The sequence below is a fragment of the Microtus oregoni genome, unplaced genomic scaffold (assembly GCF_018167655.1).
Source record: "Microtus oregoni isolate MIOR12 unplaced genomic scaffold, Mior012 000027F_ref0000203, whole genome shotgun sequence".
Taxonomy (NCBI): Eukaryota; Metazoa; Chordata; class Mammalia; order Rodentia; family Cricetidae; genus Microtus; species Microtus oregoni.
Genome location: NW_024543086.1, coordinates 4,457,058 through 4,529,146, shown reverse-complemented (window position 1 = coordinate 4,529,146; position 72,089 = coordinate 4,457,058). Strand labels below are relative to the sequence as shown.

General features: G+C 43.3%; 2 protein-coding genes and 1 pseudogene across 3 annotated transcripts in view; 2 read left to right on the top strand and 1 right to left on the bottom strand.

Annotated features, from left to right (window-relative positions):
- Il12b (interleukin 12B) overlaps positions 1–3,295 on the top strand; it is an 11,595-nt gene extending 8,300 nt beyond the window's left edge. Inside the window, exons 6-7 of the mRNA XM_041676602.1 lie at positions 1,305–1,439; positions 2,009–3,295. Coding sequence (XP_041532536.1) covers positions 1,305–1,439 — 135 coding nt within the window. The 3' untranslated portion in view covers positions 2,009–3,295. The remainder of the gene's footprint in view (positions 1–1,304; positions 1,440–2,008) is intronic.
- A 31,872-nt stretch (positions 3,296–35,167) lies between these two features.
- Ublcp1 (ubiquitin like domain containing CTD phosphatase 1) lies at positions 35,168–50,649 on the bottom strand. 2 transcript variants are annotated; one of them, XM_041676701.1, is made up of 11 exons: positions 50,503–50,649; positions 47,696–47,893; positions 46,863–46,954; positions 46,429–46,514; positions 46,235–46,350; positions 44,778–44,876; positions 42,849–42,886; positions 42,260–42,358; positions 39,591–39,707; positions 37,368–37,495; positions 35,168–35,366 (listed from the first exon to the last, which is right to left on the bottom strand). In XM_041676701.1, exons 2-11 carry the CDS (start codon positions 47,847–47,849, stop codon positions 35,339–35,341), a joined length of 957 nt encoding a protein of 318 aa, XP_041532635.1. In that variant the 5' UTR covers positions 47,850–47,893; positions 50,503–50,649; the 3' UTR covers positions 35,168–35,338. The 2 variants fall into 2 exon arrangements, with proteins under 2 accessions (XP_041532635.1, XP_041532636.1); XM_041676702.1 differs by having other exon boundaries at positions 46,235–46,320.
- A 7,112-nt stretch (positions 50,650–57,761) lies between these two features.
- Positions 57,762–61,247, top strand: LOC121463978 (annotated as a pseudogene).
- Positions 61,248–72,089: the final 10,842 nt, after the last annotated feature.

Genomic DNA, 72,089 nt, shown 5'->3' with positions numbered 1-72,089 from the left:
CACACAACCCACACAAAGGCCCAGAGGCGCCTCTTCACTGAGGACAGTGAAGTTCAGAAAGGCTATGACTTGTCCAATTTCACCCAGCTAGAACAGTGACAGAACCAGGACCCAGTGTCACTCTGCTGGAGGCAAAGGTTGTGACCCAAACCACCCACTTCCTCCAGGACAGTCAACTGCCAATCCTTAACTATAATTGTCAATGATAAAGAGAGCTGGGTTCCAGGAGCCTAAATGATTGTTTCAACCAAGTGAATGTAATAAATGCTAGAACATTGGTGCTGTGCCTCACACAATATGGATAATCCCTACTTGTGTAATATAAGGAGCAATCGTTTCACCAAACAAGGTGCCCACACTTATACAGACTAACATGGTCACTTTCCAGTCCTCTGGCCCTTAACACAGTGATCTCTCATAAGTTTTTGGAGACAGTTTTATAGAGCCTTTAAAGTCACAAATCAAAGGCTTTTTCCTACATAGCATTTAGAATGTGGTGACAATTCAGCTCAGAGATTCAATCACTCTCTAAAAGTGGGAGCAAAAAATGAGGTTATCTTGAAACAGATTGTAACTGTTAGCTAAATTTTGCTAAGTTTCAGCCCTGTATATATGTATTTAACACTCATATCTTAAATAGGTAATGTTGGGTGTTTTCTACTTGCTAAAAGCTTTCTGAGCACTTTTGCATAAATAGTGTATTTACCTGCTTCCATTCTTAGAGGCAGGCCCCATTCATAAATAAGGAGAGGTACAGAGAGCCAAAGACATGTTCCTGAAGCCCCAACGCTGTTTAGTAGCACTGCCAAGATTTGAAGTCACCAATGTAAGCTGACAGGCACGTGAGGGATGGGGGATGTCGTATTTCTGGATAGCCAGAATACAACTAAGGAAGGCTGGTCTCAGTCCCCCCCCCCCCCCCCCATGAGCCTCATACTGGAGTCTTTGCCTGTGAACAAACTACTATTCAGAGAGACAGAAAGGTGAAGCTTACTAAACAGAAAAGTGAGGCCCCGGGGAGACGGGTGAGTCAGTGAAGTGTTTCCTGCTGAAGCATGAAGACCTGGATTCTAACTCCCAGAAATTATGTAAAAGCTGGATGGAATGCCTATAACCCTGGCATGGCACACGTGCACACACTCGCATTTACACATACATGTATTTACAGCTTCTGCCAGCAGGTGGTGCAAGGATAGCGTCCTTAAGACTACACCGTGTTTGTTTAAGGAGGTTATGTTCTGCAGGAACATGCCAGCCTGCCTTAGATTGCCTAAAGCCCTTACACACTTTCCTCTTCTTTGTAGGAAAATAATTCCATGCTTGTAGATGAGACCTCTACCAAAGTTACATGCCCCAAAGGTACAGAGGTCTGCGTGAGAGCTCAGGATCGCTACTATAATTCATCGTGGAGCAAATGGACATCTGTGATCTACAGTTAGGTGAGCAGGTCCAAAAATCCCAGACTACACATTCAGCTCTCCCGGTGGAGGACAACAGTGGGGGCGTGGCTTGTGAGAGAGGAGGGGATAGAGTTCCTGGCACAGGGATATCAGGATAGCATTTGTTCATTCCCAGATATTAATTTGATGTGTTTGTTAGTTCAGGCACTGTCCTGGGCCCAGGGATATTACAATAAAGAAAACAGGCAAGGGTCTTTTTTATCTTTTTTTATCTTTGTACGGGGCGGGGGGGGGGGGGGGGGGGGGGAGGAAGGCCGGATGCCCGGGAAGCCAAGAATCAGAGTCAGGAGGACCTGGAAGTAGATAAAGTTGGAACATCGTCCTAGGGGCTCTGACGACCACTGAAGAGCTTTTAATAGCCTGATGCGATGCCCTTTTAAGAAAAATCTCTCGAGAGCCCCTGGCGAGCATGAGACTTCTGAGTCTCATAAGGAAGGACTGGTCCTTCTCGCATGGGAATCCCCAAACCCAATGGCTAGGGAGAAGGCGTGCTGAGCAATGGGAAATACGCTTCTGACTAACACAGACTTACCCACATTTCCTTACAGGGTCTAATCCCAGGATGCAACTTTGGAAGAAAAAAAGTGCAAGTGCAAGACGTTAGCAAAAAAAGTTTAAACTCATGATGGAAGAGACCCCTCCCAAAAGCTATTTTCTACTTAGTTGGCTTTTTCCAGTGTTTTAGCTTCATAATGACACCTTTGCTATATTTCTACATTTAAATGTCAAATGCCCACTGAGACAACGAGCTAATTTATTAACATAGCGAGCCTTATGTTATTTAAATATTTAAGTAATTTATGTATTTATGTATTTATTTCTGTATTTAACATTTGTATACAAAGATGTATTGAATATTTCATGTTCTCATGGCCTGATCCACAGGGACCAGGCCCTATTATGCAAAGTGTGAATTTATTATTTTGTTCAACACCTTTTCAACTAGTGCACAGGTACCCTGGCTTTTGAGACAATCAATAAGAGCATAATATTCTGACACAAGCAATGTTATGTATTTGTGACCAGTAAAGAAAGACACAGGGGACATTAGGAGACTATGAAGAAGCTATGAAGGAAATTCCGAAGAAATTAGTGCTGGTTCCAACATCAGTGAAGACTTCCTAGCAGTGGCATTGATAAGAAGCCAGGACCACCTGTGCTCCTATTAGACTCTGGGTACCTAAATTTAAAAGATTTTCTAAATCCAGGTTTGGGGCTATAGCTCAGATGGTAGAGTGTTTGCCTAGAATTCATGAAGCCCTGAGTTTGGTCCCCAGCCCTGTATAAACTAAGCATGGAGGTGCATACCTTAATCCTAGCACTAGGGAAATAGAGGAACTTCAGAAAAACCAGACGTTTAGCATCATCCCCATCTACATTACAAGTTCAAGGCCAGCCTAGACTGTATGATATACTACCTCAAGAAGAAGGGAAGGAGAGAGGGGGTAGGGAGAGTTAGCTGATTACCTCCTTGTCAGTCCCCACCTCCAACACTCATAAGACACAGAATAGAGACATCCTGGGTGTCTGGAAGAAAAGGGAATTGGCATTTGAGAGGGAACATAAGTATAGTTGTGTCTAGAGGACATAAAATCAGAAGTGCCTTAATAACCTTGTAAATGGACGCAAAGAAAACCATATAGAAGCACTGCCTCATCAGCCTGAGTACAGCTATGACCTGACAGGACCCCTCATGCCCCCGAAGGTACTGCAGCTACATAATGACCTAATACCATGCTTCTTGTAGTGATCGCCTTTGTCTATTTATTTATTCACTTATTTATTTATTTATTTATGCCTTGTGAAACCAAACGAATAAAAACTTTTCTTTGCAACCACGGTTTGCTTCTTTCTCAGCTGACTATGGCGTTCCATTTCCAAGCCTATTTGGGTACCCTCCACCTTCCCCCTTCTCCCCCCTCTCCTATCACCCCATCGTCTAAGAACTGCTTCTCCTTGAAGTGATTTCATCTCCAATTGTGCAGAATCGCTCTTTCCTTTTATAGTGTCTCCAACATCGGCATCTTGCTGAGCTCAGGGAAGGTCTCTGCAAGCTTCTCAGCAGGAACTCCACGAGGGCACAACACTGCACTGTGCCCTCTTTAGGGGTTTGCTGCTCCATCATCAATCCTGAAATGATACTCTGATTTCCCCCCTTGTCTTAGTTCGCTTTATATTGCTGTGATAAACCCCCACAATCAAAAGCAATTGGGGAGGAAAGGGTTCATTGTAGCTTAAAGCGTGTAGTCCACTGTGAAGGGAAGTCAGGGTAGGAACTCAAGATAGGAACTAAAGCAGGGGCCATGGAGGAGCACTGATTACTGGCTTGCTCTTTGTGGCTTGCTCAGTTTTTCTTTCTTAAACAAGTCAGGACTACCTGCCCTAGGATAGCACTGTTCATAGTAGCCTGGGCCCTTCCACGTCAGCAATCAATGAAGAAAATGACCCTCAGGCTTGCCTATAGGTCAATGTGATGGCGACATTTTCTGTTTTCTTTTTCTAATAATTTCTTTTTTTTTTCATTCTCCCTCTTCCTTTCCCCTTCCTCCTCTCCCTCCATCTCTTGTTCTCCTTTTTACATCCCAGCCACAGTTTCCCCTCCTTCCTCTCCTCCCAGTCCCACCCCCACCCCCATCCTCTGTCCCCACCCCCAATTCACTCCTCCTCTATTTCTGTTCAGGAAAGAACAGAAGTCCCATAAATATTAACAAAACAAAGACTATCAAGTTGCAGTAAGACTAAGTATCTCCCCACGTTGTAAGTCTGGGCAAGGCCTCCCAATATAAGGAGTAGAGTCCCCAAATTCAGTAAAAGTGTCAGAGACAGCTCTTGTTCCCACTGTTAGGAGTCCCACAAGAGGACCAAGCTTCTTGTAATGTCATAGACCCCCTCTGGCTCCTACAGTCATTTCTCCTGCTCTTCTGCAGGAGTCCCTGAACTCTGCCTAATGTTTGGCTATGGGTCTGCATCTGTTTCCATCAGTTGCTGAATGAAGCCTCTCTGATGACAATTGGGCTAGGTACCAATCTGGTTACAGGAGACAACCTGTTTAGACTATGTATCTACTATTGCTAAAAGTCTTAGCATCGCTCAATCTTGTGGATTTCTGGGAGAATCCATTGCACCAGGCTTTTACCTGACCCTGAAATACACCCCCCTTTCCAGTATTCTTTTTCATGACTCTCTTCACTGCCCCCCAACCTGATCACTCATGTTTCCATCCCCACCCACCCTCAGCCCATTCACAGAGTCTATTTCCCCTTCCCAGGGAGACCCTGGCGTACTCTCATGAGTCCTCCTGGTTACCTAGCCTCTCTGGGTCTGTGGATTATAGCATAGTTATCCTTTATTTTTGCAGCTAATGTCCACTTATAAATGAGTACATATGATGTTTGTCTTTCTTGGCCTGGGTTATCTCATTCAGAATGATTTTTTTCTAGTTCCATCCATTTACCTTCAAACTTTCTGGTGTTATTGTTTTTAACACCTGGGTAGTACTTCGTTGTGTAAATGTACCACATTTTCTTTATCCATTCTTCAGTTGAGGGGCATCTAGATTACTTCTAGGTACTGGCTTTTACAAATAAAGTTGCTATGAACATAGTCAAGCAAGAGTCCTTGTGGTATGATTGAGCACCCTTTGACTATATGTGCAGGAGTAGTCTTGAGGTAGATTGATTCCCAGTTTTCTGAGAAACTGCCACACTAACTTCCAAAGTGACTTTCTAAGTTTACACTCCCACCAGCCATGGAGGAGTGTTTCCCTTGCCACACATCCTCTCTGGCGTGAGCTGTCGCTTGTGATTTTGGTCTTAGCCATCCTGACAGGTGTAAAATGGACTCTCAGAGTTGTTTTGATCTGCATTTCTCTGATGACTAAGAATGTGGAGCATCTCCTTAAGAGTTTCTCAGTCAGGGACATTTTCCTAGCTGAGGGTCCCTCTTCTCAGATGACTCTAGCAAGTTGACAAAACCCTAACCAACACATCCTACACCATGAAATCAAACTCTGACTCTACATGAGATGAATGTCCTCCTCATTTCCCCCATTTTATCCACTCAGCTCCAGGACTCATTGAAGATCTGTATTGTGTCTGTATGTCCGGTAGTCCTTAGTCTTTGGGGTTTCCAATGAATCTCATGTTATATTTCTCCTCAGAGTGCCCATTTCTGGTATTACTTAAAAATAAGGCGGGACATATCTAATTCTGTGTATGATGTCCCAGGATCTCAACAGGCTGAACAGAAAAGAGAAGTCATCTTTGTATAAATCATGAGCAGACCCTATCAAACTCTTCTAGTGGCTCCTATGGGAAGAGTTCACAAGGGTGAACTCAGAGAGAATGGAGATCAACTCCCTGCTATCCTGAAAATACAACTGTACACAGCTGGGCTTCTTTGCAACAGTAGGGGGATTTGGGGTATTTACTTAGAGTCCTGGTAGTATTTTCTAGAAGGGTGGGAGGGAGTTTCTGTCTTTCTATTCAAGCCATTGAAGTACAACATCCTGCTATGAGCCCACACTTGACAGCAGGGAACGGCTTCTAACACTGGCTGATCTTCCTATGAGTTCTTTCATCTAGTGATACCGCAACATCTAGTAGGAACTAAATGAACAATAATAAGAAAAGAATAACCACATTTTAGAAGCACAGACACCTAGGGATGTTTCCCCAAACTTCCAGCAAGCTTAGGGCAGGCTTGGCTGTGCTATTCCAGCCCTCACTACACAGTTGCTCTTCTGACATGACTTCTTAATATTTGATTGACTTTAATGCATGCAATTATAGTAGGGAGAGCGGGTCCTTTGGTTTCATCTCACCCGGCTAGCTTACATCAGATATAACTACACAGAAATTGTATTAATTAAATTACTGCCTGGTCCATTATCTCTAGCCTATTACTGGCTAACTCTCACATCTTGATTCAACCCTTTTCTAATAATCTGTGTAACACCACGAGGTTGTGGCTTACTGGGAAAGATTCTAACCAGTGTCAGTCTCAGGCAGGAGCTTCATGGCATCTGCCACACTGCCCTTCTTCCCAGCATTCAGTTTGGTCTAGTCCACCTATTTAAGTTCTGCCCTATCAAAAAACCAAAGCAGTTTCTTTATTAAACCAATGAAAGCAGCACATAGACAGAAGGACCTCCTACGTCATGCAATGAAGAGTTTCTCAATTTGAAGTTGATTTTCCAGGACAGACCTTCATAAAAGTCAAGTACCTGGATGTAGTGATGGCACTGAGTGGCCTGGTCATGCAGTGCAAGTGCCAACCAACAGGCCCCGGTGATGCTCAAAGCCCTAAGACCTGCTATGACCATCCTGATGAGGTTAAGGTGTGGCTGGTGAAGATGCTTCCAATAGTAGACCGTCAAGGGCTGACAGGACATTAGCATCATGGTCTGATGGTAACCAGACCATGGGTACTTTGAGGTAAGTGTTCATTCTTGAGGTACAGAAAACACAGAAGCCCAGGAGAGTGGTCCTGGTGGAGCACAGGGCACAGGAGGACACCTCTGAGCCCCGGAAGCTGAAGGTCGGGAACTGGATGGAGAACCAGTGGTTACAGGGGCTGCATGTCATTGGTGGCAAGAAAGCAAGGGACAAGAGCAATGGCAAGCCCACCTGATGAGGAAGAGCAGATTTAGGCGCAATTGAAGGAATGGGCACTGTGCCCACAAGAGTGAAAACTTTCATGCTCAGGGGCACCATGGAGGCCTGTGTAGAATCATCAGGCTCCTGAAAGAGCCACGATAGGACCAGGACCAGAGAGGAGCAGGTAGTCAGCTCTCAATTCAATGCAGACGCTCTTAGGAACCCAGAGTCTAGTGCCAATAATTATTAACTGCACAGAGGTCAAATACGCAATGCTGTGTTGCTTCTAGACTGGGACCTCTCACAGCACTCCTTCCCATCCTCCGGCTCTTATATACTTCCCACTCTCTTTTTCAGGATGTTCGCTGAGCCTTGGGCAGCTTGATACAGATGCCCCATTAAGAGTTAAGCATCCAACAGGCGTTCATTCTCAGAACTTTGAATAGTTGTAAATCTCTGCATTAGCGACTGCCCACTGCAGACACTTCTGTGACTGGGATTGAGAACAACATTAATCAAAGAACATTGCCGCAAATATTTAAAAGGCAGTTTGGTAACATGTCCATTTAGCTAAATAATAGCGATAAATAGGGCCACAATTTTCCAAGCCATTGCCTTCTAACCAGGTTTATACCAGGCATAACTTCCTTTTATGGAGCAAGCCTCAAATTCAATCAAAGGGATCATTGGCTGTCACTCTGACGTCCATGCCACTGCTGCACCAGAGGGCACAACTTTCAAGGCAGGATGAGGATGGCATTACAGCATTCCAAGTGCTCCATTGGGGGGTACCATTCATGAATCTTCTCTCTCAGAGGCCTGCATGGCACCTTCCAGAACTGTCAGAACTAGCCAGCAGCAAGTTTTCAGGTCAGTTCCAGCTTCATTTTTCTATATCTTGTCATGAGAGCAGTCTGCTTTGATGAATAAAGTGTTATTGAAGACCTTCCATTCCCCAATGCAAGCTAATAAAAGAGTTTATTAAAGATCTGAGCAAAATATCTCGAAACTTGGAATCAAAAGGTCAGGCCTTAAGGCAGACCTGTTATGTGACCATATAACCTTGAGCAAGGCATTGGGCATGACCTGTTGACTGTCCAACCAACACTCGCCCCCAGAGTCCTTCTCTGCTGCTCCTCTTTGGCTGCGAAGCTGAGTAAACACTTTTCTAGGCGCTCCTCCTGCTCAGCATAACCAAGGAGGCCAGTTCACCGAGAAGTAAGAAAATTCCACAGAGAAATGCTGAGACAGACACCTCCATTTTCCTGATGAGAGATAGAGGCGTGAGTATCATTGTTTCTCTCCTTCCTTTCTTCCGCAGATGGAACCCGAGACACTTCAGAGGACGTTTAGCACTTGGAGTGAAAGCCATTGTGTAAAATCTGTTCGGTGGGATCCCAGATCCTCGTGACAATGTCAGGCAGTTAAACAGACTTCTAATATAGATCTGCCTTGAAATCCGGTTTAGTCATATCTGTTCCTGTGGTTACAGAAAAATGCCTCAGACCAGATAATGTATGAAGAATAGAGATCTACTCAGCTCATGGATTTGAAACTGGAGAATTTAAGGGCACGATGCCAGTACCCACTGGGGGTTGTACTCCATGTTCATGCTGGAGGTCATCGGAAGCTAAGATAAGACATAAACTTTATGAATTTTTTTTGGTGGGGGAGGAGGGACGGGAGCAAGGTCTCAAGTAGTTCAGGATATCCTCAGAATTACTTCTTATGTAGCCAAAGATGTCCTTGGAACTTCTGATTTTTCTGCTTTTACCTCCTAAGAACTGGAATTGCAAGCACATATTCAGTTTTTTAATTAACTAATTAGTTATTTTATATTCCAGACTCAGTTTGCCCCTCCCTCCTCTCATCCAAGTCCCTCCCCGATCTCCCCTGTCACCACCCCCAACCCACTCCTCCTCCCTTTCTATTCAGGAAAGAGCAAGTTTCCCATGAGCATCAGCAAAACATGGAGTCTCAAGTTGCAGTAAGACTAAGCACTTCCCCATGTGTTAAGGCTGGGCAAGGTGACCCAATATGAGGAGTAGGATCCCAAAAGCCAGAAAAAGAGTCAAAGACAGTTCCTGCTCCCACTGTTAGGAGTCCTACAAGAGAACAAAGCTACACAACTGTCACTTATATGCAGAGTGCTTAGGTCAGTCCCATGCAGACCCCCTGGCTGTCGGTTCAGTCTCTGTGAGCCCCTAAGAGGTCAGATTAGAAATAGTGGATACATAGCCCGAATTGGTCACCTTCCGTGACGAGGTAAGACTTCAAGTGGAGGGATTGGGATACCAACCCAGCCACATAACCTTAGACCTACAGTCTGCCTATGACATGGGCTGGAGTAGAGTGGCCAAGAAATTGGGGAGTGGCCAGCCAATGACTGAGCAAGCCCACCCCTGACACTGCCTAGCGCACCAGACCCACAGGCTGGATGACCCAGAGACCTAAGATAGAACCAAACACAACGGAAGAAATGTCAAAGTAATGATACCTAACGATCTTCTGCTCTACTTATAGATTAGTGCCAAGCCCCATTGTCATCAGGATGTCTTTGTCCAACAACTGATGGAAACAGATACACAAATCCACAGTCGAACATTAGGCAGAACTTGAGGGGGAGAAAGGATGATAGGAGCCAGAGGAGTCAAAGGCAGAACCAGAAAACCCACACATCCAGTGTTATGTGATGCTGATCTAACTGAGGGCCTGAACAGCCTGGGCAAGCACACTGCCACCTGAGCTACATCCTAACCCCACACATGAAATTTGGGGATACACATTCAAACCACATCCCATGAGAAAGCAAGAACATATTTGCTTCTTTTCTATTGTGTTGAAATACAGACAATGTATCTTTTACTGCATGAGTCATTTAGTATACAGTTCACTGCTTTAGGACGTTTTCAGGCTATACAGCTGTTACCACCGTCCACCTCCCAAACTGTTTTCTCTTCTGACAGCGAAAGCCTGTACCCACTAAAGCAGAAATCCCCTACCCTTGCTTTTGAAACAGAAAATGAATAAACCAAAGATGGAACAGCAATGGCATCCTCCCTTCCAGGTGTGGGGGTGCGTTCCGGTCCTAGTAATGCTCTGAAGATGGGGTCGGGAAGATTAGTTCAAGGATAGCCTTGACAAACAGTAAGTTTTGAGGGCGGCTGAGGCTATGTGAGACACCATCTCAAAAAATAATTACCCTAAATATCTAGACCCCCACTTATGGGAAGTTGCCAACCACGTCAGATGCTGGGTTCAGAACAGTATAGAAAGGAATCTAGAGCTCGACATCAAGAAGCCTGGCAAAGAACTGAAACAGTCCATTTCCAACAATGCCGTGTGGGACCCTTGTTGGAGACCCCTTGAACACTGTACTTGTCAGGGTTCTCTAGAGGAAAAGAACAAATTAATTGACCATATATGACAAAGGGGTTTGTAGTGATTTTATACTGTGGGCTGGACAGGTCAATAGTGACTATTGTCACACAGAAGAAATTGAGGACGTGGTATCTGTTCAGATCATGAAGCCGGATGTCTCAGTAATCCCATCCAAAGGCCTGGAGGATTCCTGGTGAGTCCATGTTGGAAAGTGGAGGAAGTTGAATTCCTTTATCAGCAATGGATAGAAGCAGCAGAAGCAGCACCAGCAATCAGCCAGCCGAGCAGGGACCAGAGTCAGGCAGGCGAAGGCAGCCCTGCTTTCACAAAGCCTCCTCATAACCGGGCCAATGCCAGAAAAGTGCCACTAACTCTGCGGGAAGGTTCTTCCTCTTCACTTAATCCTTCCAGGAAATACCTTTGCCATATACACCCACCAAGAGGCGTGTCTCTGAAGGTTGATACCAGATCCAGTCAAGTTGACAACCAAGATTAACTGTCACAAACATCAACACACAGGCCAACCTCTGAGACCCACAAGAATCAAACCATTAAGAGTCTGCTCCTGGTGAATCTCTGTGGGTTCGAAGCCAGCCTTGTCTACAGAAGAAAAAAAATCTACTCTTTCCTGCCCGCATTTAACAGAAGATGAAGGAGCTAAGGACCCACTGCATCTCATGAAAGTTGTCTCCTTAGGTTCCCTGATCACCATAAGGAGGAGAATGTCACTCTCCCATTAACTCAAATAAGTAAGAGCCAGGGCCCTGTTTTCCATGGGAGGCTGTCAGCAATGAACAGTGATGGGTGGACCATGAGGGTCCTGAGAAACAACCTCTGCTGCAACTTCACCACGTTTCCTGAGTTACTGCTCTGTCCCTGGGACCACATTGACTTCACAGCTACAGGATGCGCAAGCCATACATAACCTCACATTGGTCCCAGCCTTCTGAATTCCAAAAGGCTGGCACTTTAATATAGTAGGTCACCATGAAGTAAGGTCATCAGTTTAACATGATGGGCACAGTGTAAATAGAAGCTATGCACACTGACATCTTGATCTTGAATCAGTCACTTAACATCTCCAAGACCCAATCCATCTCATCATTATAATATCTACTGTCTTGCAGGGCAGTTGCAAGGATTAAAGGGCTATGGAAACAGAAAAGAGGATACTTCCTGTAGGCAGAGGCTGCTTGTTCGTTTCCCGGCTGCCCAGACCCAAAATAATCACACAAAATTAAATTACTTACAACAGAGCTTGGCCTATTAGCTTAGGATTCTTATTAACTAACTCTTACATCTTAAATTAACCCATTCCTATTATTATATATTTTACCACAAGGTTCGTGGTTTACTGGTAAGGTTCCAGAGTGTCTATCTCCTTTGGCAGCTAGCTACATGACATCTCTCTGGCTCCGCCTTCTTTCTCCCAGCATTCAGTTTAGTTTTCCCACCTAGCTCTATTCTGCCCTGCCACAGACCAAAGCAGCTTCTTTATTAACCAATGATAAGAAAACATATTCACATCATACAGAGGGGAATCCCACATCAACCTCTTGTACCCACCACAGGAATCATACTAACTTCCCCATAGCAAAGACAAGTTCACATGAGAAAAATAACACTAACTTTATTGAATTAAACCTTTTTAAAAATGAACACAGGCTTAAGGCTCCAGAGAAAACCATTGTATGCTTTGGTTCAATGAAAGGACTGACAGCAGATAGACATATGATCAGGTGGAAGGGTGTGATCTAATGGCGAGAAACCGGGGACCTGATCCCAGCAAAGCCTGTGTGTTCTTAATCATCTTGGTCCCTTTGTGTAGTGGCCCTTGCTGTCAGGGATGGAACAGGACATCTCTGGTATGAGTGTTTTAAAAAGGGAAGGAAGACGAGAGAGAGAGGGCAAGCTCGCTCTTCAAGTTTTGTAGCTTTCTTGGGGGCAAGAGGCTCTATAATTTGTCTAGAAAAAGCAATTCTATTTAATGCGAGCTGCTTTGAGAATAGAGGGATAGAGATGGGAGAAGAAGAGGTCAGCGGGAGATTTTGCTCTGGAGCTCTTTCCCAGTGTTCTTTGGGTTAAACTTCCCTGCATGCCAAAGCATCATGCTGGACCTCCCTATTCTAAGCCCCAGTGGTGCTTAGGAAGCTGATTTTCCTGCTCTTATGTGTAAACTACTTTTGCGTTGATATAATAAAACACCCGGCAGAAACAACTTACGGGGAGAGGGATGGATTGACTTCAAGTCAGGCTTAAGAAGGATATTGTGAAAGGGAAGGGACATCTTTGTGGCCACTGGAGAATGTTGGGAGATTTTCATACAGTCATGGTTCAGGAAGGAAAGAAAGAGGACAGAAACCAGAAGTATGAGTTTCCGAGGAGTAGCCCTACTGGCCCATTTCCAGCAGTCAGCCGCCACGTCCTAAAGGCTCCACGGTCTTCAAAATAGTGCCACAAACCGGGGGGCCAAGTGTTCAAAACATGAGCCCGTGGGTGTGCTTCTGATTTAAACCACAATAAACGTATACTGTTTATCACCGGAAATAATCCTGAGGCTGGACCTGCGCTTCGAGTAGGGGTGAGAGTGGAAGGCGAGCTGCTGATGTCTCCGAGAACTAGGTTGGCATTGAAGGATCATTCATCAGCTTCAGGGATTTGGGTGTGGATAATTTGGCATCAAATGTTTTTCTTACAAATAAATTTGCAAACCCTCCTCCACTTGGCGATACCAAGATGCAGCTGACTTCAGGGATCGTACAACTTGTTAAGAGAGTATTTAATTTATCACTAAGGTGAGTATATTAAAATACAACCCAGCTCAGATAAAGACACTTGTACCACAAATGTTTCCTTTACAGAGGTTTTCAGCTCCTGGGAGGAAGCTCTTTCTTTGTTCCTTTCTTTGTTTCTTTCTCCCAGGATATAGTACCTCAGCATAAACCTAACGGCCCACCCTGCCTGTTAATCAGACTCTAACCATGTCCTTCTCTTTCAGCATAGCCTTTCTTCCAGGGCAGTGTTTTGTGAGGAAAATGTTTTTAGACAAGACTTTCTCCAGAGGGCTGTATTATACTAAGGAAATTAATTCCCTCTCTCAAGCTCATAAAATGCAGAAATAAAATCAGCATTCGAGCTGAAGGCTGAGGGAAGTGGGTGCTTGCACTGAAACCCCTCCTTCTGTAGGAAGCATGCTGGAGGGCCTTATTTGCATTTCCCTTCATGCAGGCCTGGGTTCTGTAGAGCCTGGCACTCTGGTTGCCCACCCATGGAGTGGTCTAACCTCTGAACTGGTGGCCAAGGGCATGATGGACTGTGGAACTCCACAGTTGCTCTCTGAGCTCCTGCCAAGCCTCACAAGGAGAACAATGCTGTGGGAAAATAGCCAGGCAGGAAGTATGGGTGGGGCAGGAAGAAGAAAGGCAGAGAAGCAGTTGCAATCCAGAAGCAGAGAAAGCAAGATGAGAATGCCTTACCAAGAAAAGGTACCAAGCCACATGAATATACATAAGGATTACGGGTTAATTTAAGTTGTAAGAGGTAGTTAATAATAAGCCTGAACAATGGGTCAAACAGTTTGTAATTAACATAAGCCTCTGTGTGTTTATTTGGGACTGAACGGCTATGGGACTGGGTGGGATAGAAACTTTGATCTACAGCACAGACCACCTCTTACTTTGCTTTGCCCCAGCCCACCTGGCACCTTCCCTGGTTGCTGATAGGATGTGTTAACAGGAGAATGAACGAGGAGTAGGTACAAGAGAAGCAGGTGGGCTCCGGCGGCCTCAGGTTGAGGGAGCGGGAAGCATAGAGACTGTCTGCTCTAATTATTGATCTTCGAAGTTCAGGTGATGTAGGATTTCCCTCTGTACCATTGATTAATAAAGAAACTGCTTTGGACCTATAGCAAGGCAAAATTTAGGTAGGCAGGGAAAGTTAGGCTGTATGCTGGGAGGAAAAAGGGCAGAGTCAGAGGGAGAAAAGCCCTGGAGCCACTGGAGACAGACACTGGAAATTTTACCCAGTAAGCTACCTCATGACAATACACAGATTAATAGAAATGGGTTAAATTAATATGTAAGAGTTAGCAAATAAGAAGGTAGAGCTAATGGGCCTAGCAGTGATTTAAATAATATGATTTCTGTGTGATTATTTCAGGTCTAATCTAGCAGGGCAACCAGGAAGAACAAGCAGCCTCCTTCACCAATGGTCAAGCACAGTACAGGCAATCCTAAACCATCTCTTCTCCCATCCTCATGTACACAAGGGTTGGTTTAGACCATGAACTGTCCCCAAAGCTGTGTTCTGTCACCTACCAGGAACATGGCAGTGACCTGGCTCCCAAATCACAGAGCAATGGCCTGTTTCGAAAATACATGTACAAGTGTTCTGTGGGACCTTCTAAAACATTCTTCCCTCTTCCACCATGGCCTATCCCTTTTACTGAAATCTACCCACCCACTCAGTAACCCCATCCCCAATTCCTACCACTCCCATCCACAAACACACACATTGCCTTAGAGGTTAACAACCAAAAGTTGCCTGACTGGTTTGAACAGGGTGGGGGATGGGGGTGTCTCTTTGTTCAGATGGTGCTCTTAAATGAAGTGCCACCACACAGAGTGATTTGGCAGGAGGTGTCTAAAGGACTGCCGCACCTGCCCCCCCCCCCCAACCCTTTTCTCCACAGACAGCCCTGGACCTCACAATACCCCCACTTTACAGGGCACAGTTGAAAATGTTCTGGCTTTATAAAAAGAGGAAAATGGAAGCAGTCTGGTGCCTTGCCCAAGACCTTGAGCCTGATTAATGTCAGTGCTCAAACTTGAACTTGGATCTCCTGACTTCCATTTTGCCCGTTCCTTGGAATGAGTCATAACCCCCAGAAGATCGACATTAAAATGACAGCACATTAAAATTTACTATCTCCTACAGCACTCTAGCACGAATTAGCTTCTCAAAATAGTTGTCCGTCTCCTTGGATCATGGTGTTCAGAACCTGGAGAGCATCTTCTATTCCACACCACAAGAGGGTGGAAAAACACCAGCACCTTTGTGACTTTGTGTGATGGCTCTTCCTGGTTGTCTTCTTGGAATCGTCATGGAAACAAACCCCGGAGCATGTCTGTGAGCCAGCTTCTAGACTGCGCTTTACTGAGGCGGGCAGACCCACCCCATGTGGACTACACCATCTCCTGAACTGGGATTCCAGACCAAGTAAAGGGGTGAAAGGAAGTTGAGTACTAGCGCTCCGCTTGTCTTTCTCTGCTTCCTGACGGCGGATGTAACGTGACCAACACCCTCAGCCTGCTGCCACCCTGACTTCCTTTCTGTGATGGACCGCACTCTCCAACTGTGAACCAAAATAAACACTTCTTTGTCCTTAATTTTTTTTTTGGGGGGGGGCGGTGGTGTCAGATATTTTGACACTGTAACAAGGTGTGTAACCGGTGCAGCTTATCAGCATAGAAAGCCATGTTTGGGGCTTGTCCCGCACTGCCTGCTGCAAGTCGTCAGCAACTCTTCGCTAATTAGGTCAAAGTCGTGCCTGCTGCAGGTACACGGCCTCGTACCAGTTTCTGCGGTTGGGTAATAGAGAGCAGGCTAGATTAGAAAGCTCATCCTTACTCAATAAAGAGTGTTGGTCCTGGGAGAAACTGAAGGAGAAGGGGGAGTTACGTTCAGTTATTTACTCATTCTTTCATTTAGCAAATAGTTACTTTATCGCTATACTAGGTGCAAAGAGAACACGTGAGCAAAGTGGGCGGGTCAACGTTAAGATCTCCCAGCCTAGAGAGGAAAGAAGATGAGCTTACCAATAACCCAAGGACAGGGCTGCACGTGTTTGCCTAGGTGAGGATGAGAATTATAAACTGAGATATTTCGTGTTGCAAGTAAAAGGCACCCTATTAAAACTGCCTGGGGAATAAAGGGCATGGAGGATGAAAATGTTAGGAATTCTGGCCATAAACTGTGGCACAATAAATTAATCCAGCATTGAGTGACGTTATCTGCAACCTCAGGTCTTTCCCACCAGTCTTGATATTCTGTCCTTCCTCCCACCAGGTATCTGCTACCTCAGCAAACATCAGGCCCTCATCTCCTCATGTACCAAGACTGGAAGCGCAGCTCTCTTCTAAAAGAAAGGTTTTGTGTTTTCTTCAACTAGGAAAAATAATTTTTCCCAGAGTCCCCTGGGAAAATATGCCCACACTTTAACTGTAGCAGGAGCTTAGGGGAAAAAAATCTGGTTTTTTCACCCACGGAGAGCAGGAAGGAGCAAAGAGTAAGGAACAGCAGTATATTAAGGAACATTGCCTGCTACCAGAGCACAGGGAAGGACATGAAACCCAGGTTTGAAGGTAGGGACATGTGGCAGGGAAACATTGGCCCCTTTAATGTCCACACTAGCTCCATTTCTGTTGCTGTGATAAAATATCAAAAAAACAAAACAAAAAAAAAAAAAACAGCAACTTGGAAGAGAAAGGTTTGCTTTAACTCATAAGTCCAAGCTACAGTCCCCATGAAAATCCCAACACAATTCTTTACAGATCTTGAAGGAACAATACTCAGCTTCATATAGAAAAACAATACCAGGATAGCCAAAACAATCCTGGACAATAAAAGAACTACCAAAAGTATCTCCATCCCTGATCTCAAACTCTACTACAGAGTTAAAGTATCAGAAACAACATGTTATTGACATAAAAAACAGACACATTGACCAATGGAATCAAATGGAGGATCCTGGTGTAAAGACACATACCTATGGATATTTGATTTTTGACAAAGAAGGCAAAACTATACAATGGAGGAAAGAAAGCATCTTCAACAAATGGTGTTGGCATAACTGGATGTCAGCATGTACACGAATGCAAATAGATCCACATCTGTTACCATGCACAAAGTCCAAGTGGAACAAAGACCTCAACATAAATCCAGTTACACTGGCCGGGTGGTGGTGGCGCACACCTTTAATCCCAGCACTTGGGAGGCAGAGGCAGGCAGGCGGATCTCTGAGTTCGAGACCAGCCTGGTCTACAAGAGCTAGTTCCAGGACAGGCTCCAAAAAAAACCACAGAGAAACCCTGTCTCGAAAAAAACCAAAAAAAAAAAAAAAATCCAGTTACACTGAACATGATAGAAGAGAAAGTGACAAGTACTTTGGACGCATTGGCACAGGAGACTACTTCCTGAATAAAACACCAGTAGCACAGAAACTAAGATCAACAATTAATATATGGTCCTCCTGAAATTGAAAAGCTTCTATAAGACAAAGGACACAGCCAACAAGACAAAATGGCAGCCAACAGAATGGGAAAACATCTTCACCATCCCCACATCTGACAGAGGGCTGTTCACTAAAATATTTAAAGAACTCAAGGAACTAGACATCGAAAAACCAAATAACTCAATTAAAAAGGGGGATGCTGTCCTAAACAGAGAATTCTCAACAGAAAAATCTCAAACGGCAGAAAAACACTTAAAAAAATGTTGATCATCCTTCACCATCAGGGAAATGTAAATCAAAACAACTCAGATTCCACCTTATACCTGTCAGAATGGCTAAGATCAAAACCACAAATGACAGCCTGTGTTGGAGAGGATGTGGAGCAAGGGAAACACTTCTCCATTACTGGTGGGAGTGCAAAATTGTACAGCCACTTTGGAAATCAATATGGTGGTTTTTCAGAAAACTAGGGATCAATCTTCCACAAGACCCAGCTATACCACTCTTGGGAATATGTCCAAAGGATGCTCAATCATACCACAAGGACAACTGCTCAACTATGTTCATAATATCTTTGTTTGTAATATTCAGAACCTGGAAACAATCTAGATGCTCCCCATCTGAAGGATGGATAAAGAAAATGTGGTACATTTACACAATGGAATATTACTCTACTGTTAAAAATAAGGACCCCAGGAAATTTGAAGGCAAATGAATGGAACAAAAAAAAAAACTTATTTTAAGAGCTGTAACCCAGACCAAGAAGGACAAACATGGTATCCACGTATCTCACTCATACGTGGATATTAACTGTAAAGTAAAGGATAACCATGCTACAATCTATAGACCTAGAGAGGCTAGGCTAGGTAACAATGAAGGCCCAAGGGGGTGACACATGAATCTCCCTGGGAAAAGGAAACAGAGGAGAGCTCCTGGTTGAACTGGGGGTGGGTAAGCATGGGAACCTGAGGGATCGGGTTGGGAGTGGGGACGACTGGAGGGGGAGAGTGCCAAGAAAGCTAACTGGAAAAGGGGCCTCTATGGAGTCCGATAGAAGCCTGATGCAGGGGAAATACCCAGGAGTCTACAGTTTGACCTAGCTAAGACTCCTGACAACAGTGGATACATAGCCTGAACTGGCCATCCCCTGTATTCTGACTGGTGGCTACCCCTGTTGTCATCAAAGAACCTTCATCCAGTGACTGATGGAAGAAAATTTAGAGACCCATAATCAAACATTGGGAAGTCCTGCCGAGGTGTGGGGGGGGGGGGGATTGCAGGAGCCAGGTGGGTCAGGGACATTGCAGGAAAACCCACAGAAACAGCTATCTTGGCTCACGACAACTCACAGAATCTGAACCAACAGGGAGACTGCAGGGGACCGAGCTAGGCCCTCTGTATATATGTGATTGCTGTGTAGCTTGATCTATTCATGGAACTCCTAGCAATGGGAGCAGCGGCTGTTCCTGGTGCTTTGGCTGGCTCTTGGGACCCTGTTCCCAATGCTGGATTGCCTTGCTGATCCTGAATACAGGAGGAAGTGCTAGGTCTTTAGGCTGCTTGATGGGCCATGCTTTGTTGATGCCAATGGGAAGCCCATCCCCTTTCTGAGCCAATATGGAGGGGTGGTGGATGGAGGGGAGAGAAGAGTAGAGTCGGGGGAAGGAAGTGGGAAGAGAGGAGGGAGGAAAGGCTGTGGTCAGATGTAAAATAAAGTAATAATTAATTTTAAATAATGAGTACTACCTTGTATCTGTGGATGTATTTATAACTTAATCAATGGCAGGATTCTTAAGACTGTAATAATGGACCCTGGATTACATGTGAGATTTGGCCTGGGTGCAGGGACTGGGGATCACTAGAAGATACAAGACAATAACCTTGACTCCTTCGGGTGATCCAGTACATGCTTGCCATCCAAAAGGCCCCACCCTGAGTGAGAGAGCAGCTGAAAAACTGGGCCGGCCTTCTCTAAGTCAGGCTGGCTGAACTGATGCCAGGAAGGGCCGGGAGCGCCCGTTAAAGATAATTGAATGGGGGAATGACTGTAAAAGGCAAGCGAATGAAACCCGGCAGACGCGTCTCTCTTAGACCACGGCTATTAAAGAGGAAAGCCGTGCTCTCTGCTTTGTTAAAGGCATTCCAGGGGCCCAGAATGTCCTCCCTTGTGGCTTAGATGCTGAATTTGGGTTCTAGTTTCCACTTAGATTAGTTGATGCTTCCAAAGTGCATCCTCTCCCAAATGACTAATGAGTTGTCTTAGGAGGACTCACAAGTTTGACTTTCAATGTGTCCAACAACAACAACAAAAAAGATCAAGGTGGTCAAAACCGGATGGGCAATAATGAAACTTGATTTAGTAACTACATGTGCAGTTCACTGTTCACTGTCCTTGGAAATTATATGTGGCATATGTTAGGAAACTCACAGGCAACTGTGGGGGTTTGAATAAGATATATCCCCCGCAGTCTTGAGCGTTGAAATACTTGGTGCCCACTTAGTGACACTATTTGGGAGGGTTAGCTCATACAGCCTTATTGGAGGAAGTATGTCACGGGGGCTAGGTTTGAGAGTTCTTGTCTACTTATGTTTTGCTCTCTATTTTCATGCTTCTGATCAACACGTGACCCCTCAGCTGCCGGCTCCAGCTACTTTTGCTTGTCCCCATGCTGTCTCTACTATCATGAATCTTGCACTGTGGAACCAGAAGCCAAAATAAACGTTTTCTCCTCTTGGTCCTGGTGTTTTGTCACAACAGAACAGCAACCGTCTCAAATCCAGTGAGAAGCCTTTGGAATGAGAATCCAGGTGAAATAACCCATTGCACAGTGCTCAGGAATATACTGAGGGCAAGTGCAGAGGTTAGAAACCTGTTCTTCCACTTGCCGGCTGTGCAACCTCAGCACAGTTAGTTCCTCGCCATATCAATTCTCTGTGCTGTAGGGGGCAGTAACAAAGCCTATTGTGAGAACCTGAGGCCAAGAACTCAGCATGGAGCCTTAATGTTTGGTTCTCAATGCAGGTTACCAGTGTCTCCATTTCCCAAGTCTCCTGTTAAAGTACGAGGTGGCTTAGACGAGAGGCTGGCAACCTGTGAGGGCTGTGAGGAGGGACTCCAGGAGGCAATGAGCCGCTCTCTAGTTCATGCTGTTTTGTTGGCAAGTCTACCGTCCCTCAGCTTTCCTGCACCATTCCTATCCCTGCCTTCATCTCCTCAAGGCATCTGTTTGTGTCCCCATCTACGCCCAAATTTCTACTTCTAATGAGGACACCAGGAATACTGGATTAGGAACACACCTTATTGCCATAGGACCTCATCTTAATAATTATATTCACAGAAGCCCGCTTCTAGCACATGTGAAAACACCGTGTTGTAACTTCCTACATATAGATTTTACGGAAACATGTTCCAACCTTAACTGCTAAGCCTTACTGCTTTTGCATTCGCATGCCAGGCTGTCCAGTAAAGATACATATCTCTCTTTTGAACCACTCAGTATTATTTTACTTGAACATATTTGTTGCTATTACTGCTCGCAAACTCTCCCTTATGTTCACGTAACTGAACTATGATTATCTAGACCTTGACTTAGTATCCTTGCAATGTTATTACATTATTCTTACATCTTAATTCAGATCTACCCCACTAGTGTCCTGGTGGCAGGGTAGGATTGACTCTGAAATCCAGTGTACTTAGTTTCCCACCATCACCTCCGTCTAGGAAAGTTCCTTGATCTTCCTTACTCATGCTTGTCCTGACACGTTTGAAGAGCAGCGGCTGGTTTGCCATTATTATCTCTCAGATTTGTCTGCTGCTTCCTCATGCATAAATCCAGTTCTGTTTTCATGTGTGTGTGTGTGCAATAATCCCACACTGGTTATCTTATTTATTTATTTATTTATTTATTCACGTTTTTTTTCTGTATAGTGGGGGAGGGAACTGAGCATGCCCCAGCAAGATGGAGGGGCCAGAGAACTTCCATCCCAAGTCAGTTTGGTTTTTCCTTGTGAGCCGTGGAGATCTAACTTAGGCTGTCAGGCTTGGCTGTAAGCACTTTTACCCCCATAGAACCATCCCTCAGGCCTTCACACCAGCCAGTTGGGGCCCTTCCTTCTCAGTGAATCCTACCACGGGGCTGACATTGCCAGGATTGGTGATGTTAACTTGGCCACGTGGTTTGGGTGTTTCCTTCAGGGGTTCTCCACTGGTGCGGTTACTCTTTCTCCCTGGGGTGTGACTATCCCTTCTGGAGGTGCACTGTGATCTGTGTGAGACCCTGCTTATATTATTTTTTTTATTTTTATTTTTTTTGATTTTTGAGACAGGGTTTCTCTGTAGCTTTTGGTTCCTGTCCTGGAACTAGCTCTTGTAGACCAGGCTGGCCTCGAACTCACAGAGATCCACCTGCCTCTGCCTCCTGAGTGCTGGGATTAAAGGCGTGTGCCACCACCGCCCGGCGAGACCCTGCTTATATGATCACACTTGCACACAGTCATCTTGTCGCATGTGGCTAATATTAGCTTGCAAGAATCATTGTCTACTGGCATTTCCTATTTCCAGCCGTTACGGGTCTGCGTTTCCTTGGAATTAATATTTAATATGTAGGAAGAATATACATACTCCTCCCATTACTATTATTATTATTATTGTTTTAACTAACACCTCTCTTTAACTATGTAAGCTGCCAGAGGACATTCAGTGGACTCCCTAGGACTCGACTCTTGAGGCTGCCCACTTCTGAAGTAGTCTCCATACACGACACAAAGGAGGAAAAAAAAATCCTTCTTTAGTTTGCATTTAAACCTCATGACTTCCCATTAATAGAATCTCTGAAGGCCCAGTAGGCCAAATGCTTCTTGAGGCGAAGAGGCTGTTTAAATTATTCAAGAGAACTGTTTTTATACAAATGGATGTACACATAAAAATTAATGCTAATTACATACAATTTCCAGCTATTCATTAAAACAAACCCCAAGGCATTCCAAAAGTCCTTAGTTAGCCTAATGTTATTCTAGGAGCTTGAAAACAAATCGGCCTTTATTTAAAAAAAGAAAAACCCTGAGTTGTGCTCTATGAAAAACACATATCGGCACTAGCCATGAGCACATTTTGCTCCTGGAGCCTAGGTCTCTTTATTTCTTTCTTTTAGGCATCCACTCCACAGCCATGTATTGGCTACTGAGAGCCGGACAGTTCTCTAAATGCTAGGTTGAAAGCAGTAAGGCAAATAAAGACCAAACCCTACGACTCCAGCTTCCAGTTTTATGGAAGACAGAGAGGCTGTCTGTAGTGGATTCTTGGTGAATTAAACCCAGAACCATGGCAAGAAGACACCACACGGGAGAGGGAAGGCTGACATTTGTGTGACCTGGACAAGGAAGATGCCTCAGATGAGGTAGAAGAGGTGGGTGGAACAGAGGCCTGAGAGAAGGGACAGGAAATGTTGAGGCTTTAGGGGAGGACAATCAGGAAAAGAGAGAGTCAGTTCAGACCCCTGCAGACCAGTAATGAGCAGGGTGGGGGCAGGACTGTCCCTGGACAGCCCACTCACCTTCTAAGTTTTAAGCTTTCTTCCTCCGCTTGATTTTTCTTAATAGTTTTGAATATATTTCTTTGTCTGGAAAGTCAGTAAGTATGATATAGCTGGAGATACGTGGAGAGTGATTAATATAATACTGCTTTATCTGTGTTTCTTTCATATTATTGTTTAAATGATCACATGACATTTATTTGTGCATGAACAGAAATCAAGGGACAGCGTCCAGTAGTCAGTTCTCTTTTCCTGCCACACAGGGTCCAGGGATGAAACACCTGTCAATAGGTGGAGCACCAAGTATGCTTGGGTTAGTGTAAGAGAATGTAAAATGCCTCACTAATAATGCCTCCTATAATAATACGATTATAATGGAAAGCATATTATATCTTTTTAATATAAGTTAAATTATCATTAACATTTATTTCACCTTCCTGTTAAATGTAAATACAACATAATTTTAAGTTACATATGATTCATATATGTTGTGCACTTTTTACTTCTTTTAGACGGCACTAATCTACATCAAAGTATTGATAATGTTATACCAGTTGTTTTTAATGTCTTCTTTGGGCATCTGTAGAATCTTCAAGTATTCTTTAAAATTATAAGGACTGGAGAGACGGTTCAGTGGTTAAGAACAGTGCTGTTGGCCGGGCGGTGGTGGTGCATGCCTTTAATCCCAGCACTCGGGAGGCAGAGGCAGGCGGATCTCTATGAGTTCGAGGCCAGCCTGGTCTACAAGAGCTAGTTCCAGGACAGGAACCAAAAGCTACGGAGAAACCCTGTCTCGAAAAATCAAAAAAAAAAAAAAAAGAATAGTACTGTTGCTCTCGAGAGGATCTGAGCATGCACATGGTACGCAGAGGTGAGCAGTAACACATGCATAAATGTAAATAAAAAATAAACACATCGTTTTCAAATGATGAAGATATTTCCCAGCGCTGTCCAGCCAAGAAGAGACTGTCACCTTTCAAAATTGAAAGCATTTGCCAATTAACCATGATTCTAAAACTGATGTCCATCTCCAGATGATTGTTTAATTAAGTTAAATTGAAAAGAGACTGTACCCATACCTTGAATCCCTACATAACAAACTACAACCTATTTTAGGAATATTTTATTCTTTTCAAACAAATAGCTGAGCCTCAGCCAATAGCAGCACTCATGTTTCAGACTATCTCAGACTCCCAGACCATCAGACTACACCCAAATAAGGCAAGGGTCCAGCTCCTCTGCCCCAGCCCCACCCACTTTCCCGTCCTTAAAGTTTCCCTGTCCCGGCTGCAGGATAACCACTGAAAGTCACCAGGGCTAAAGGCTTCGGGAGCAACTAATATCTATCAAATGTAATTTGTCTAAGGTTTCAGCAGCACCCATAGACCCCAAGGGACAAATACCCTGGAAAAAAATAGCAGCAGTGGTGACAGAATTTTTAAATGCATTCGTGCGCCTTAGCCTGTAAACCCGGGACCCATATATCTCAGGGCTGGTGCCATAGGAAATCCAATGTATGATGGGAAACCCAGTGTAGGGATGAGAGCTGCTCTCAGCCTCCATTAGATAAGCTTCTTTTCAGAGAGAATGATGGTTAATGCAGAGACCTACGGCTGCTCAAGGTGCTGAGACTAAATGCACATGTCTAAACAGGACAACTATAACATCCCCCTCAAAGGGTCAGCCAGGTGAGCCAGGGTATCCAACTAAGGCAGGCTTAGACTTCTGGCCTTGGAAACTATGAGGTAATAAACATGGGGTATTTAAATCATATGGGCCCAACCCATTGTGGGTGGTGGCATTCGTGGACTGGGTTTTATAATAAAGTAATCCAAGCAAGCCTTGAGAAGGAAGCCAGTAATCAGCATTCTTCTATGGTCCCCACTTCAGTTTCTGCCTCCAGGTTCCCGTCCAATTTGAGTTCTGCCTTGGCTTCCCTCAAAGGAAACTTGTGATTTGGGATATAAAAGTCAAATAAATCATTTTGTCCCTAAGTTGCTTTTCATCATGTTGTTTTATTGCAGCAACAATAATCCTGACTAAGACACGTGGGGACAGAAATGTGTAAGGATATTACGTTCTTGACGTCTATGTGTGGAAATAGCCAGCCCAGCATCTCCACTCCAAAGCCCATGTTTACCGGGCTTATACCCTACTCTCCTGTTCCCAGACTGTCCTTTTGTTTTGGATCTCAGCTGTTCTCTAGTACCCATCTCTGCTGACTTCCCCAGATCAGTCACACAGAAGGACCTTCTCTGAGATGATCACATAGCAAGCCACAGTATCCTTCCACATATACAGAGCTGTCTGGCCGTGTGGGCTCGTCCTGCACACACGTACAAATTGAATTGTCCAAGAGACATGTCACTCCTCCTACACTTACTGCACTCAGAGGAGGTGCGTGTGTCGGTGGCTTGATGACCCAAGTGGCAGCAGCACAACTGGGCTTCCCTTTCCACTTGCTGCTAAGCCACATCAGTTTTAACACCTCTCATTGTCCTAGGGACCACAAGGGACGGCCTTGTAGTCTCGAACGCCCAGAACTCTCCTGGAGCATCATTGTAAGAGAAATATTGGGGCATTTAGATACGGCGTTGTGCATGCCTGCACTTCGTTTATGAAGGCATTTGAGATGACTACAACACTAAAAGCAGCAGGTATTTAGGAGCGGGAAGAAAATATCTATCGTGCTTTACAGAGATCAAATGTACGGCAGGAGCACACCCATCCAGCACCTTCACATCAAGACCCAGAATGTGCAAATTTCTTCTTTTACGATAAGCTGTCATGAAAAGATTTTTCCAATTTTAGCATCTCTCCCTGGGAAGGTAAACTGAAAACTTGGAGAGCAGATACGCAACAGGATGGAAATAATACACCTGTTGAGTTGATGTGAATTGCCGTTGCTCACATCACAGCTGAAAGCACTCAAAGAGGTGAAGTGGTAAGAACAAATTGACATTAAACCGGTGTGGCTTGCTTGTTACCGCCTCATATGCAGGGGTGGGGGTGAACAGCTCAATACTAAAGGCACTTGCTGTATAAGCCTGGTGAATTCAGTTTGATCCCCAGAATCATCTACACAAAAGTGGAAGGCATAAATCAGCTCCACAAAATTTTCCTCTGACCTCCACAATTGCATATGTTCCCAAACACATGAATCACACACACCCCTAATATTAATATTTATTTTTTAAAAAACAGGCACCAAGTTTGGAACCTTTCTGGATACTTGGGAAGAATACAAAGAAATAGACATACGGTGTCTGACTTTGGGAGATCATCCAAGCACAGAGATGGTTAATATTGTCAACTTGACAAGATCTAGAAACAAATTCCCGGGAATGTCTGTGATGGATTGTCTGGATTAGGTTAACTGGCACACCCTAAATGTGGGGGGAGGGCACCATTCCTTTGTCTGAGACCCTGTACTAAATATGAAGGAGAAAACAAATTGAACAGGAGCATGCTTTGCTTTCTGCTTGCTAACTGTGGGCACAAGGTGACCAGCCACCTACAGCTCTTGCTGGGCTGCATAATTTCTCTACCATGATGGAGTAGAGAAATTTCACTGGAACTGTGAGCCAAAATAAATCCTCCTCTCCTTAAGCTGTTTTAATCACAGCAAAGAGACAAGTAACCAATCAGAGCTACTAAAACCCATCTGGTCATTCTCTTTTATTTGCAGTGGCAAAATTTATTTAAAAGAAAATATCACAGATGAGAAGCCTATCTTGGCGTTTTGAAGTTAAGTGTTTTCTATCTGAGAAAAGAATTGATAGCTTAAATTAAATCTCCAAGAAGTTCAGTGATCTAACACCAAATTTCACAAATACTTTCTCATGAATTAATTGTGCCATACGCGTGTACATAACATAAACATTTGTGATGTCCTAGGTCAAACCTACAGTTGCTGACAGTCTAAATATTTATGAGTGTTCTGTGCATTGTATATGTGATTGTCAATGCTGGCATGTGCATGTATATGCATTTGTGTAATGTATGTGTTTGATAATGCTAGTGTGTGTGTGTGTGTGTGTGTGTGTGTGTGTGTGTGTGTGTGTTGAGACCCAACAATGACATTAGGTGTTTTCACACAACTCAGTCACCCTCCACCTTAATTTTTTGAGACAGCGTCTCTCACAGGATCTCTTGCACATACAGTTAGGTAGGCAGGCTGGCCAATGAGTTCCAAGGACCCAGCTGTTTCCACTCCATCCCACTCCCAGCACTGGGATTCCCGGCGCTGCTCACCGTCACATGTGGCTTTTATGTAAAGTCTGGGGGTCACAGCTCAGCCCCTCACTCAATGAAGAAGGCATTTTACTGACCGAGCCACCTCCCGTCCTCTACTAGAACATTGTCCTTACCTAAGTAGATAGCTATCATTTCATCCCAACAGAAATAAATCAGATCATCAATAGCAAATCAAATCATTGTGATGGTTACAGAACTAAGAATCACAACGTCAATTGTGGTTTTCTGTACAGAAATTTTATCCCAATAAGATTGTATATACAAAACGAACAAAAAATTGTCATTTCCACACTTAAACTAATGGACCCTCCTGAGTCCCTTAGTGTTCACTAGATCACTTACTGTGACCTGCAGAACTGTCCCTTTCCTGTGAATGTGCTTACCTACCTCCTTCACTCTACTAGCCTAGCACCTGAATCTGCTGGTTTTCTTTTGCCTGCAGATTTGCCACATCTTCCCCCTGGAACCTTCTCCCTAAACCCCGAGTGACAGCTCTTGCTCAGCTCTCTGTGCAAATGCCATCACTGTGACTTGAATATGATGGCTTCATGGATCCCTGCAAGAGCCATTTGGTAGATGCTTGGACCTCGGTATGTTAGTGTTGACAGGTTTACAACAGTTGGGGCTCAGAGGAAGGGCTGTGGTGTGCTCTGGGAAGACATTGCAGGAAGCCGCTCTCTCTGACTACCTGCTTTGACACTGACATCTTCTTATCACTGCTACCCCCCAAAGTGTGATAGAGCTACATGGGCTGCACCATGCTGTTTGGACTTCCAAGCTTTCAAAACATAGGCTAAACACATTTCTTAACAAGTAGCCTGACTTAGGGCCCTAGTTTAGACTCTGTTTCTGTGATTAAACATCCTAACAAAAGTAATTTTAAGGAGGAGAGGGTTTGTCTGGTCACAATTTCGGGTTACAGCCCATCGTTGTGGGGAAATCAATACAGGAACATGAAGCAGCCACTCTCATCCACAGTCAAGAGCAGAGAGACAATGAGAACACATATGCCTGCTCATGCTCCGCCCCTGTCTCCCCCCTCCACCACACACACACACACTTAACTAATCCAGGACTGAACTCCAGGGAATGGCACCACCCACAGTGGGTCTCCCCACATCAATCAACAGTAAGCAAGACTATCCTCCTCCAGCAAGCCCGCAGGCCAACCTGATCAGGACAGTCCCTCACTGAGACTCTTCCCAGGTGATTCACGATTATCTCAAGTTGACAGATAACATTATAGGGATGCAGATATGGCTCAGAGGTTAAGAGTACCTACTGGAAAAAAAAAAGAGTACCTACTGTTCTTGCAGAGGACTCAAATTTGGTTCCTAGCACCCATGCCAGGCAAATCACAACCACTCACAAATCCAATTCCTAGGTATCTGATGCCCTCTTCTGGTTTCCTTAGGCACTGCAATCTGCTGCACCTCTCTCTGTGTCTCTCTCTTTTCCTCACACACACACACACACACACACACACACACACAGAGAGAGAGAGAGAGAGAGAGAGAGAGAGAGAGAGAGACGCACATCATTTTAAGCCTCTTAGAAAACCAGGGTAATATTTGCAATGTGTACGCCTAATCACTTTCTTTCCTTTTAAAGGTACATACACTCTTGGTGGTGAGAATCCCAAGGATGGCTAGGGATGTAGGAGGTCAGGGGTACAGAGAAGCCCCCAGTTCCATCCATAGCACTGGAAAAATAGAAAGAATGGTGTCTCGAACTATACTTAACATCTGACATTCAAGTCACTTGAGCCTCTGTCACCCCATTTGACCCTTGCCACAGCCTATGGGAAAGACAGACAGTTTTCCTTTTAGTATTCTGTAAGGAGTAAAGCGAAGGGCAGAGCTGAGGTAACTTGCCCCAGGATCTCCTGCCAGTTAAGGGGGATCCCTTCCTAAGCAAATGCTCACACTTCCCTTTCGAAGCCTTCGTGCAGAAGCACAGCAGTTCCCCTTATGGATGATATACCACAGGAAGCGGCAGCAGTCACAAGTGTGGGAACCAGGGGAGACTTGGATTGAGTTAGAAACTGAATAGAACCTCTCGCCTGGGAGATGGCACACCCTTGCTGTCCAAGCGTGAGGATTTAAGTTCAGATGCCCGACACTACACAAGGCCACATGGGCATAGTGACCTGCCTCTAATTCCGGTGTTCTGAAGGGAGAGACAGGATCCTCAGAGCAACTCACTAGCTAGACTAGTCTGGTCTGGGAGCTCTGAGTTCAACTGAGAAACACTGCCTCTGTAAATATACAGTAATCAGGGAAGATATCCAATATCGACCTCCAACCTACACATATGCGCGCGCACACACACACACACACGCACACACATGCGCACACACACACACACGCATGTGTGAGAGCATGCACATCACAAGAAAAATAGTTGCATACCTCACACTACTGGCCTACATACCTCTGAAACGTCATCAGTTTAATCTTTAGTATCCTAGGAACTAGTTTGACAGGGTCTTGCTGTAGATGTGTAGACTTACAGGAACATCTCTGATGCTTAGCAACTTTTAGTTTGGGCATTTGTAAGGTTTGTATTCTTTCTGCTTATTAACCATGTTTACAAAACAAAACAAATCATAGGTTCCAGCTAGCATAGCGTAATCATCATGCCTATGATCCCGTATAAAACGAGGATGTGGTCAGGCTGTGGTGGCGCACGCCTTTCATCCTGGCACTCGGGGGGCAGAGGCAGGCAGATCTCTGTGAGTTCGAGGCCAGCCTGGTCTACAGAATGAGTTCCAGGACAGGCTCCTAAGCTAAAGAAAAACCCTGTCTAGAAAAACAAACAACAACAAAACAAAATGAGGATGTGACTCGCTTCGAGGGGTGGTTGAGGGGAAGGTTCTTACAGATATGAGGGAAGAAAGAGGCATCTGGAATAGTCCAGAGTCAGGAGAGAAAAAATAAACTGAATATGGCGAGCAGACTGGACTTGACCTTGAGAGGAGAAAGAGAGGGATAGGAGAAAAGGAAGACAAAACAGAATGCATGGCAGAAATGGTCGGATTATATGGGAAGGAGAAGCTGGGACAAGGGAAGTCCATGAGCTGGAGAAATTTAGGGTAGAGGTGCCAGGTGAGAAGACCTAATTAGAGTCACAGACACTGAGTGAGCCTGGAGGCCAGCATTGTTTTGGTATGCTAGCAGGCACCACAGACAAACAGCTGTTGTCCCTTCTGACATTGATGAGGAATAGCTCCTTTGGTGGAGGAAAACAGGTGCCAGAACTTGGGGAAGTAGAGTTGCCCAGCACTCAGAGATGCGAAGATTTCAACTTTGGGGCCAGCCTGGGCTACCTAATAGCAGCACTGAATCTCAAAACAAAATAGCCAGTTTTTAATTCTTAAAAAAACTGGGCAGTGGTGGTACACACCTTTAATCTCAGCACTCAGGAGACAGAGGCAGGTGAATCTCTGTGAGTTCAAGGCCAGCCCGGTCTACAAGAGCTACTTCCAGGACAGCTAGGACTGTTATACAGGGAAACTCTGTCTCAAAAAACAAAAACAAAGAAGTATCTTTATTACATTTTTATTTGAGATGGTACATGTGTCATGGCATCTATGTAGAAGTCAGAGATTACCTCTTGGGAGAGACAGTTCTCTCCTTCTACCATGTAGGTCCCAGGGACTGAACTCAGGTTGTTAGGCTTGGTGGCAAATACCTAAACCTGCTGAGTCATCTCACCAGCCCCCAAATCAGTATTTTAAATAAGTGAGCAATTTGTATCAGGAAACCTCTTTAACCTAAGCATTTAGGAAGTACTTGCTTCCTTTCACAGTCAACAATGACGAGGCTCAGTGAGTGGGTAAAGCACTGGTCCTACAGGGTAAGGACCAGTTTGCATCGCCAATACCCAGGCAATGCCAGACAGACGAGGCAGGAGACTTACAATCCCAAAGCTCAGGAAACAGAGAGAAGACCCCAGGACAGGTGTAGTAACACCATGCTGTTCACATCAAAACGAAGGAAGAAGGGGAGGAAGAGAGGAAGAGGAAGTGAGTGGGATAAAGGGGTAGAAGATAAAAGGAGTGGAGAGGAGGAACAACAGGAACCACCACCAGTATCTGGAAGGTGTTTAAGTTTTGTTGTTTTGTTGGAGTCTCGCTATCACCATGTTCTACATAGGTCCTCCCTGGCATTTCTAGGGATGCACATCTAGCTTGCAGGTCTGTGCTTTCTCTAATGTACTCATCTGTCATAAAGTATCCAAAATGCTGTGGGATAATGCTCTTGGAAAGACTGTAAAGATTTGTCACTCGTATAGGTTTAATAAAAGACTGATTGGCCAGTAGCCAGATAGGAAGTATAGGAGGGGTGACCAGACTATAATTCTGGAAAGAGGAAAGGCAGAGTCAGTCACCAGCTAGATACAGAGGAAGCAAGAAGAGAATGCCTTACTGAGAAAAGGTACCAAGCCATATGTTTAAATATAGACAAGAATTATGGGTGAACTTAAGTCATAAGAGCTAGATAGCAATAAGCTTGAGCAATAGGCCAAACAGTTTATAATTAATATAAGCCTCTGTGTGTTTCTCTGGGACTGAATGGCTGCTCACTGGGCAGGCAGAAACTTCCATTTACAGATAAACAAGTTACAAGAAGGAAATGTTTAGTTTGACTGGAGGTTTCAGTTAGTGGCCAGCTGGCTCTATTGCTTTAGACATTTGACAGAGATGAGGTGAAGCAAGCGGCTTACCTGGGTAGGCAGGAAGCAAAGAGAGCTCACTTCTGCAGCAAAACCCAGCTCCCGTGTCTAGCAACCTACGGCCCTATCTATTTATGAGATCAGTGCCCTTGTGGTCCAATTGCCCTCCCAAGGCCCTACCTCTGAGCACCGGAGTCCAACACATGAGTTTCATGGGAGAGTTTGAGAACCACAATATTAATATCGACAACTAAACGGCACTATCTAAAAAATATTTTTTGCATAGCCTCTCTAGTCTCTTACCTCTCCATAGCTCTACTCCCACAGAAGCCGACTTTATTTCCATAACTGGACATGCTTCAGTTGCTTGCTATTCACCTGCTGATCCTTCACCTATTGGACTGACTGCTACTAAAGATACAATTCAACATCCCAGTGCGTTCTAGTGCAAACCCAAAGGTCTCAAACCACTCTTTGACGGTGAGATTTCATGATTCTATGTAGTTGTTTGGCTAAATACGTATCACTAGATAATGTTTATCTTAAGCTTGGAATTATGCCTGGTGAGTTTTATCAGATACTCTGTTGACTGTCAGTTGTGTATCACAGGGATGTCACTGCCATAAATCCTAAGAGTTAAAAGGTATAAAGGTTCTCATACCCCATCAAAGTGTTAATCACACAAAATTCATGCTCCCAAACAGCCTCAGCCCTTAGTAACAGAATGGCTAGTAAACTTTGGTTTGGGTGCCACCTACTGGTAGGAAATGTATGTCAAAAACCCACCTGGTTTTATCCCATGCTTTTTCTGAACATAGCGGACAATGAGGAATACTGAGGACTCAAGAACAATGGCAGTGGGTTTTTGATCCTACTGCACGTACTGGCTTTGGGGGAGCCTAGGCAGTTTGGATGCTCACCTTAGGAGACCTGGATAGAGGTGGGCAGTCCTTGGGCTTCCCACAGGTCAGGGAACCCTGATTGCTCTTCAAGCAGATGAGGGGGGGGGGGGGGACTTGATCGGGGGAGGGGGAGGGAAATGGGAAGCGGTTGTGGGGAGGAGGCAGAAATCCTTAATAAATAAATTTAAAAAAAAAACCCACCTGGTTAAATGTTGAGCGCTGTTAAGAATGTTTTTCCCTGACCTATGTTATCTTTCATGTTCAGCTCACTTGAAAAGATAAGGCCCTTCCCCATTCCTATTTGGAATAATAAACTCATTGCATAAGGAAAATGAAAAGAACCAATGAAATGTTCTTAAAATGTCCGAGTCTAGGACTGGGGAGATGACTCAGTGCAAAAAAGGACCTGCATAGACATAGGAGGACCTGTGTTCCGATCCCCAGCACTCATGAAAGATCTAGGTAAGGAACTGGGGAAATGGCTCATTGGGAAAGTGCTTGCCATCTGAGTATGAGATCTCTAATACCTACACACAAGACATGGCAAAGCCTGTAATCCCGGCACTCAGAGGATAGACAGGGAATCCCACTGGCAAACTTAGGTTGTTTTGCTTGGTTCAGCAAGAGCCCCTGCCTGGAGTAAATAAAGTGGAGAGCTACGCAGGAGAACGGCCAATGTCAGCCTCTAGCCTCCACATGCATCCATGCACCCACACAGAACACACCCACATCCCCACCAGAAAAGCCAAGCAACACAAACAAGACTATAATGTGGAGGCAAAGAGGCACATCCTGTCCAATCAGCGAGATCCAGTCTCAACAAATAAGGTAGAAAGCAACTGAAATCATATAGGTGCACACATACACATAAATACTTTTTAAAAATTCTCCACCACCAGATGTCATTACAGATGGTTGTGAGCCACCATGTGGTTGCTGGAATTGAACTCAGGACCTTTGGAAGAGCAGGTGGTGCTCTCAACTGCTGAGCCATCCATCTCTCCAACCCTTAATTACTTTTTTTAAAAAAATACCATACATTTAGGAAACATTTTAATAAATTATTTCTCATCTAATTAGCTGCTCAGATAATTTTGAAAGGCCAGTGATATATACACACTTATTCTGCAGTGGGCCTACAACTCTGAATCTTCCTGCCTCTGTACACCAGGCTCACATTTAATATACAGAGGACCTTGCCTGAACATGGTCAGTGATTTCACAAAGAGGAAAAAAAGGAAAAAAAAATATTTGAGACATTACAGAACAGATAGCCAGTATTTTAAGAAAAGATATTTATTATTTACACCACTGAAATAGTCCTGTAAGAACAATGTACACCATGTTCATTTAAAAGGAGTAATTCCCTTCAAATACAAGAACTGTATAAAGCAATACTGTCAACACAAAACAGTGGTCACATTACATATCTGCAGGCTTAAGCATTGCAAGTAACAGGTATTTTTAATCTTATGGCCAGAAAAGTTTGCTGCAACGGGGTTAGTAGTTGGCAATGATGCACAGCTGGAGTAGGCAGATGCTATCCATGCTTCAGAGAGAGGAGCTGGTGAATGTGCCTTTTCCTACTGCTGTAAGCTGTGCTCAGGACTACAGTTTTAGGCAAAAGTGCTTCTACTTAGCCACCCAAAGGACGCCTACTCTTGTCCTCTAGTGTAATTTCAGTTTGTTTGTTGACCTGCCTTCGAGGGCATAGTCTTATCATGCAGATGTCCTCCATTCTTAAAGAACACTGACAACTCCAGCTTCGAAGTAGGAAGAGGAACTCTGTGATAAGGAAGAACAACTCTAGGGAGTTTTCAGCACAACAAACTTGCTATTTAAAAGCTTGTTTGAGCTTTTTGGTTTTGCTTTTGGTTGAAAGGGGAAAGCACTAGCTAGTTTGAAGATAGGTTTGGTCTCAGACTCAGGCAAGGAGACACAAAATGTAAGACAAAACTAGTTTTTAAAGTCACAGATGATACCGGTGGATGTATTTTCCCCACCTTTCATTTCATTTTCTGTTTTCCATTTTTTAGAGGGTTTGGAAAAACACCTCAATAATCAATGCCAGAGAAAATTTTCTTCAGGAGTAAATAAACAGAGAGAAGAGAACTTTTTTTTTTTTTAGCACTTTGTTACGATCTTCAAAAAAATACAAAATAAAATTTACACAGCATTGGAAGACCACAGCTAGGCAGCCTGGCATCTGCTTCAGTGTCCAACACAATCATGGTAATGCCTAGCAAAGAAACAAATGTCCACGGATCTCAAGGATCTCCAACTGTGAATGTAACTACCATATCTACTGTCCTTGCTTCTTTGATAGATACCTGCAAGAAATGGAATAAACACTGGATCAGGTAAAATCATGAAAACAATCGGCCTCTCCTGCCAAAGACTTATGGGCCTTTCAAGAGGACAGTTACTAGCTATTACAAACTGTTGTGTGCCCCATGCTCAGAGTGGTTGCAAGCACGTGTTGACTTTAACCTTCACAGGAGCTGCAGAATGAATTTCTACTAGAACTTCCTCCTATTTCTCAGGTTCAAAAGTTAAGTAATTTGCCAAGTCAGGCTGCTCAGATTCACAATTAGCCTTTGGAAGTTACAAACATTATATACCACAGTACACTGCCTTTTCCAATGTTAAATAGCATTGTGATTTCTAATTAACTCAGACTTCATCTAAACATCAGATTTTTTTTCCTGCATAAAGATAATGGAATAAAAGATACTATAGGAGGCAGGGCACACATACACATATAAACACAAAATATGTTTTTAAAAAGGGACTGTGCTCAGGAGTGTAAAGAAGGCTGGGGCTGCAGCTAAGAGGTACAGTGCCAACAATAGCATACATGTAACCTTAGGTTCAATACCTAGCACTATAAAAAGAAAAGACTATAAGGGTATTTTACCAAGTGATCAACTGTTTCCTCATATTCTTTACTAGGATCTGCTGCTAGATTAAAATTTCGAACCCTTTCTCATATTAAGAAACTACCATCACTAGTTATATGTCAGTAATGTAAGAAGCCAAAAGTGGAATATGAAGGAGCAAAGTGCCCACCAGGGGTTTCTTTTGGTGTTTTTACCAGCACCAGATCTTTACAGGTCTCATTTTAAAGCAGCCTTACTTATAGGACACAAAACCCTCACATGTCCCTAGGCTTTCCGTGCTGTGTCAACTTGATGTTGATTGCAATCTGTATGGCTATACTCAGAGAAAGAGCCCAGAAGCCTCCGCCAAACGGTAATCTTTAAAAAGAGAAGTCATAAGCAGTCGTTCTGCTCTCTATTCCTGCTGCTATACACTCAAGTTTCTTGTAATTCGAAACAGTGTTGTGCTGAACAACTTAGAGCATAGTAGTGGTCAACTCCTACTCAGTCCCATATGCAGCCCAGCTGCTGGGAGGCTGAGACGGGAGGACCAAAAATGTGAAGCCAGCACAGGGTACAAAGAGACCATGCCTTAAAGAACCACAGTGGGAGGAGCGCAGGGAATTCAGAGGATGGCCTGCTTCTGTCACAAAGCAACTCATCAGCCTCTCAAGTTCCCACTATTGCAACATTAAAGACCTGAAGGAATGTGGGATTGATTATGAATAAGGTAGGGGTTAGAAGAAATACTTTTTTCCATTTTTTAATTAATTTTATTGAGTTATACATTTTTCTCTGATCCCCTTCCTGCCTCTCCCCTCCCCTTCAACCCTCTCCCATGGTCCCCATGCTCCCAATTTACTCAGAAGATCTTGTCTTTTTCTACTTCCCAGGTACATTAGATCCATGTATGTCTCTCTTAGGGTCCTCACTGTTGTCTAGGTTCTCTGGGATTGTGATTTGTAGGCTGGTTTTCTTTGTCTAAAAGCCACTAACGAGTGAGTACATATTATATTTGTCTTCCTGGGTCTGAGTTACCTCACTCAATATGATGTTTTCTAGATCCATCCATTTGCCTGCAAATCTCAAGATGTCATTATTTTTTTCTGCTGTGTAGCACTCCATTGTGTAAATGTACATTTTCCTTTTCCATTCTAGAAGAAATACTTTTGAGGAAATGCCAATAGAAAAAAATATTTTTAGAATTCTCCTACTTTTTATATAAAAAAAATTAAGGGGATGGCCGAGTAGTGTGCATGCCTTTAATCCCAACACTAAAGAGGCAGAGACAAACAGAAATCTGTGAGTTCAAGGCCAGCCTGGTCTACAAACCAAGTTCCAGGAGAGTTAGGGATACACTACCTTGAAAACCAAAAATAAAATAAGGGCAGTTTGGCAATGCCAGCATGCTTTCCCCACTGGTGTAAACAGGCAATGAGGGTTTGCATCTACCTTTCCCAGTACTTGTGATTCAGCTCCAGGAAATCGTCCAGCTTGGCTATCTCTTTGAGATACTGAGTGAGCTTCACCAGCTCTTTGTCTTTATCTCGATTCAGGTGCGCTTTCATGAAAGGCCTTATCTGTCAAAAAACAAACAAACCTTACGTTGTGGCAGGAAAGTTAACAAAGGTCATGCTACTCCAACCTTTCAGTCAGGTACTGAGGCTAAAATACCATGCAAATGACTCATAGTAACTAAGTTTATGGAAGTCTTGGGTACAGGTTTAAGCTCTTCGGTCTTCAGCCTAAATTGGACACTGGCCTCCTCCAGCACTGGGATCTGCATGGCTACTTGTATGCTGCTCACATTTTATTTCCTTCTGTCATCTGAGTGGCTCCCACTAACTGATACATTTACACTACCTACTCTATACAGATATGAGCTTGACCTAAGCACAGTGGAGTCATCTCTCCTGTGGCATTCCTCTACGCCTCTACCCACTGTCTACACTTGTTGCTTTGCTGGGTGCTTGCCTGTGTGTGCCATGTGCATCTGCAAAAGCCTGTTCTCTCCCTCCACTATGTGCTTCCTGAGGGTTGAACTGACATTGTGCAGGCCCCATTATGCTGAGATTATTACACATTAATACCAGTTTTCTGCCACATTTTGCCATAAACATTTCACTTTGTCATTTATGTATAAAGATCAGTTTCCATAAAAGGGCAGTCATGTACTCCCAAATTATAAGGTTGATATATTTTATATCTTCACTTAAAAAGTACTACAAATTATAAAAGTCAGGAAAACAGAAGAGACTGGATCTTGATTTACACAGTGAGAAAGTGAAGTATGACTTATCTTTACATAAAATAAGTATGACTTATTTTAAATGAAATGTTTGGGATGTTTCAGAATATTAGAAGACAGGGTACAGAGTGAACACACTTGCTTCTCTTCCAAGGCAATAGGTTGAATCTGTGCTACAATCCAGGCTTCTATCACCATTCTGACACTTGCACTATGCACTAAACCAACTCAACCCGAAACTCTGTAAGGGCTTCCAGGACCTACTTTCTACAAGTCCCCATCCCTTGTCTTTATCAAGATCCTGGCTGGCTGAGTTCAGGACAGAGGGAAACCTCTTACAACAGGATGTCCACTTCACCTGGAGACATCCTCACTACTGTCAGAGCATCTCTGCTCATACTGCGCAGATGTGCTAGCAGCCACGGGCATTAGAAGCATTCAAGCTTCACCATTCTCTGCTGCCAGGATGAAGTGACTCTGTAACTCCTACACAGATGTTGAGTGACTCATGCTAAGATTATCACTGACTCAGGAAACAAGTCACATAGACTCTGTCCAAATTCTGTCAAATACCCATCACAATCACAATTTTTAGTAAGTCTTAACTTTTCATCCTAGGATTAAGAAAGGGAAACAAAACATATGTGGTTCCTTCTATCACTTGTGCCTGATAATTCTAAGATCTGTGCTTAACTTAAAAGAATCCAAAACCGGGGGCTGGAGAGATGGCTCAGAGGTTAAGAGCACCGACTGCTCTTCCAGAGGTCCTGAGTTCAATTCCCAGCAACCACATGGTGGCTCACAGCCATCTGTAATGACATCTGGTGCCCTCTTCTGGCCTGCAGGCATACAGGGAAGGAATGCTCTATACATAATAAATAAATAAGTCTTAAAAAAAAAAAAAGAATCCAAAACCCTCACAACCATGTGTAACTCCAGTTCAGCAATCTGACACCCTCTCCTGGAATCTGTGGGTACACACAGTGACAAACATATATACATCTGGCAAACAGTCATACACACAAAATAAAAGCAAGCAAATTGATAAATTGTGTTGTGTATGTGTGTACATGCATCACTGAACATGTCCTTTCCTGGGATACATGAGATGGATTCACCACTGTTTGAATACCACAGAATATACTTCATCTGACTGCACACCTAAGTCCAATGGTAAAGCCTACTGCTTGCTCCCAGTCCACAAAACCACAGCATGTTACTGTGCTAAACACTGTAGACAGTTGTAACACAATGATTAAGTATCTACACAAAGACAGGACACAGTAAAAATACTAGGTAACAGGAAGTTTTCTGCTTTGTTATCTTACAGGGCCCATTTTAACACTCCTGGTCTGAAAGATCATCCAAAAGTCCATTACACTCCACACTCAGGTTACATGAACCTAGAGCAAGTAAAGCTGTCTTACCTTCAGTCCGTTCTGTGGATTCATTAGAAAATTTCTTCCTATGTCATCAAACATAATGGTGTTCTTTTTGCTGTAGAACTCAGAAAACTTTCCCCAAATGACACCAAGAGGCTTCACCTTAAAATAAAGGTTTATATTTACTCAATGTTAGTTAACAGCTCACCCCTAAAAGCAGAACAAGCTTCTTCCTACCTGTAGGGCTGTACTGAATGACCACTAGGAACCACATGAGACTACAATGTTCAATGGCTTGTGCATGTCTACCACATCTAGCCCTACCATAAAACTTTACACAATATTCACATGAAGATTCTAGGGCAAAAGACATAGGTGTTTTCTGGGCTAATAGAGACCCGCTTCTCTCAAGATCTTTCAAACTACGGACATCTCAGTGAGGAAAACCCTAGGCTCTTTCAACTAATAAGTTCGATAGCTTATTGCAAATATATATGGTTTTTCTTGTTGTATTTCTTTGTTTTTGCCATTTCAGAGCCCTACTCTGCAGCCTAGGCTGGCCTTGAACTCATATTCCTCCAGTCTCAGCCTCCTGCGTACTGGAACAGAGGTGGATGCCACTGTGTCCCAGTGATTTTGTCTTTAAGTCACTGCACCAGTGCCTGATTTCTAGGACATTTGATCCATAAACTTCAAAGGCACCAGAATTTAATTCCTGGTTTTGTTTCAGAATTCCTAATCCAGGACTACAAAGGGACAAAATGCTACAGACCTATCTGCTGATACTCACATAGTTTACAAAAGTCTCTCAAAACCCAAACTGACGACAACGCTTCCATATAGAAGCATCACCATTCACCAGCTATTCATGAGGTGGAGTAATATCTTCCTACAGCAGTGGTTCTCAACCTTCCTAATGCTGGGACCCTTTAATACAGTTTCTCATGCTGTGGTGATCCGAACCATAAAATAAATTTCACTGCTCCTTTATAACTGTAATTTTGCTGTTATGAATCATATTGTAATGTCTGTCTCCTCTGATGGTCTTAGGCAACCCCAGTGAAAGGGCTGAGAATCACTGTGCTAGGAGGAGGCGTTCACCAACTACGAACCTTTTATTTTGGAGAATAAATATGAATGAACAAAGCATTCAGAAAATGCCTAAAATACATCCATTTCTAAAAAGCAGACTCTTCCTAGGTAGTGGCAGGACTTCCACTCAGTGAACTGAGTCGATGGGTGAGGTGAACAGCAGCGAGGAGAGAACGCTGGAGGAGCGCTCGGCTTAACACCAAGACAATGCTTTCTTCCGAGGAATACTATTTTAACATTTTTTCACCTAAATTTTTTCTACTATTTGTTTATTCCTGAAACACAACTGCCCAATTTTTGAATCAAGAATATAGAAACTAACACAGTAAGTCAAACTCTAGGGGTTTGCAGGGAACTTGTCTCAGGTTTGATGAAGAGACTGTTCAGATACCAGGACTAGACATCCTACATCTCAAGTCTAGCACACTTTGTTCTCCCAAACATGGACTAATATTGATGACCACAGAATAATCTGAAAACAAAGAAATATGCAAAGGAAAATTTCAAATCATGTGTTAACATGATAGGTAACAACTAGAAAGTCTAGTCCATTCACCTCCAGGCTTCGCTTTTTGTTTTTTTCAATAAAAAACCAGCCTCAGAAAGTTCACTAAGTTAAGGGAATCCTAGAGTACACAAAGTACACATTCCCATTGGCCTGCAAACATCATTAAGACTGCCTTTATTTGAAGTCCTTAACCATTCCTGCATCAAAGGAGGAAGAAGATTGCACCGCACGCACCAATCTCAGCTCTCCACGCCCAACCACAGGGAGTGAGCTGTCCTCTGATGCCCCACTGCTGCAGCCATGCTGGGCTTAGGTTTCCTGAGCTCCACAACACTTAGACCGCAGAAGGCAAGCAGCAGGTCATAATTACACATCTCTCCTGGTGTGTGAGTAGCTCTTGCACTGAGGAAGTCCTCGTGCATGCAGGCCACTATTTACACTTTACCACCAGCTCTCTTCCTTCCTAATACAGGGACAACATTCCCCTCGTCTTTATTACTAGCTGTGCCTGAGGCTGGGCTGTGTAGGAGCAGTCACTTGAGTAAGCCACATCAAAATTCCTCATTTTTAAAGTCCAGTCCTCTTCTCTGATGTCCTGCTGTTGTTTTCTAGGATGTAACCTGGTCCATGTATTCTACATCAGTTTCTTCTAGAGAAGTGTGAGTACACTCTGGTTTCTTTCCAGCACACTTCCTGATAATATTCAGTTTCTCTCTTCTACCTGTGTGGCAGTTCTTCACCGCCACTACAGCTAGGCTTCACACAGTTCCTTTCTAGACAGCCTTTCAACAGCTTTGCTTGCATCATTAGATTTCACTTCAATGTTTTAAGTTAATTCATTTAGTTTATATTTTTGAGACAGGGTCCCATTATGGAGCCCTGACTTCTCACCGGTCTGGAACTATGTTGACCATGCTTGACCTTGAACTCAGAAAGATCTGCCTGCCTTCTGAGTGTTGCAAATCTTTTAAAATATAATGTCTTTGTCAAAATTCTGCTGCCACTTTATGATCTGTTCAGGTGAAATTCTAAATTCTACTTTTTTTTTTCTTTTCTGAAAGTTTAAATACAAAAAAATACACTCATCTTTAACAAAAGCAACAGGAGCTCTTACATCGATGAGCCCCCTCCTCGGCGTGTGCACCGTTATCATGGCAGCACTGTCCAGCATGAAGGTAATCTTATAATTGGCATTCGTGCTCACTCCCAGTTCCTGTAACACAAACGTTCATGAGGTTAAAATGCAGGAGTGGAAAATCCCAGGCTGTCTGAACATTCTATCTGCAATTTCTCAAACTGTCAATTTAATTTTCTACAGCAATTGCAGCCACATTCTGCTATACAACTGGGAAATATTTGTTTTGTTGAATTGTGTTGGTGAGCAAATCAGAAGTGGATTCATTCCTAACTGCCCATTTTAGAATGAATCGCCTCATCAATATCGCACACCAGAGCAAAGGGCAAAGAAACATTACTGGAGTAAAAGGGAGGTAAAAACGGGGCTTAGCTTTTCCTTGGAACCAGCTTAGGCATTCAGATCAACCCATCATTAAGCAGGCTCAAACACACCCCTACTCCCAACACTGGCATTCTGTAGCTATTAAAAGACAGCCAGTAAAAATGGAATTGGTTCAGTCTTAGAATCTTTCGTCTGTCTAATGTGATTTTAGAAGATGGTGAAATGGCTTGTTTCTAACACTTACTTTCATTTTAGCTTCAATCCACTTCATATTTGTTGCAGCTAAAACATGAGGAATAATACAATACATATGAAAAGTTTGAGTTTCATTTTTTAAAAAGAATTTTTCTGAATAAATAAACTTTCTAAGCAAGACCACAACTTTTAAAACATCATAAATAATGGTCCCTAATAGACTTACATTAGTGTGTCTTCTAAAAAGAATAATACTTAAACCACAGAGGTAACCACGATAAGTAAAACCCAAACTCCATTTAAACCAGCCTTGCCACTATTCTTTATTCATTCCAAAGTAATTTGAGAGGTGTGAATCTCAACTTTCTCTGGCAGCGGATCCAGGAAATGCATAAGCACTTATGGTGTCAGCATAAACATACTTATGGTTTGTGTCAAAAGTCTGTGTGGAAGACTAGCCAGCTATGTCAGGCTTAGCAAATGACGCTTCTTAAGCCCAGCATCTTAAACCTGAGACAAATGTAAGAAGTCCCCCACGTTACATTACATGTCTGCACCAACACAATCACTGACACAAAGGCCAATCGTCATCTTTCCATGCTCTCCTGGTCTCAGCTTACGCTTTACGTGCAGAATTGGTCGGTAAAACTCCAAGTTTAGAGAATGTCGCATTTCCAATGAAAACAATCGTAAAGAAAAGTTAACTAGCAGCTGTTCTGTACAAGTGATTTCCGGATGAAAAGCGAGGAGACACAGAGTAAGGAGCTCTTCACTGTTAAGGCATCACTGTGTGTTAGCGACGGTGCTAGTGACCAGACCTCCACCCAAAATATAGGTCAAAGTACTACGTCCAGGTGAAGACAGGGAGGCTCACAGAGATTAAATGACCTGCCTGACTCCACAAAGGACACCACTTCCTAGCATATTTAGCTCTAAAGTAAGTATCCCTTTTCAACCTACAGCCATAAAATAATTTACCAATAACTTATTTTAAATATATGATATGAAAAGTTCTCTAAACACTAATGTTTAAGTTCTTTTCTCTGATGTCATATCAGGTGGGAAAAAAATTGCTTCAGTTAGCTCTCTTCTCCCAACTTCAAAAATGAAATTACCACACTTTCCCTTGTTTTTAATCTTACCAGCTGTGAACTAAGCGTCAGTGCGCAAGGGATATACTCTCCATTACAAGGGAAGGACAAAGAAAGCTTACAGACTGCAACCAACGATCCGGCTTCTCATCAAATACCCACTACAATTACATGGGAAACTTTTATATTTGATGGAATCTTATTCCGGTCATGGTAACTCTCTGATTATGAAACTGCCAAGAAGTAATTTCAATGTCTGCATAGGGGTGGGATGTCTGCTTCATTTACCAAGAAACAGAAACACAAATGTCAACCGAACTCAAAGTGTGACCTTAATACAGCAAGCTTCTGCTCTGTAGCAAACTTATGATCTATCATGTGTCTACAAACTCAACATCAGAAACACTGCTTCTGCCATGTATTAACTTTCCCTTAGCAATTCACACTCTTCTTTACTCCTGTCCAGCTACATTGCTAAGATATTTTTGTAAAGAAATGTCTGTCTCCAAATATTTTTGAAACTAGAGTGAGAAAAAAAAGAGGAGGTATTATGGATTAAGGACTGGGGATAGAGCTCAGTGGCAGAGTGTCTCTAGCCTGCGCAGGGTCCCTAGTTCAAGTCCCAGCACTGCAAAAAACAAATGAATAAGCACTTTTATTCTAACATAATGGCCCATTCTTGTCCTATACTCAACTATCTTCTTACTATTAAGAAAATATACATGTACTTTATATAATGACGTAAGGAAGTCAAACATCATTTTAGAAATTCACTTAAAAAAACATTCACATTTAAACAAATCTTTTCTAGTAGTGTTTTGTACAGTAAAATAATATAAGTAACAAACTTATTTCCATGGAAAACTAATTAAAAAAATTAGGCTTACACCAAATAACAATGTCATAATCTTCATATGCAGATGTTAGAAATTCATGAAGATAGGGTCTCATTAACTCTACCCCAGTCTCTGCACAAGACCTATGATCTAAAAAAAAAAAAAAAAGTGGATCATAAAAACAATTATTAGTTTATTATCAGGGACAAATACTGGGCAGAATGAAGTTATTATAAAAAAGTAACCTGTCATGGGATAGAATACACACAACTGCACAAAGCTTGAGGCTGAAGGACATTGAGGATGAGCGGATGTTTTTGCAAGGGACAGAATTCAACGCCCTTGAACTGCAGTGTCAAAGGATCAATTCTATATAACATGCAACGAGCGACACTGACAATTCAAACTTAAATGGACCACTGTATTTTTTTCATCTAGTTTGAGTATTTTTCTCAATAACGAACAGTAAGCAAAGCCCCCCATTCTCACATATACTCATCATCCTAAGAAAATCAACAACATCACTGCACAACAAGTGCAATCAGTTGATTAATTCTTAAGCAAAGTGCACATTAAGTTATAACACATGCTCAGGGTTACAAGCAAGAAAACTTCACTATCAGAAAGTATATATTTATTGCCAATACTAGAAGATGAAACAAATGTTTTTAGTTTTTCAATTGACATGGCTAATTTTAAATTTAAGAAAAGAACCTGAATATATTTAAAAAGAAAACAAGGGTAAAATAAAAACACTATTTTTTAAAATAGTCCTCATTAAAGTGTCAATCAGGGTTAAGTTGGTTAAATTATAACATCCTTTGCCCCCACAAATAACCTATGTGTGTATACAAATATTTTTAAGCATGTGGCTTGGTCGGGGTTTCTTCTGGTGATAAACCACTATGACCACAAAGCTCCTATGGCTCTCAGGTCACAGTTCTATATGGAGAGCAGGCAGAGCAGGAACTCAAGGCAGGAACTGAAGCAGAAGCCATGGAGGAACACCACGTGCTGTTCTGCTCCCACAGTTTATTCAGCCTGCCTATTATAGCACCCAGGACCACGAGTCCAGAGAAGGCACCACCCAGAGTAAATTGGGCCCTTCCAGATCAATCACCCATCAAACGCACCACAGGGCTGCTTACGGGCCAACTGTATGGAGGTATTTTTGTTTTAATTAAGATTCCTTCTCCCAGACAATCCTGGCTTGAGTCAAATTGGCATAAAAACCAGCCAGCACAATATATATTTAATTCAAAGCAATTAACAATAACAAAAAAGAAACACACAAACACACTAAAAAGAAAAATTAAAACATTAAAAGCGGCCATCTTTGGCTCTTAAAATTATAGGTAATGCCTTCTTCGCTTATCTATATTTCCTAGATGAATGATTTATTTTTGTAACAATAAGGACGCTTTCAAATACTTCGTGTGGACATGGAGTTGCCGGGAGGAAAACTGTTACAGGTAAAAGAACAGCAGAGTGTACCTTAACGGACTCACCAAATAACGTATAATCGACATCCAGCACCAGAAGCTTCTTCCCTTCCCTGGGAGGGTTCAGCACTTCCACTTTGTACTCCTTGACTCTGCGAGAGATCTTCAGTAAGTTTTCTTCCCTAACAGAAAAGGTAAGATCAGATGAAAACCCCCTCTCTTCGCACATAACAATCTCTTTGAAGGCCAAGAGCACTTACCTATTTTCTACTTCAACTATTTCATCTTCAATGTCAAAGTCGTTGATGACATCATCATTGTCAGGAGGAGGGCATAAGACGTCTTCCTATTAAGACAGGAAAGCTGTGTTTCGCCGTAACAAGCAAACATGTTGGCAATCTCAGCTCAAGCAGAGTGTGGGAAAATCTCCACTGTTAATTACTTGTTCTGTAGGCCCCCTGGGCAGATCTGACATATTAAATTTTACACATAGGCTATATATACTTACAACTAACTATATACTAAGAAGGTCCCCACTACCTAGCTCTGCTGAGTTAATACCACATTCATCGTGCACTCATTTTTCACCCATCATGAGATGGAAAGTTTTAACACATTAAATTAAAACTATAACAGTACAGTGTCTATTGTAACACCGTCAAAAGGACATATGGTAACAAAAGTAAACATTTACCAAGCTCTCCTCACGAGTTCCCATCATCATGATTTTAGTATTTGGTTTCAGTTTGAGAGCTCCAAGCTTAACATCATTTTCTGCAGGTTTGCCTACAATACAAGCAAATGACTGTTTTCTCACTAAAGTTCAAGTGCTGGTTCCACTATCCCATTACATAAAAGCCAAACATCAACAGGTCTGACAGTATTGGGTTTCTTTTGTTTCATTCTTACAGTTAAAAAAAAAAAATAATAATCCTACTACTGAGTATGTACTTAGCATAGTAAGTCATTAGTAATACAAGGATTATCTCCCTGAGTCCCATCTGGCCTGGCAGTGGACCTACCTAAGCAAAATCAACTCATGTTTTATTGCTCAAGATAAAGATGGCACCGTGCTAGAAGTCTTGAAGCCCAAGACTAAACTATAGATTCTCTAGTACCACAAACTCACCTGTCAATGACATAAAAGATCCAAGTAAGCTAGCCAGGGACAGTGCCAATAAACTAAGTATAATCTCCACTTCTGAAACAAGAGACGATTTGGGAAGAATACAAACCCAAGTAATAATGAAAGGTAAATCACAGATGCCAGAAACAAGTGACTCTCACCTGGGATTTCTGTGTCAAAGCCTTAACTTAACAAGCAAATACCAACTGTCAAGGGAGCAAAGTCATCCAAACAGTAGCGGGATTTTCAAGTAACTGTTCATTATCCTTATTTTTATCACTGAAACACGTTTAGGAAACTCAAAAAAAAGTTTCTTTTATTTAAAAAAAAAACATAAACCATAATAACAAACAGGAAAACCCATAACCACCAGTGTAAAAACCTCCAAGTGGGGAGATTACCTTTAACTTTGAGTCCCAGTAATTTCTGGCGCTCTGGGAGCACTCCCGTGAGGGTCTTGAGGAACTGCTTGAGATCGAGCACAGTATCATCTTCTGAAAGCGTGGTCACTGAATACTCCTGCCCACCCCATTTCACAATGATGGGGAGCGCCATTCTTCGCGCATATGAAGTGGTAGCTTTCTGTCAGAACAAAACACCTAGGAGACAGGCACACACACAGTAAATGCTTGCAGCCTGAACCCTACTGTACAGTCTAACGGTGGAGATGGGTGTGCCTCCTGCAAAGGGGGCTCACAGAATCCCACACACTACAATTTCCTTACTCATTCTGGCTTAAGGTTAGTATTTCCTAACACTCTTTCAGATTCTTCCTCTTGTTCACCTAGCGAAGAACAATGAGCTGCCTACCCATCCTGCTTGGTTTGTGCTGGAGAGGCAAACCCCTCCACAGCAGACATCTGTGTTCATTAAATGGTAGAGAGGCAGTCACTGGGAGCACTGAACGCAGAACAAACTACCTGGGGTCAGACCCGAGATCTCCCACCTAGTATTTCACTCCTGAAGTTACTCTGCTTAGCACATACCTTCCCTCATCTGTAGAACAGAGGAATGCTATTTGCATCTTAAGGTTCTTAGGATGATTAAATCGGTTAACATTTCTAACTCTACCTGGGAAGCACTGTATGTCTCAATTAAATAAATTTAAAGCAGTCCTAGATAATACACCATTATGTGCTTTATGTTTTACAAACTGACCAGATGTACAAAGATCATCTCATCTAGTAAAGGTATCTAATAACTCCAAGTGGATCTACAGGAGTTAAAGCCATCAAATTTCCGTTTCAAAAAACAAACCTGCTCATATAGATCCAACCATAAAAATGTTACATGGCAGCTGCTATTCTAACAACGAAATGCAAGTTGCTTGTCCCATGAATTTATAAACTCATTTCCTTCATTGGTTGGGGAACTGAGCTTTCTATTGGCATTCTGCAAAGCTTTCACCTATGTAATGAAAACATTTGATTGTACAAAATCGTCACAACCTACTGCGAGAGAAGGTAAACCTTAAATGACAACCTGCAAAAACCTAACTTGGAAAGTCTGTCACCGTGCTCATTATAAAATATTAAGAAATCCCTACTCACACTGGCTTCTGCGGTTCCCTTCAGTCAGTTATACTTACTCATATGTTCATAATGTTCTACAGAAAATTTGCAGCAAGCCTGCTAATTGGGCAAATAAATGTCACGTTAGGCAGAATCTGCCCCCAAAAGTGTTATGACCTTGAATAAAAAGGCATGTGAATCAAACTGGAATAGTTATATATGTTATTTTTCTGTAAGACACAGAAATGGGAATGACTTCCTAAGAGTTAGGAAGGCATCTACCACTTCTTTGTGCTGTGATGGGCAGAGTAGCGCTTGGAGACCATGAGAGAGTGTTAACTCGTGGTTCCTAATCAAGAGCACCAACCTAACTGGAGAAGACTTCTTGAAAGTGCCATCAGAAGGTAAAGGAAATGAACGGGGAAGGGGCCTGATGATGTGTATCTTAACCAGTCTTGCTCTGCAGTCTCTGAAGCATGCTGAAACCCGAGCACGCCATCCCTCCAGACTCTTCCATGTTATCAGCTTTAGAAAAATCTGCCAACGGCATGGGCTCTATGTGCTTAGCAAAACAAAACACAACTTCATAAAGAACTTCTGCCACAAATGCTGACTAGAAGCTTAGGTGAATGCCCTAAAAAGCCGAGCATAGAAAACGAAGGTTACACACTTACATTGCTTAAGTTCCTAAAACTTCTTTTTTTAATTTTGGAATCTTATTTCATCACTACTGAGAATCATGCAGGACGTAAGAGCATGGCATTTTTATACTTTTTCTTATACAATTCTAATAGTTTATTATTACATAAGACCGTCCCAAATTGGGGATGGGAGCAATAAGGGGTAAGAGCAATCAAACTCAGAAGCACATTTTTATGGGATATGTAAAGAATATATATTTAGGTCGGAGTTCTGCCCAACATCCAGTGTTGGCTTTGCCTAGTCAATTCTTACCTCTGTCCCTCAGCCTGCTAAACCCTAAGACGAGTCAATTCAAATTTACGTGTTTCGATAAGCGATAACACCGAAAGCACTTTGTAAGGTGCAAGGAGCTAGATGAGCCGTAGTAGCGAGAGAAGGGCATGCTAAACATCGTAACTGTCTCAATCTTCACCGTCCTGAACAGCTGCCCTCGCTGTACAGGCTAGAAACCTGCCAAAGAAGTCACAGCGACTCGCCCAACACCGCACATCGAAAAGCAGCTTAAAGGCGGCAATTTCAAAAGTAACAGTGTGAACTTTTCATTAAGCCCGGCAAGAGTGAGTGTGCGGTGGCGGGCTCGGGGCCCGGGCACCAGCCAGCAGCCGCCGCGCGGGGTACAGCTGAGACTGGACCGGGAGAGCATCAGAAGGCAGGCAGAAACCCAGACACAAACTGCCTGGGACGCCTTCAACAACCACCTTGAGGGGACGGCGAGACAGACCCAGCCTGAGGGAGGAATGAGGCCTGCGGGACGCAGAACATTCTAGGATGTGGGGAGCCCTGGGATCAGGTGAGAAGGCCGGATGCGAAGGCGGCGGCCACGACCCGCAGCGCGCCGGGACAGGGGCCTCTGAGTGCCAGGCGGGACAGCCGCGGTCCCAGCCCGCCCGGCCCGTCAGCGAGACAAACCACGAGGCGCATGCAACTCGGTAGCACTCCCCAGCCGCGGCGTCGCCTTCACAGGCAGGCGGCCGCCGGATCCCGCGTCCCCTCACCTGGAGCGCGGCGGAACCAGCCACAGCGGACGCCAAAGCCGGCCGCAGCGGAACCTAAGGAAACCGGAAGTAAGGGGCGGGGCCGGAACCGGCGAGCGGACCGGAAGTGTGTGGTTGAAGCCGGAAATGTGCTGTAGAAGGACAAGGGAACAGTTTGTTTGGTTTCTCTTCAAATGCTAAGCCCGGAGAGCCCCGGCCAAGCATCTCCAGAGAGTGACGAGAAAGCCGAATCTTTCCCAGACCCAAAAAAAAGACCCCCGGTTCCTGAGTGGCCGCCGGCCATTCTGCGCATGCTCCGAGTCCGGGTGGGTGCTTCGGGCCTGTGACGTATTTTTTCGCCAAAAGCGACCTGTGTGGGTCGTGGGTCGTTAGTATTTCCATTCGTGCAGAGTTCTCTGGTACTCACGAGACTGTAGCTCGCGCAGCAGTGTCCTGTCCCGAATGAAAACGAGCAGACGGCCTTTGAGAACTGAAGACGAGACCTTTCTATAGCCGCAAGGAGCCAGTAATGCTAATAATTTCGGGACCTTCGGATTTTATCCACTGCAGAGGAAAACTGGGAGTCTGGAAAGAGAAAGGGCAGGCCACAGTGACCTAGACTACTCCAGGAACAAATGACCTGTGGTCCAGATTTGTGTGTCGGCTCAGAACCCCACCCACCAATACATGCTTTGCCTCTTCCTTAAATGCATGAAAAGCTCATTCTCTTTACAAAAGAATTTTTGAGGTGATGAAAATACACACTACTGAATTCGAAAACACCGAGAGACCAGATTCGATTTAATTCTAATTAGCTGAGTTTTTGTTTTTAAACTGTCACTGTTCTTAGTTCCCGTGAGCTAAAAGGGGAAGAGGGCGTTTGAAGGCAGGTTACAGTCACTTCATGCCTTCAGAATTTACAGCCATGTAAGGAATTGGCCCACTCCCCCTGAACATAACGATAAGCAGGGCTTACCAGAGCAAGCGATTAATCATCTCATAGCAGTTTTACAAATCTGGGGAGGGAACAAGGAGTCAGAGTTGTTAGGCGCTTATGTTTTAAGGATTTAGAATGGGTTTCTCAAAGTTTTCCTTAGCCTTCACATACGAAGAAGTCTATCTGAGCCCCTTCAGGTGGCTGGGAACCAAACCTGGGTTCTCTGTAAGAGTCATGGCTCCAGTCCCATCTCAAGGGTTTTAACCCAATATCTCTTCTTGCTTTGTTTAGCTGCAAACTAGATGCTTGGCATGGCCTGGTTCTGTTTTCACCACCACAACGAGTAAAGTTTGTTAATCACCAACTAAAACACTTAAATGCTACACCATCATTGGCACAGTAACACTTCCTGAGGAAGTTCTTGTTTGATGTTAGAAAAACCATGTTACCAGAGGTCTAATAACCTAGCTATTATCAGAAAATAAATAATAGTAGCCAAGTGTTTAATAGTATTTCTCAAAAAGAGTATTGTAGTGGAACAGTTTTTGGCCAACCTACAAGATGATTTCAATTCATCTTTTGGCTGTTTCTTTCTTGTTTTGTTTGCTTTTCTGGAGGTGAGTATCAAACCCAGAACATTACATGTGCTAAGCAAGTGCTCTTTCACGGAACTACCTCTCCAACCCTTTGTTTGTTTGAGACAAGATCTCCATATTTAGCCCTGCTGGCCTCAAACTCTTCATTCTTTGGCCTTGACCTTTCAAGTTCTTGGATTACAGGCATACATCAACATGGCAAGCCATCCAAGTTTATTTCTATTTATCCAAACCTTCATGAAATGAAAAATACAGTTAAGAAAAAAAAAACTGGAGGGCCAGCTAGATAGTTCAGGGATCAAGGAGGTGTTGTGTGAAGTTTTACTCTTGCCTTTTCGTGGGGCCCACCATCCACCTCCCAAATAAATTACACACGGGAGGCTTAGTCTTAGTTAGAAATGCCCCGCCTTAGCTTGGATTTTTTTCTTGCCAACTTTTCTTAACTTAAATTATCCGGACTACTTTTTGCCTCTGGTCCTTTTCCTTTTCTTACTTCTGCATATCTTCTTTTCACTCTTACTCGATAGCTGGCTGGGTGGTTGTGTGACTGGCCCTTGGTGTCCTCCTCCCCTTGTTCTCTCATTGCTCCTCTCCCCTTTCTTGATTCTCTTTCTATTTGTACTCTCTGCTTGCCAGCCCCACCTGTCCTTGCTCCTGCCTCGCTCTTTATTAGACCATCAAGAGTTTTAGAAAAGCAAAGAATCACAGTTTCACACGGTTAAACAAATGCAGCATAAGCAAAAGCAGCATGACTTAAAATAAAATTCCCCACAAGGAGGCTGCCACCCAGCCTGAATTCCATTCCTGTGTCCCATGTAGAGAGAACCAAACCCTGCAAGTCTTCTGCCCCCGACTCCTGTGTGTGAGAAAGAGTATTACGCTCTCATGAAGTACAAAATGAATTTAAAAAATTTTAAAACACTTAGTAGGGATTGAATTGTATAATTATTCCTTTCTCTTAATAAAGGGACTGAACTCTTGGTGACTAGGAATGAATGCAGAGTTGACCTAGAAAAGGGCTCACAGCAGCTTACAGCAGCCAAGATAAGAAGCTATCTGTCATTTCTCCCTGGAGCCTCTCCTAACCCAGAGTAAGTGATTCTTGCCCTCTCCCAGTGTCTTTTCATTAATAGATGATCTGTAGAAGGCCTGGTATATGGTTGGTTGCCAGGTATAAAAGACTTAAAAGAAATAGCCAGCTTTACAAAATTAGATGCAAAATTGCAGATATCACTATTGCCATCATGATTTTGTAAGAACAAAGAACATTTCCCTTTCTAAATCCATTATCGTTGCTATCCTGGTTATCTCAGCTTTTTTGAGAACTGTTGAATACCTTTTCCTCTCAAGTCATTTTTCTTTCTCTAGTGACTGTCTTATCCTCTCTCATAAGGCTCTGGAAGACACACACACACACATACACACACCTACCTCCTTGTTTTTTCCCCCATGCTAAAAAGGGACTAGAATCTTCCCTAACATAGGCTGTCAACTAAGCCTGGCAAATTACATCTCTTCTCTATTCTGCTTGCTTCCCCAAAGCAACCATTTAAAACTTCTATCCCACTCAGACTTCAAAACTTCAGTTACTGCCTTGTTCTAGGCAGGTGGCATTGTCCCAGATTTTTGGAGGTCCTCTCCAAACCTTTCACATCTATAAACTAAGCCCTGCCTGTCCCTGTCTTCACTTCTTTTGTTTCTGAATGAATTGAGACAGCTCCCTTCTACCCCAAACCCACTCTTGTTCTATGCTCTGGCTCCATCCTTCTCAGGAAACCTTCTGTAAATCCAGTGTCCCTCTTCTTTATAGTTTTAACTTCTTTCATGGGCGGTTTCCGTTCAGTGAGCAGTGTGTCTCAGTGTCTCGCCACCATCATTACCAGCCTTTATACCGCAGGTTAGGACTCAAAGCATTTGTTTGCACTTGTCTAAATATTAGTTATTACTAAGTGTAAGCTACTCTTCAGCATGTCTTTGGAACATCATTAAAGGGACAGCCTCAGCCACTGTCCTGTAAGCCTTGTGAGGAAACAGATGATGCTCTGTTCATTTACAGTCTTCATCTTAGAGCCTAGCATGAAGTCAGCTAAAGTGGAGGCTCACAAACTATGTAATGAATTAGGAATAACAAATGGTAAACAATGAGTATCTAATACGACACATGCACGCACTACTATATGTCAATGAGGGATTAAAGGAGTGTAAGGCTCGCTGCTTGGAATGTGATAAGTATCATGTTGGCAGGTTCTAGCATTTATGTGATTCAGTTTTTCGTTACTGGAGCAAAATACCCAAGACAATCAACTTGAAACCAGGAAAGGCCCATTTGTGCCCAGTTCCAGAGGTTCACCACGTGACTGCTTGTCCCCACTGATCTGAGCCACTACTGGCACACAGGGTGTAAGAGAAAGTGATCTCTTCACCTGCTGGAAGCAGTAAAAATGACCTGCGAGTTGACTTTCTAGATCCAAAATAGCAGCCTTTAAAAAATATATTAAAATCAGATGTTCTTACCACAGTTAACTTTAGTGAGTATACTTGAAAATATCTTATATGCATTAAAAAATGTGTATATGTATATACAGTTTGTATGTGATTTTTTAAAAAGAAACAAAGGTTTGTTTTGTTTTAGATAAGATCTCACTATGTATATCAGGTTGGCCTGGAACTTATGAACTGCCTGCCCCCACCTCCTAAGTGCTGCAATTGCAAGCGTGTGCCATCATGTCTGTGTACAATTTAAATACAAGCATAATAATAGGTTCACAAAAGGTTGCAAAAAAGTCAGTTACATTCCTTACTCTTTTTGGCTTACTAATTACGTCTTCTTTACATGTAGTACTTACTTGTGCATATAGTTCTCCATCTCTTTATCCTATGTAAGGTTATTCAGCCACAACTTGAGTCAAGATCCAGAACTGTCCCATCACCATGCATGTCACCTGTGCTAATCTGTTACACCACCCCTATTCCTCTGAACCCCTGACCAGAATGGTAAGACGATGAAAGCATACAGTATAAGCCTTTTGAAATTATAAGAGGGTCCCAGACCTTAGCAGGTCTCAGATCTTAACACAACTGCCACCATGATGGAAGTACTATTCAGGCTAGAAGACTCAGCGTGTAGACAGTAACACCTCCCATAACAAAAACAAAGACCTAATTCATCAGAGTTCACCATTCTGGGAAAGTCCCTAAATGTACTAACTTTGCTTTCTGACTTCTACAGTTCTGCTTTTAGCTAACTGTTCTTGCTAACTGAAGTGTGTCAACCAAAGATGTGGGTTTTTTATGCTTAAGAGCTCACCCCGAGGAAGGTTCAGGACTATTTTGTGATCCCAAATACCTACTGTAGTTGAGGGTGGGTTAAAAAGGAACACTGGCCTAACACCATGTTTGAGTAGTCTTCCCTGGTGGATAATCCACACAAAATGCCCTTTTTATTCCACACAAGGCCTTGAGATCCATTGTAACCAGTACTTTCTTTCTTGACCGTGAACCACTAGTGTAGATTTATCACAGTTTAACCATTGGAGGTTTTGGTTATTTCCAGTTGTGTGGGTTTTAGGAGTGAAGTAGAACATTTGGATGTGGTTGTTGATATGTTAAGGCTTAATGACTTACGTTCTTTTTTGGCCTCTTTTTGTTGTTTCTGTTTTTCCTTATCTCTCTCTTGTTTATTTAAATGTTGAGTGGAATTTCATTATGATTTGTACATGGAGCATTTGAGCCTGGGCATACATTTTCGTGTGTGTGTGTGTGTGTGTGTGTGTGTGTGTGTGTGTGTGCATACATATTGTTTGTGGTTTTTTTTGTTTCTGGGGGGTTTTGGGGTGTTTTTGTTTGGTTATTTTTGTTTTGTTTTGTGGGGGTTGTTTGGTTGGTTGGTTGGTTTTTCCAGACAGGGTTTCTTTGTCATGGGATTAGCTCTATAGACCAGGCTGGCTTTGAACACTTGGAGATCTGCCATGCCTCTGCCCCCAAGTGCTAGGATAAAAGACGTGCTCTGCCACTACCCCACCACCAGTTTATAGTCATTGTAACCGTCTCTTGTTGTGTATCAGTAGCTCTATGGAACAATGTTATGATATTTGTTTCTATCACCGAACAAAATTTAGAAATTCCCAGAGAAGTCTATGGTATCTTTTCATGTTTTGCGATTTCTGTTATTTTTCTACCCTTCCAATATTCAAGATTCTCTTTATCTCCTCTCTCTCTCTCTCTCTCTCACACACACACACACACACACACACAATTCTTTTACTGATTCTTTGGGAATTTCACATCATGCGCCCCAATACCACTCATTTCTAAGTTCTCCCAAATCTTTCCTCCGCCCTTGTAGCCTCCCCCCAAAAGAAAAATTTTTAAAAATAATTAAAAGAAAAACACACTTCCCTCCTCTGTCTTTTCTGCCTCTCTATCACATATTCTTTTGTTGTAGTGGCAAGCTGCAGTGAGTCGTGCAGTATACCCTCTTCCAACCAGTGTTATTTGCAAATGTTTATTGCAATGAGTGGTTGGTCTGATCCAGTGCCCTGGCTTCTAGGACACCATCAATACTAAACCCTCACTGAAACGTCAATATCCTGCTGTCGCCCCGAGTCATGGTGACCCCGTAGCTGTGGGTCCACAGGACCAGTCCCTTCACACATCCCAGCAGGTCATATATGGGATAGCTATTGGGGTGAGCCAACTCAAAGCCCTGGGTGTGGGTCTGGGTTGTAGCTGTGTTGGTCACTGACAATCTCTACCAGGACTTCCTGTTCAAGCAACAGTCAGTGTTGTCACTCCTTTTAAGGTAAGTTGGGGGGGAGCAGTACTCTCAGGGCCATCAAGGGTAAGGGCCAGCTCTCCTGTACCCACGCCACTGGAGCCAGTTCTCCCAGGAGGAGGGTGGGCAGCTCGCCGTCTAAGGCAGTTGGCAAAGGGCAGAACCAGCTTTCCAATGTCCCAGCTTTCTCATGGCCCCTGGTAGCAAAAATGGCCACAGACATCAACACAGACCCCAGCTATGGTAGGACCACAGTCCCAGACTTGGCCTTTGGCCTCAGATCAGGCCCAGACATCACCATAGCCCTAGATGGCAATGCAGCCCACTCGATTGGTATGGTCCTGGTGGCAGCATGGCCCTCGGACACCAATGTAGCCTCGGGTGGCAGCTCAGATCCCAGGCATCCCCATGGCTTTTGCTAGTAGCACTGGCCACAGACACCATCACAGACCCTGACTGCAGTAGGGCCGTGGACCCCACACATGGCCCTTGACTGCAGCTCAGACCTGGACGTCACCATGGCCTCGAGCATCAGCGCAGGCCACTCAGATTAGCATAGCCCTGGCTACAGCATGACCCTCAGACATCAGCATGGTGTCAGGTGGCAGCCCAGACCACAGGCATCTGTATAGCCTTCTGTGGTCACACAGCCCCAGACATCAACACAACCCCAGACATGCTGCCCTCAGTGACATCATATGGCCCCAGGTGGCAGAATAGGCCACCCCACACATATCAGACAGCTTCTCCCCGCCTTCACATCTTCAACTCCTCTCCTCTCCACAGAGCCTGAACCATTCCACTTCTCCTTGGCTCCGATTTCTCTACCACATACCTGCTCGTGGCCGTGGCACCCATCAGCCCAGGCCTGTGACTGTCTTCCGCCTGCCTTCTGCCACTGGGCTGTGGGGGCACCAGGTTATCTTCTTTCTTGATAGAGTCCTTTGGAAGCCATTTTCTTAGGTAGTTCATCATGGCCAGGTAGGCATGACAATAGAAAATCCGTGAGAGCGGAAGCAAGGAGAGGACTGATCACATTCTCATTTACACACAGGAAGCAGAGAAAGGACCGGGAAGGGGTATAAAACCATAAACCCTTCAAAGCCCTTCCCAAAGGATGCAACTTCCTCCACAAAGGATACGCTTCCTAAAGGATGTATAATGTCCCTAAACAGCCCTGCTCGCTGGGGTCAAGTGTTCACATTCCTTTATTATTCAGAATGCCACAACATCTACTGATTATTTGGGTTTTGTTGTTGTTGTAGTTTTATTTTTTTTTTTCATTCGTGTGGAAGTTCTCCAAAGTGCTGGGTGCTGAACCCCATCTTATTCGAGCCTGAACATTTTGGAGACTCTACATCTTGCTAAGGCAGGTCTGGATCTCACTTCAGCAGGCCTTCTATGACAGAGCTGGTAGGCAAAGTCAGATGCTATGGTACGACTGCCCCCATGGACAGCCCAGGTTTGGGGGAGGGAGGGTAGGTATTTCATTCCTGTTGGGCAGAGCAGCAGGATTGAGCTCATTTCCTTATCAGACCTCAACTGTTACCTTCTTGCTCGGAAAAGGATACAGATTCCTCTTTATTGCTCCTCCCTTGGCTCTACTGAAACTTCTCAGAGTGTGGAGGATAGCTGTTGATGGTAAAAAATTGCTGAGGTTCTGGCTTCCCATTTGACCTTCTCGGCAACCGTGCTGGAGACAGAGGATTGGGCACCTTAAAGCCTATGTATTTGAAGGGCTAGCCTTCCCCTCTTCACACGTACACACACAGGCACAGGACTGCCGCCTCCAGTGTGACGGCTGGAATGTGGCCATGTACCACAGTTCCAAGAACACTCTCACGTTGAGTCGTTTTCTCAGAACACTCTTAGACTCCGCTTATACTCAAGGATAATATGTATTCCAGTAAAAGGCTACAAATAAAAGCAGAGCAAGGAAAATACTCATGAAATACAAAGTGACCAAGCCCAAAGAGTCCAAGGACTCTCTAGTAGCTGCTGTCCTCACCACTGTGACAAAGCACCAGGCATAACGACCGAAGGGAGGGAGGATTTTTGAGGGCCTCCAGTTTCATAGGCTTCCACCTGTCATCTTTAGCCCTACTGACATGGAGGGCAAAGCATTGTGGCAGAGAGCATGGAGCAGAAGCCCTGCGGAGAAGAAGCAGAGAGATAGAATGGTACAAGTTAGCAGGTTTAACCTCCTAAGAGGTTAAACATCTCCAGTGCTCTCCTCCAGTCAGGCTCCCAATCTAAGAAGTTTCCAGAACCTCCAAAAATAGCACTGCCAGCAGGGGATCAAGCACTTAACAGAGAGCCTGTGCGGAGCATCTCCTGTTTAGGCCATGGCAATGCCGGCGGAGCCACATGGGAAGTTCTTTCTTCTAATTACAACAGGTACAGGGTGCCTACCTGTAGGAAGTTTGTTAGAGACTCCTGCTCAAAGGGCTCGGGGAAGAGTAGGTAATCCTGTCTAGTTTTTTGTTTGTATGTTTTGGGGGTTTTGTTTTGTTTTTGCCAGCTTGATACAAGCGTGGGTTTTCTGGGAATAGGAACCTCAAATAAGAAAATGTAGAGGATTTTCTTGGTTGATGATTGATAGCGGAGGGCCTAGTCCACTGTGACTGTGCCTCCCCTGAGCAGGTGGTCCTGGGTATATAAAAAAGGAAGCTGAGCAAGCCATGGGGAACAAGCTAGTGAGCAGCATTCCTCCATGCTGTCTGCTTTAGTTCCTGCCTCAAGGGTCTTGCTTGAGCTCCTGTCCTGTCTTCCCTTAGTGATGTCCTGTCACATGGAAGTGTCAGCCAAACAACGCTTTCCTCAAAAAGTTGCTTTTGGCCATGATGCTTATTACAGCAGTTGAAAAGCTGAGACATAGGCCATACAGATCGCACTGACTACCAAATGTCCAAAGTCTCGAACTCTCAAAATAAACGCAGGTGCGCAGTGCCAGCAGCGCTGTTTGCCAAGGCTGGCATGGTAAGTCCTGCCTTACCATTAATGGAAAATTCCATATCCAGGCAGGAAGTTTTCGAGTATTAACAAAGCACCAACTTCGCAAAAAGGACTTCAAAATGAAAATAAAACATGCATATTAGTATATAAACATAGTCGCAAATATAGGGTCAAGAGTTACCAACAAGAAAGGAAAAATATTTTATTATACTTGTTCTAAAGGAATGCATTTCTTTAAATCTACAAAAAATACTTAATCATTATAAAAAATGAATTCATGTTTCTGGCTTAACATTTCAGGGTGTGTGTGTGTGTGTGTGTGTGTGTGTGTGTGTGTGTGTGAAATGAAGATTTCAAGGTTAAAATGGTTTCAGAGTAGGAGATCTAGACTCACTTAATCTCACCACTGCATTTTGTATCAAAAAAAAAAAAAAAGCAAAGACGGTAGCAGCTGAAAAGGAGACAAAGCCCAAAGCGTTGACAGTGGAGGTGATCTGAGCACTGAATGAAAACGCCCTCTTTGGGAGAGGGAACTCTTTCCTCGATGCCGCAGCCCTAGCAAGCAAAGATTTCCGTGACACATATTCTCTTAAACCAAATGACACAATCTTATCACTTTTTTCGGGGGGCGGTTGAGACAAGGTTTCTCAGTAGCTACAGAGCCAGTACTGGAACTCACTCCGTAGACTAGGCTGGCCTTGAACTCACAGAGATCCACCTGCCTCTGCCTCCCGAGTGCTGGGATTACTGCCTGGCAAATGACACAGTCTTGACTGAAATATGAGTGCAAAGAAGATTTTTGATGAACTTGTAAAAATAAAATTTGTAGTTGAATATCATGCTGGTGACTCAAAAGTGGACTTGGTAGATTAATCAACCGATACACAGCACCGTCGATCTTTCATGTCATTGGGATGGGTGGATTCATGGAAATCCTCAAGAGGAACGCCACCAGGGCCCCTGTGGATGCTCGGTACTATGAGAAGGAGCAGCCATCAGGAACTTGTGCTGCACAAGTTGCTGGTGGCAACAGGTCCCTTATCGCTAATCTTACAGCTCCCAATTGTTAACAAAATGAAACGCATGTATGTTTGGAGAAAATCTGGATTTTGGTAGGAAAAGCAAGCTTATTAGACAGCGGCCTTTTTTCTTGTAACTTTCCCAAAGCCAGTATTGAAGGTGGCTTACTATGCTCGCAAGAACAACAGGCTCTTCACTCAAAATCTGTCTTCACCAGGTAGAGGCCAGACCTGTGTGGAATCCTTGATGAAAGTTGGACTTCATGTGCTTAACCTTTTTGGAAATGAAATGAAAGCTGCCAGCTTTGGTAGGGTTTTGAGCAAAGCGTTTGAAGCTGCAGCCTTTAAAAAGATAGAGGCATGAGCTCTTTCAAAGGTGGACAGAGGCAGCGAATCCTGACCTTCACCCGTGGCCGAGATGGTACTAGAACGCTACACACAAGTCACTGCTGTTGCTGTCTTGACTTAAAACCAGAAATTGTTGACATGGAGCTGGCGATGCCTCTGTGGGGGGTTTTCTCTCCCAGCTGTTCTCTGACAAACCCCGACCGAACAATGCATCTGTACTGAGTACTATGCACCAAACATTATCGATGACTGACTGACTATGTGTTTCTTGAGAAGCCAGGCCGCCACTGCTGCTGAATGAACAGAAACCCCAGGCTGGGAAACACAGACACCGCTGTGACTGCTTCCTGACAGCTCCCACAGGGAAGAAGGACGTGATCGGCCACTGTTCCTTGCTGTGATTCCATCTTAGTTCAGTGCGCAGAACGGCTCCCAGAACCTTCGGTCTCTCCAAAACCCATAAAGATAGATTTATTTCTAGTTTGTTAGTGCCTTTTAAGTGTCAATCGGGCATATAACATTTTAATAGAAATTTTTACTTTTATTGCTTTGCAAATTCATCTGTATTTAGTAAGCTGGTCAATTTTTTATATTGCTGCTCTAAATGCAGGAGCAATTTAATGTAAGACTTTTAAAGGGATTAAGCGTAACAACATCAATCTTTAGCCTTTTATATAAATATATTTAATTTAGAGGTGTGTGTACACATATATTGATTATATATATATGTATATATATATATATATTCACACACCTGATGATTGGTCAAATAAGATACAGAAGTGTTTGTCGTGCCAAATTACTTCAAATGTGCTTTTCAATGTGCATTCAGAAATGGAGGACTTTGGATAATCAAGCAATTTTTTACTATATTACAATAGTAGAATCATAACCTGGCACTTGCTTACAGGACCCTGTAATTTGACACAAATAAAAACTTGTCATAAATCTGTGGGGAAGAATAGAAATTTCCCTGTGGTTGAAGTCCAGAGGCAGCCTGGCCCCGTTTTTTGAGGGGCTGCGAGGTTGTTTCCCACACACAGAGCTGGTAAGAACAGTAAAATATGTGGTCTTGTTTACGTCTGAAACCATGTGCCCAGGAGACGCATATCTTCCTAATCATGGGAGTAATTATTTCAGATATCCCTGCCCGTAAATTTTAGACTAATGAAGCCGTGATGAATTTTAGCATAATATATTGGTACCTAATCAACAACCAATTGGAGATCGTGAACATCAAACGGTTACGATGAGGCGGTTTTTCCCATTATGAGAGTGATTTAATTTCTTTGCTTTTCCTATCTGTAGTGACTCATAAGTGGATAAATGAATGTCTCCCATGCTTCAGTAAATATTGATGAAATGTCTAGACACTTCAAGTCTAAGCCTTCACAACATGACAAGCAAGTTTGATCACCAGTCAGCCTGGGTAATGGATAAGTTATCAATTGCTCTATTCATTAGGATCTACGGGAGACATTTCTTTAACAATGCATTTGTTTTCCAGGATCATGAAGTGTCTAGAAGCAGTTTGTCTAAAAGTATCCACCTGACCTTGAAAAAAAAATCAATTTCTCCTGACCGTAAATACTCTGTTTGTTAAAATGAACTTACTATGTAACAAAAAGATTTCTTTTAAAGTCCTGTCTTTCAGAACCATGAGGATTTGAAGTAGTTCTTAGGTAGCAGCCTATGATCATGAGCTAGCTTCTGATAACGCTTCCAACAAACTTTCACTTGCTAAATGGGAAAAGTATATAAGAGTCGTGTAATATGGACGAAAACTGAAAAACACTACAGAATGGCAGACATCACAGAGGATTTGGATCCGGCACTTAGAATTTTTTGATAACATCAATGTGGTAACATTTATCTTGCTATTTTGTAAATAGTATAGTAGGGGGTTTTTTTTTGACCTTTGGGTTTTTGAACCCAGCCTTTAACAGCTGAGCCATTACTCCAGCCCAAAGTGTATTTTTATTTTAAATAAAACAAGCTCTGAGCTCAGTGTGGTGACACATGCCTATAATCCTGGCACTTGGGCAGTGAGACAGGAGAACCAAGGGGTCAACATCAGCTTCAGCTACTTAGTAAGTTTAAGACTATCCTTGCTCATGTAAGACCCTGTGTCAAACAGAACAGAACAACGTCCCTCATCAAGGCATAGAGGAGCCCACGCTCTGGTGCCTCCCCCCCCCAAAAAAAAAGAAAAAGAAAGAAAACAGAAAATGAAAACAACAGCAACAGTAAAACAAATAGCAACAACAACAACAAAAAAAAAACCTTTTGATTTATTCGCTTTTTACCATTCCGTCCCGGTATGTTTCCAATGGTATCAGAATACTCTGGTATTTGCAAACTTTACCCCATTCACTATGAATGGCACTGTGTGACGGACACACTTTGACAAGCGTGGCATTACTATACAGTATGTCTCATTTCCTTAGAGTCACACTGCTGCCAAGAAGGAAGATTAATTGACCTCCTTTCTCTGTTTGATTCTTCCAAGTATGCGCTGACCCTATGTGCACTTCCCATGGTTTTTGTTGTTGAGACAAGGTTCTGCTTCCAGTTTGCGATCTCCCTGCCTCGGCCGCTTCTGTGTTAGAATTACACGGGTATGCTAGCATGCCCTGCTTTTTTCTCTCCACTTTTCATAACCAGTTGGAGCCTAGAGCTGATTGATCCAATGACCATTTTGATCTTTCCTGTTGCTATTTTCCTGTCTTAGTGACTCAGTGAGGGTTTCTGTCGCTGCAACAAAACACCATGTCCAAAAGGCAAGTTGAGGAGGAAAGGGTTTATTTGGCTCACACTTCCTCTTTGCTGTTCATCACTAAAGGAAGTCAGGACAGGAACTCAAACAGGGCAGGATCCAGGAGGCAGGAGTGGATGCCAAGGCCACAGAGGGGGAGTTGCTTACTGGCTTGCTTCCCCTGGCTTGTTCAGCCTACCATCTTAGAGAACCCAGGACTAACAGCCCAGGGATGGCATCACCCACCTTGGGCTGGGCCCTCGCCAACTGATCACTAAATGAGAAAATGCCTTACAGCTGGATCTCAAGGGGAGGCCTTTCCTCAGCTGAGGGTCCTTCCTCTGATGACTTTAGCTTGTGTCAAGTTGACACACAAAACCACCCAGCACACTTAGGTATAAGATGAGATGACCCTCAACCAGTAGCAACTACCATGATGGCCTAGGGCAGAGAAAAAGGATTTCCCACAATGCTGAGTTCTTTGAACTAGAATTAGGAGTTGTAAATATTATTTCTGGTTTTGAAATCAGAAACTAAATTAGGCTAGCTTGAGCCCAAAAGGTGTGTGTGGAGGGAGTAGAGAGACAGTAGCCTGGTATAGTACTGACCACAGGGCATTAGTTGAATATTGTTGAAATAAGAACCAAGGCAATTTCAAGTTCCTCAACAATAAATCTTATCCCTAGGATCCTGCTGTCAGTATGACTCGGGATCCATGTCTATGTAGGGCTGCTCAAAAGCCTTAAATCTTGGTGACTTAACTCATCTCATGTCTATTTCTAAACCAATCAGTTGTCTGAGGGAACCAATATCTGTCATGGATGGGGGCTTCTTTGAAGTCTGAACAGTCACTCTGACCACACAGCTAGGCACAACTATAGTGTTAATTCTTTTCCTAATAGGTTCCGGTATTTATTTTTATTTCCTTTGCCTTCTAATTAATTCACTACTCATTCATCCATACTATAATGATTGTCATATTTTATCCATAAGTAAATAATTAATTTTCTTTCTCCATATCTCAGGTCTTAGAATTTGCATAAATTTAAATTCTGCCTCTTGAAAAATGTATTCTCAGGCATCGCAATTTCATGGACACATAAGAAGTATCAAAGAGTTCCAGATTATTCATGCTTCTCAAATCCTGAAGTGTTTCACATTTTAAATTAGCACAGCTACCCACATTAATTTCTCCTTAGAATTGCTTCCTCCAAATTCGATTACATTTTAATAATTCCAACTTTGACATGGCTCACAGTTACTCTCTTTTTGACATGGCGAATCAAATCTAAAACTCCTCTCTTTGTTACTCCCTCATAATTTTACACATTAATATTTATAAGCACTAATAACATAGATACAATATTTCATTCAAATATTTAAAAATATTTAAGCATATGTGTACGTGCTGGTTATCTGTATGTGCACCACATGTGTGCAGGTACCTGTGGAGGTCAGAAGAGTATGTCAGATTCCCTGGGAGCAGAGTTAGGGAGGTTTTGAATCACTCCATGTGAGTGCTGGGAACCCATGTCCTCTGAAAGAGCAGCATGCGCTCTTAACCTCTGAGACACCTCTCCAGTTCCGTCACTCAACTCCTAGAACAATTTTATGGGTAACAATTTTTTTAATTGTCCCCAAAGAAAAGTGATGGGCAAACTGTATATTCGGGGTTTTGCTTGGGGTTTGAGACCACCCCAGGACTAATAGCATTCTCTTTAAAATAAGAATTCATTGCCTCAGAGTTCAATTTCATTTAGTTTCTGCATCCTCAATAAGGCTGAGAAGCCTTAAAGTCAGTTAGTAGCAACAGATGGGTCACATTCCTTCCTTTGTAAACATTATGTTAACTTTTACGACTACAGCAGAATACCCAAGACATGGAAAATAATGAAGAAAGGGGCTTTATGACAGTGGTTCTCAACCTTCCAATGCTGTGGCCCTTTAATATACTTCCTCGTGTTGTGATCCTCAACCGAAAAATTATTGTCATTGCTACTTCATAATTGCAATTCCACTACTGTTAACAAATTGTAATGTAAATATCTGCTACGCAGATGGTCTTAGGCGATACCTGTGAAAGGGTTGTTTGACCCGAAAGGGGTTGCAAGCCACAGGTTGAGAACCACTCATTTATGAGATTGGATGGTGTGAGCCTGCAGTGGTTCAGTCCTGGTAAGAAGCCTCTGAACTGCAGCACCCCATGGCAGTGGGGAAAGCATGTTCACAAGCAAGTGCTCATAGCGTGAGACTAACAGAAATTGGGGAGACCTCATTCCCATGTTCCTCTCAAGAGCATTCTCACTAGTCTCTGCTTCCTGGGGATCCACACCTCAACAACACCACATTATGCATATCAACCTCAAGTCATACATGTGTCTACCTTTGTTGCCAAGCAAAGTTTACCATGTGTGATGGCTGCTACTATTCCCTCCTGGCATGGCCAAGAGGAAGAACTCTATAAACATTAATCAGCAACCTGCTTGCTTTTCACTGCAGAGGGTGGAGAAAGGAAGAGAAAGAAAGGGGGCAATACACTGCTCTAGTGGCCCTTCCGTTTTTTAAGTTACATCCTGTTCTGGCTTGCTTCCTGTTGCTAAGATAATACAGTGTGGCCAAAAGCAACTTGGGGGAAGAAAATGCTTATTTTGGCTTACACTTCTAGATCACAATCCATCCCTGGGGAAAGTCAAGACAGGAGCCGTGGAGGAATGTTCTTACTGTTTTACCCTCTAGCTCACTGGTTTATTCTCAGCTAACTTCCTTATATAGCTCATATGCACTGGCGTAGGGACAGTACCACCCATAGTGGGCTGGTCCCTCAGCCATCAATTAGTAATCAAGAAAGCACCTCATCTCTAGAAAGCCAATGTGATATAGGCGGTTCCTCAATGGAGAATGAGTCCCTTTCCCCAGGAGGTTCTAGTTTGCTTCACGGTGATAATAAAATCTAACCAGTACAAGTCCCACTTCCAAATCTGGGCTGAGAATAAACTTACTGTTTGATCACACTACTGGTTATCACACTATCAAGTTGGTGATTACCTAACACTTGCCAAGATCAATATATACCATAGTAAATGTTTTTCATTCAGGTTGAATATTGTCTGAGCAGATAAGGACACCAAGATATTGTATGTTAAGTGCTTAAGGTTACAGCATAAATCAGTGGAGGATTATATATAAACTCCAGTAGTTTAATTTTTAAACAGCATTCTTTCAACAGAAGAATAAATGGATAACTTCAAGTTCTCAGTATCCCGCCCTGAGTAAACAATAACAGAAGAGATTAGTAGGATATTTTATTCAATCTAATGTATCTAAAATATTTCAGTCTCTGATTAATATAGAAATGAATGTGATTCATGTGAAGCTAAATCTATTCTTGCTGTATGATGTAACAGGCTCATTAGTATTTACCCAGTGGATTTAAAAAGTTATGACTACACAAGAATCTGCACCATGGATATTAATAGGAACTTTGGGACCCACAGGCCCCTCCCTTGCTGCATCCAACCTGCTCACCTAGCCAGATCCTTACACATCTTTCTCCAGAGTCTAGCTGCATGAGTCTGCCTGGTCCCCCCTCCACAAGCCTTTCCCAAAACCCACATCTACCCCAATACTTCAGGCTTGGACCAGGAAGTACGTCCCAGCCCTCCATGTCCCCTAGACTTCATTCCACCTAAGCCATTTTCAGCCTTTAGGTCCAGCCTGACCTGTACATCTTCTGTTCAGCCCCAACCTGATCTGTCCACATCAGACACCAAACTAACCAAAGAAGTCCACATGCCCAGATCTCATCACAAAACTATAGTAGCTTTATTACACAATTTGAAAGGAACTGAAATGTCCTTCAGTAGGCAATAGACAAAAAACATTGGTGCATCTAGACAATGGTTGACCGACACCTCAAGGCAAGTGCTGTGTCTTCTAAGACCTCTCTGAAGCCAACAGCCACACTTTTGCACTCAAGCTAGCCTGGGTATGTTTCTATAGGCCGGGTGGTGGTGGTGGCACTCAGGAGGCAGAGGCAGGTGGATCTCTGTGAGTTTAAGGCCAGCCTGGTCTACAGAGTGAGTTCCAGGACAGGTTCCAAAGCTACAGAGAAACCTTGTCTTGAAAAACCAAAACCAAAACCAACCCAGAAATAAGAGACTCGAGAGATGTCTCTGCCATTAAACACCCTGGCTGGTCTTCTGTAGGACCAGGGTTCAATTCCCAGCACCCACATGGTGGTTCCCAATCATTTATGGCTCCAGTTCCAGCAGGTACAGTACCCTCTGCTGGTCTCTGTGTGTATCAGGCATGTGGAGGGGTATGTGGTACACATGCAACATACGTGCATACAAGACACTCATACACATAAAATAATAAAATTAAAATAAATAAATGAACAAAACCGGTAATGCTATCTCAGACATGGGGGTTTACACATCCCAATTCTGCTATGAAAAGCTTAGTATTGTATGAATTATGGGAAGTCCTTCTTTTCTTGATTCTGGGCCATTATGGCAATTGCACAAACACACAATGTGTGTGTATGCAAACACATGCATCCATGCACACACACACAGAGGTGCATATGTATATACAGATATATTTAAACATCCATATCTGTGCATGTCAGAGGGCAGAAGTTAAACCTTGGGTGTCATCCTTCCTCAGGTACTGTCCACATCATCTTTTTTTGGAGACAGAATCTCTCACTGACCTGGAGCTAACTATTTAGACTAGGGTAGGTGGCAAGTGAGCCCCAAAAATCTACCTTTCTAGCAGTGAGATTGCAAGCATGTGCCCACACGAACAGCTTCTTTACAAAGGTTCTGGGGTTATCAATCAGGTCCCCATGCTTGGACTGTAAGCAGTTTGCTACAGAGTACACCCTCATGAAGGTTCTTTTTCCTTGGGAGCACATGGACGCAGAGCAGGATGGGGTTACCACCGTCACAGTCACATGTGACTTGTTTCTGTTTTGGGGTCTCCTGCAGCTGTGATCCTTTTCAAAGACCACAGAGTAGAGAAATACTGAAGGATCGTTTGCATACCATGCCACAGCTTCCCGACTTCCTAAAGATATTCCTTTGGACATGTTACTTAAGCACTTTTTGCTTTAGTTCTAGTCAATAAAGTAAATAAGCAAATCTAGTAAATAAGTAAAATCGGCTTAATGGTATTTCTCTCACAAGCCCAATTGTGTGGCACGTGGTGACTGCTCGGTAGCTGTCTATTCGATGTGTCTGTTTCCCAGTGACTTATAAAACAGCCTTCTACACCTACCACTAATGGAATAAAATGCTATAGATTATCTTCCAGATAAATACATGAAGGGAGAACGAAGCATGTTCAAATGTAATGACTTCCATTTTTGGAAAAAAAAAAAGTATTTCCAGTGGAATAATTACCAGTGATCATACGACATTGCATGAGTCCAGGAAGACTTGAGCCACAGGAAAGAAGTTGGGGAATGAGGAATCACTTAAAGTGAAGCCTGCCCTGCCTGGCACCTGCTCTTTATTTCTTCTTGAAGACGAAAGATTTATACTATCCTTCATCACCTTCTTCTTAGACCTTTCTGAATGACCTTTCTGGCCGCGTCACACTCAGTCAGGTCTTGCCAAGAGCCTGCTCCCAATGTGCTCAGTACACAAGGCAGCCCTGCATCTGGGAATACAGAAGTAGAGACAACTTCTAACAAGAAGAGAGAGGCTCCAGATAGCTTTCTTCTTACTAAGTTATCCTGACTCTGATGTGCACATGACACTCAAAGCCTTTTTAGCTCATATTGGCCACATTTCAAGTTCTCCATAGCACATGGCTGATAGCTACTGTTACACTAAACAGTATAACTCTACAATGCTCTTTAAATACTTAATCTTCCTCCTGTTATTTGTTCTAGCTTATATATTCCTCCATTATGATTTTTTTATATTTCCTTAATTTCTCCAAATTATATAATGCAACAGTGGGATTGAAATAAGTCATTGGGAGCTAGAGAGACGGCCCAGCAGTTAAGACTGAATAGTGTTCCTGTAGAGGGTCCAAGTTTGATTCCCAGCACCCACGTCTGGTGGCTCATGACTGCCTGTAACTTCACCTCCAGGAGGATCAGACCCCTCTAGCCTCCAGGGGTACCTACACACACACACACACACACACACACACACACACACACACACACACACTTAAAACTAATAAAACTAAATCTTTAAAGAAATAATTCATATCATGACCCTGGAAAAGATTTAAATTATACTACACAAAAAGAGAGGTTCAAGCACTCCAAACTCTCAGAAAACTGACATCAAAATCCTACTTAAAATGTGAAGGAATGAGTATATTTTGTCATCAGGATGTTTTCTGTCTTTAAAAATAAAACCCTTAACGAGGAGTTTAGCTGCGTTTTAAAGTTCATTGTCAGCCAGACTGGATTTGGAATCTCCTAGAGGACACACCCCTGAGTCTGAATGGACCTTTCCTGGTAGATTTAACTGAGGAGGGAGTGCGGTGTGAGGCAGCTGGTCACATTGCAGCCACAGACAAGGAGAGATGAATGCTGCTACTCAGTTCATCTCTTCCGTTTTCCATTTTTATTCAGTCTGGGACTCCAGCCCACAGATTGGTGCCACTCATGTTAAGGCTTGGTTTTTCCTCCTCGGGTAAACGTTCCTTCCTGGCTACAGATCGGTGTGAGTCGCTGCCTCACACTCGGGCCTGGAATGTCTTCCCTACTATTTCCTCTCATATGAAATGAAATAAATTTTTGCTTCCTTCGGCGCTTCTTTGTCATGTATTTTGTTACAGCAACAGAAAAGGAACTAACACAGTTAGTTACTGTTACTGTTAACAGTTAGTGTCTGCGTGTTCATAGCGAAACTGTTCACTCAACACTCGTTGTCAGGCTAAGTGGCCCGAATTGTGCTAGGTGCCAGAAGCTAGACAAAGGCCTCTTCTCTTAAAGAGGAAGTGAGATCTCCAAATTGATAATAGTTTGACTTATAATTTTCCAATTTTACGGGAACAACTTAAATAAGCCATTATTGTGGTGGGCATACGATGTGTAGATGTGGGGGGGGGGGGGGTCGAATGTGGAGGAGCCATCTCGGGAAGCAGGTATCGCCTCTCACCTTTACCTGCTTTCTAGGGATCAAACTCAGGTTGCCAGGCTTGAACAGCAAAGTGCTTTTATCCACTGAGACAGTTCGTGGTCTTTTGACTTTGCTAACTTTTTGAATTTTTATTTTTCCCCCAGGTCTATTTGAAGGCAGTCTTGTGATGCAGGTCAGGAGAGCCAGCCAAAGCTGCTGGCCAGCCGTGCGGTCAGGAGAGGAAACATACCCTCTGCAGCTGACCAGTGGCTCAGCTATGATGCCCAGTGTGTAGTAAACGCATTTTTTTTCTTACAGGGCATTCACAGATATGGAAAGCCACTGTGAGCCAAGGCCCATCTGTGCATCCCTGAGAGGGAATCAAGAAGTTTGTCACCGCTTTCCCCTGCTGCCTTCTGGAGTGATGCCCCAATCTCACATGCCAGCATCATGTGCCACCCCAAGAAGACACCAAGAGATTACATGCTTCCTTTCTCCTAACTTTCAAGGTATATTTTGTTTTTAATAAGTGTAAGATTGTGATGTCTAAAAGAAAACTCACATCCCTAAGGATCTATGTAACATGTTAGGTAGAAGAAATTTTTAGATGTAGGTTTCCCTTGATTGCCTCTTTTAAGTCATGCAGGATAAAAAATTGCCTTAAGACAAATTTTAAAATAAAAGTCTGTCTCTGTATGTGTGTGTACACACACACACACACACACACACACACACTTCTTTAAAACATTTGTTTTATTTTTATATATGTGTATATGTCTGTGTAAGTGTATGCGATGTGTGTGCGGGTGTCCTTAGAGGCCAGCTGGAGTCACGGGCACTTGTGAGCTGTCTGCATAGGTGCTGGAAACCAATTTCGGGTCCTCTGCAAGAACAGCACACACTCTAAACCACCGAGTTGTCCCTTCAGCCCCAATGTCCCTTAATGCAAATAATTACAGTCCCCAGTATGCAGAAGTGAACTTTTAACTTTAAACCCCTGCCCGGGCTATACCCGCTTGTATAAAATTCAGAATTCAGCTGCTTTTCCTGTTACTGTGGCCTTGTGAAAGGCCAACAATTGAAGCCTCATCTTTATGTGATCTAGAGACCAAAGAAAATTAAATTTACTTTTAGGT

What these genes read in the sequence shown, in the direction of transcription:
- Ublcp1 (XM_041676701.1), bottom strand. Translation starts at nt 47,849, where the DNA reads ATGGCGCTCCCCATCATTGTGAAATGGGGTGGGCAGGAGTATTCAGTG. An exon ending in ATAGTTGAAGTAGAAAATAG is followed by an intron (nt 46,351 to 46,428) that starts GTAAGTGCTCTT and finishes CTTTTCTGTTAG; the next exon opens with GGAAGAAAACTTACTGAAGA. An exon ending in TGTCGATTATACGTTATTTG is followed by an intron (nt 44,877 to 46,234) that starts GTGAGTCCGTTA and finishes TTTTTTTTTTAG; the next exon opens with ATCATAGGTCTTGTGCAGAG.